General features: G+C 32.8%; 7 protein-coding genes and 1 pseudogene across 13 annotated transcripts in view; 6 read left to right on the forward strand and 2 right to left on the reverse strand.

Moving 5' to 3' along the window:
• Nucleotides 1-1,409: 1,409 nt before the first annotated feature.
• On the forward strand, nt 1,410-9,977 carry LOC140890720 (uncharacterized). 2 transcript variants are annotated; one of them, XM_073298733.1, is made up of 12 exons: nt 1,410-1,797; nt 1,906-1,970; nt 2,512-2,674; nt 3,528-3,561; nt 4,373-4,478; nt 4,594-5,065; nt 5,174-5,222; nt 5,294-5,419; nt 6,040-6,144; nt 7,336-7,427; nt 7,863-8,016; nt 9,561-9,977. In XM_073298733.1, exons 1-12 carry the CDS (start codon nt 1,628-1,630, stop codon nt 9,831-9,833), a joined length of 1,809 nt encoding a protein of 602 aa, XP_073154834.1. In that variant the 5' UTR covers nt 1,410-1,627; the 3' UTR covers nt 9,834-9,977. The 2 variants fall into 2 exon arrangements, with proteins under 2 accessions (XP_073154834.1, XP_073154835.1); XM_073298734.1 differs by having other exon boundaries at nt 4,376-4,478.
• A 15,659-nt stretch (nt 9,978-25,636) lies between these two features.
• On the forward strand, nt 25,637-28,705 carry LOC140893063 (glutamine synthetase cytosolic isozyme). Its single transcript, XM_073302137.1, has 12 exons — nt 25,637-25,790; nt 26,655-26,694; nt 26,772-26,875; nt 26,958-27,006; nt 27,100-27,206; nt 27,298-27,385; nt 27,487-27,615; nt 27,709-27,783; nt 27,867-27,920; nt 28,007-28,044; nt 28,131-28,290; nt 28,384-28,705. Exons 1-12 carry the CDS (start codon nt 25,717-25,719, stop codon nt 28,534-28,536), a joined length of 1,071 nt encoding a protein of 356 aa, XP_073158238.1. The 5' UTR covers nt 25,637-25,716; the 3' UTR covers nt 28,537-28,705.
• A 3,158-nt stretch (nt 28,706-31,863) lies between these two features.
• LOC140890074 (glutathione S-transferase T3-like) lies at nt 31,864-32,432 on the reverse strand. Its single transcript, XM_073297831.1, has 2 exons — nt 32,136-32,432; nt 31,864-32,046 (listed from the first exon to the last, which is right to left on the reverse strand). Exons 1-2 carry the CDS (start codon nt 32,430-32,432, stop codon nt 31,864-31,866), a joined length of 480 nt encoding a protein of 159 aa, XP_073153932.1.
• Nucleotides 32,433-33,365: 933 nt separating this feature from the next.
• LOC140890075 (protein ANTAGONIST OF LIKE HETEROCHROMATIN PROTEIN 1-like) lies at nt 33,366-34,723 on the forward strand (annotated as a pseudogene).
• Nucleotides 34,724-36,219: 1,496 nt separating this feature from the next.
• Nucleotides 36,220-36,788, reverse strand: LOC140890076 (glutathione S-transferase T3-like). Its single transcript, XM_073297833.1, has 2 exons — nt 36,534-36,788; nt 36,220-36,402 (listed from the first exon to the last, which is right to left on the reverse strand). Exons 1-2 carry the CDS (start codon nt 36,786-36,788, stop codon nt 36,220-36,222), a joined length of 438 nt encoding a protein of 145 aa, XP_073153934.1.
• A 2,994-nt stretch (nt 36,789-39,782) lies between these two features.
• LOC140886202 (glutamine synthetase nodule isozyme-like) lies at nt 39,783-43,633 on the forward strand. 2 transcript variants are annotated; one of them, XM_073292706.1, is made up of 12 exons: nt 39,783-39,955; nt 41,522-41,561; nt 41,649-41,752; nt 41,835-41,883; nt 41,964-42,070; nt 42,154-42,241; nt 42,403-42,531; nt 42,614-42,688; nt 42,772-42,825; nt 42,910-42,947; nt 43,026-43,185; nt 43,271-43,633. In XM_073292706.1, the coding sequence occupies exons 1-12, from the start codon at nt 39,882-39,884 to the stop codon at nt 43,421-43,423; spliced, it is 1,071 nt and encodes a 356-aa protein (XP_073148807.1). In that variant the 5' UTR covers nt 39,783-39,881; the 3' UTR covers nt 43,424-43,633. The 2 variants fall into 2 exon arrangements, with proteins under 2 accessions (XP_073148807.1, XP_073148808.1); XM_073292707.1 differs by lacking the exon at nt 39,783-39,955 and adding an exon at nt 40,954-41,348.
• Nucleotides 43,634-45,617: 1,984 nt separating this feature from the next.
• On the forward strand, nt 45,618-48,708 carry LOC140887668 (uncharacterized). 4 transcript variants are annotated; one of them, XM_073295078.1, is made up of 2 exons: nt 45,618-48,401; nt 48,500-48,708. In XM_073295078.1, exon 1 carries the CDS (start codon nt 45,683-45,685, stop codon nt 47,501-47,503), a length of 1,821 nt encoding a protein of 606 aa, XP_073151179.1. In that variant the 5' UTR covers nt 45,618-45,682; the 3' UTR covers nt 47,504-48,401; nt 48,500-48,708. The 4 variants fall into 4 exon arrangements, with proteins under 4 accessions (XP_073151179.1, XP_073151181.1, XP_073151182.1 ...); XM_073295080.1 differs by having other exon boundaries at nt 45,618-47,965; nt 48,065-48,708; XM_073295081.1 differs by having other exon boundaries at nt 45,618-47,965; nt 48,186-48,708.
• Nucleotides 48,709-67,674: 18,966 nt separating this feature from the next.
• Nucleotides 67,675-71,914, forward strand: part of LOC140890379 (potassium channel SKOR-like) — a 6,925-nt gene continuing 2,685 nt past the window's right edge. Inside the window, exons 1-5 of one of the 2 annotated variants that reach the window (XM_073298136.1) lie at nt 67,675-68,162; nt 69,816-70,040; nt 70,182-70,245; nt 70,520-70,859; nt 71,518-71,813. In XM_073298136.1, coding sequence (XP_073154237.1) covers nt 67,918-68,162; nt 69,816-70,040; nt 70,182-70,245; nt 70,520-70,859; nt 71,518-71,813 — 1,170 coding nt within the window. In that variant the 5' untranslated portion in view covers nt 67,675-67,917. Of the gene's footprint in view, nt 68,163-69,815; nt 70,041-70,181; nt 70,246-70,519; nt 70,860-71,517; nt 71,814-71,914 lie in introns of those variants that run through there. The other variant, XM_073298137.1, reaches the window with a different exon arrangement.

The following is a 71,914-nucleotide window of genomic DNA, read 5'->3' on the forward strand; positions in this document are numbered from 1 at the left end:
ACAACTTAGCTACTGCTCGACCCTCGATTGTATGGTCAAGAATGCTCAAAATATGCACTGAAAGCGAGAGGATTAACTCAAAATTGCTCCTAAAAAATGAAATACCAAGATCTATTTATAGACAACGATATTTAATTCGTTCTTAATAGCCATGAAATGATCATCTTAGGATGATCCTTTTCGCAATATCTGAACTATGCATGCGTCGACATCAACGTGCCAACAATATTTTGGCACATCAGTGGACACCTGAGTTCAGAAGATCCGTTCTCCAACATGAATCTCCAATTTGGATCGTCTGAATTGCTATGTGTATTGTACGTTTGAGTCGGTTTGACACTTCATTAATCTAATTGGCCATGCACTCTTCGGAAGATCCAATATACGTTCGGTGGTTATGATCTCCGTTCGGAAGTTCCTAACTACATTCGGTGGTTCCGAACACTTCAAAGGTCCACACTTATTTTTTTTTTGGGTTCCAAACTATACTTCGTTTTGCTTAATTAATGACCAATTGATTTTGTTTTGATATTTTAATTGCATAAACGGAACCAGATCAAAATATATATATATATAAATATATTTGTTACCTTGTATACTAGTATCCAGGGTATTTGGGTGCCATACCATGAACAAGCACCACCATGCGTATTATGGAAATCTCTGAGTATAAATAAGTTAGAGTCTTCATTTGTAAATCACCAAGTTGCAATATAATATTTTCTGAAAGCATTGTCGTGTTTTTATAAATACTTGCAGACATTTTAGCACAACAAACACTTGCACACACACTCACCTTCAAAGATATTTTGCTAGTACTCGCAAGGGGCGAAAGTTATGGAGCAAATGTCGTACATGATCTTAGATGACTTAAGTCCGTGACAAGCCTACTTCCCAAATGTTTATCTTTTTATTTTTTTTTCTAAAATACATTATCGTGTTTTTGAACCAACTCGACTAATGTTTATCCATTAAATTTGAAATTAAAGTAATCAAATTTTAAAATTAAAATGACATGTAAATAAATAAATATAAATATACTATTTTATAATAGTTGAGACCCCTATAAAAAGTTGATTTGATGCGAGGACACCAACTTTTTTTTTCATTTTGTCTTTCAATTAATTTTCCCCTATATCACTAACTTTCTCTAGAGAAAAATGGTTTTATCTTCTGTACGTGGTTGTATTTCTTTTTCTATTCATTACAACATCAATTTTAATTTATTTTTTTAAATAAATATATACCTATTTTTTGTTTCCATTTTGTAAAATCATCATATATTAAATTATATATATATATATATTTTTTATATCAATTTTTTTTTGTTATACACGCAATCCCGACCGCTGGTATGAGTGGTATATACAAAGATACTTATAAAATTTGGTATCGAGCGGTAAAAGCAGCACATTTTCGAAATCATGAAAAATCTTTCACCAAACCTATCAAAAGTTGCTTTTGGTTCTAAAGCTTCAAAAATTGGTACCAAAATCAAATTGGAGGGGCGCGGTTTCAGACTGTGATTCCCCGCCACCTCCGCTGGTGGAGGCAACACCCCTTTTTATCTCTCACTCACCATCCTCCCAAAACCCTAGCTTCATTTTTGTTCTTGAACACCTTCGCAATGGCTAAATCTGAAACACACCCTGAAAATGGTGCTAACAGTAAAAAGAAGTTTTCAGAGGATTACGAGCATGTGCCTTTAAAGCAGAGGCTAAAGATGATGCTGGCGACCCACAATATATCATTGGACTCGAGCGTCAAGTTGGAGAGCGATATTCCGGATTTAACACCGTTCGTAGCCCCATTCCTTTAGTTTTCCATTTGTCATTTCTTCGTACGTATTCCCGCCTTTCTTTATTATCAGTTTCCTGCTTTTGAAATCGGGTTTCTCATGTGCAGAAATACGGGTGGCGCTGTGGCTAGGAAAAGGGAAAATGAGCACTCTGATTCCCAGGTCCCTTTGTGTACGTTTCCATGCTGCTTTCACTATATGCGATGCTTAATTTCCAATTGTTTATGCATTCCCTCCTCTTTTCCGTGAGTAGTTCAGCACAACTCATGTGTTGATGAAGCTCAAGTTGAATAGCATTGCTAGGAATTGCAGTGTATTCATATGGTTAAAGATTTTTTTTAAAAAAATTTAGATCGTGAGATTCATTTATTAGAAATTGTAATATAACATTTACTTTACATACGATGCCTCCTATGGGGAAGAGATGTAGTGATTGTATTGTGGTCCGCCTTATGAGTTGTCCCCCCACTGTTGCTAGTTGAAATGTTTCATAATATGGAAAGGTATATCTTTAAGACTTAAGTTCCTCTGTTGTTACAAAATATGGATCTTTCAAAATCTTGCTGAGCTGGGTGAATTTGACCACCAAGAAACTCTATCAAGAGACTGCATGAACTCAAGCGAGAAATTAGCTATTGCTATAGTATCTGATGAAATCCATTCAGTAGATAGTATGCTACAAGATCTTCACTTTTCCAAATATCTTATTGCAGTGAAGGTAGAGGAAGGCGTTGATATTCTAGCAACCAAGTGTAGCTACAGTTACCTGTTGCCTGGAAGCCAGCCAGTTAATATTGACCCTGAGACGAGTGATAAATTTTGTGATGAACTTGATCATGTTGTTTTAAAGGAACGACTGAGGCGGCTTCTTTTAAGGTTTCTCTTTTTGTTTATAACTGTTAGATCTTTCATCCATTTATCTTAGAAAATGTAACTGTACACTTCATCTAATGCTTGATTAGATTGTTTGTGAACAAAGCAATTGCATTTTGCTCATCTATTGCACTTTAATCACGTTGATGGAATTATGCAGAATTAGGAATTTAAAATTTAAAAAGTTTATTTTTTTTGAGAAAGGCCTGACAAGAGGAAAGCTTTAACCGGTCAGAAATTCAGTTCAGTGAATAAGGTTTTTCTTTATAATATGGTTTTGCTATTGGGTGGTTAATATAATCATCATAACATTTTTTTCCCCCAAAAAAGTTGTGATTCTGCCAAGAGGATTAGAGGAAGGCTTTGATCGGTCAGAACTAAGATTGCTTCAGTGAATAAGGTTTTCCTTTATAAAAAGGTTTTGCTATCGTGTGGTTAATATAATCACTGTAGCATGTGTGTGTTTTTTTTAATTTTTTTAAAGTCATGATTCTGCCAACATGGCTAGAAAACCCTCGATGAGATTGCTTTATTGCTCTTCCGGTTGGTATATATGATTAATTTGAGGCAAGTCAAAAGGAAAAAGAAAAAGGAAAATGAGAATTTTTCAAATCGAATTTCCACTACAATTTTCATCTGGGAAACATGAATGTAATTTGAATTCTTGAAATATGCCCCATAATTCTCAATGGTCGAGCATATCCTTCATGAACACTTTTTAGAGTTTATACCACAAAAGTTTAATTACTGGACATGGGATTGATTTATCTTATCTATATCTTTCTTTTTCACTACCGATGTCTTTATGTTATTCTTTCTGCCATAAATTTCCTCCTTTTTTCTTTCTATTTTACAGCAAATCCTTGGAATTGCAGTCAAAGACGCTGGAGGTATTTATTTTGACGATTAATTGAAGTGGCTGCCCTCATTGATATTTTTGAGTTTTTAGTTAAAATTTTCACCTACATCAGTAGTATGTATCACTTTGTCTACTTGACATGGATTCATAATTTTGAAATTTAGATTCAATTCTTCAAATGCCTCATGTTTAAGCATTTGGGGTTAAATCTTTGTTGCACTATGATTCCTTGATTATTTCTTCTAGGAGATCTTTCACCAAATTTCAGCGGTTAATCTTGATTAAATGCCAATTTCTGGGCCTAGCTTTCAAATCAATCTAGTAAATCCAGGATGATCATTCTCTTCATCTAACTTAATCTTTATTTATATGTGTCTATCCCATTCCCACCAATTTTTGGTATGCCTGCAGCAATTATTTTGGCAAGTCAGAACAATGTGGAGGAGTATTGTATATTTTATTGAATGCAATGTCTTCCATCGTATCAGGCTTAAAACAATTCCACCCTTATGATACTTAATGTAAACAAAATGAGAAAACTGAAAAGTGTAGGACTGTTGATTATATTTATAATTATTTGAGAAAGAACAATATTGTTGTGGTGCACCATATTTGTTGGAAAGAGAATATCTTTTTGGTCTTTTCTCCATTACCGATAACTGAATCTTCCCTGGGTGTTCCTCTTTTACCAAACTACTCTCGCGTTTAACCATAAAAGTGAGCTTTTTACTGGTCTGGCTCTAGCGGTGTAAATGAAAATATTTATTATCACCTGAATAAATTTGCTTAGTTTTTTCTATTGTGAATTGATAATTTGATATAGCTGCCTGAAAATTTCACAACAGAATTCTTCTGGACTATCAATCCCGGTTTCTGAATCTGGTCACAAACAAAGTGCTGGAAGAGTAGGACAGTCAAGTTTTTGTGATCGAAAGCTCGCCGTACCTGGTAAATCAAATTTATGAGATCAACGTGACAATAAAATCTGGTTACTGTTTTTGTCTTGTAGAATTATTCATGCATTTTTGGTTGTTTCCCTGAAGAAGTGGTATCACATGTGCAGGGAAATCCTCGGGGATTCAAAGGAAGGACAGCATTCAATTTTCCGAGAATGTAGACTCTATACACGAATCAGATTGTGGAAGGGTTCTTCAGTCTGGTAGTATTACTCCAGCTCAAGATTCAACTGAACCAAAGTTGGCAAATATCAAGGTTGAACCACGCCATGAATCCGAGAGTTTAGATGTAATGGCAGTGGCCAAGATGTCGGCCAAGATGTCCTTCAGTCATTTGGTTTTGAAGAAAGAAGAAATTGATAATCTTGATGATTTGTATGAAGCTGAGCTGGATCACATGTTGCTCCGAGAACGGATGAAGTTGCTGTCATCGAAAAATGTTCCCCGTATGGATATTCACAAAAAATCAGAACGACTGAGCACAATGGATCCTTCTGCCTTAAATTCTAACACCGGTTCATCGAAACCGATGCAGTCACTGAAAGTCAATCGTCCAAGAAAGCGGCGAAAAACTGTCACGTAAGTCGGTTGTTTGGTCTTTTCAAATCAAACACTTGAAAACATTCCGATCCATGATGATGTGTCATGTGTCAAGTTTCATGTTGCTTTGTTTTGTGCTAATTTCAGGGATTCAATTGAAGTTGCCATGGAAGAAGATGCTCCAGGACTTCTTCAGGTACTTTGGGCATCTTAGTTGTGTTTCTCTTCTGAAATTTGGTTCATGGTGAATTTTTTTCTTATGAACAGGTATTACTTGAAAAAGGTGTTTCACTTAATGAAATTAAGCTTTACGGTGAATCAGAAAGTCAAGATGCTTTGGACGATTCATACACTGAAGATAACTTTTCAGAGCTTGAAGCAGTTATATCTAAGGTTGTGACAAAATTATAATTAGTGAAGTTCCTTTTCTGTTGGATGATTGTTTTACCACTTGTTGTACATTCTGGTTCTTCATATTGGTCAACATTGCATTGCTTATTGAATTCTCTTTTCGTATTTCAATCAAACGGATTTTGTCATGCTGACTATTTGACTGCACGAACATTTAGGACAGCTGTTTTTTGAATTTCCTGTTGGCTTCCTATACCATGTGAAAAAGTTTTTGTTTTATGTTCTATTTGCATGTAAAGCACTGACGATGTTTCTAGATTCTGCTAAGTTAATGAAAAGTGCAAGTGGACTGCCTTCTACACAAAAATGAGATGAACATCGCACAGAAGACATTACACATTTGATAAAGGAGTGTAGAAGAGAGTGAAAATGATAAATTGACAAATGGAAACTGAAATGGTGAGGACAGGGTATTGACAGAGCTGTTGGCAACAGTAACTTTACCTCCCAAATTTATTACGGATGCACAAACAACCTCAATCTACTCTAAGGAAAGATGTGTGCTAAATATTATGCTAAAATGGCCAAGATCTATTTATCCTTATGAACTAATTGCTGCATAATGTCTTTTGCAATGTCTGATCTTGTTATATGTGCCACAGCTTTTTATGCAGCGGGAATCATTGCTAAGGTTTGGACCTTTGAGATGTGGAAAGGGGGAGAAGGCTAGTTACTGTTTGGCATGCTTATTCTCACTCGTGGAGCAGGTATGGACTACCTTTTGAATTTTGCCCCTTATGTGTCAGCCCCGTTCCAATTAGAATCTTGTAAACCGTGGGGCAAGCCATTTAAGGCTCTCTTAGGTAAACAGAACTCAGAGTTATCCTTATTGGGTGTGGAAATCCGGGTTCATGGAGTGGGTTACTTTACCGGGTCTTGGTCGGTCAGGGTTATCTTGGTGATGTGGGATCAAAGAGTGGTTTTGGTTACGGATAATTTGATTGGGTAATCCTTGGTATCTGTTCATATTGAGGAAGAGAATGTCTCAATCTCAGATTTATTAAGAGGTTGGGCTTTGTCTATTGTTGATCTGAGTAGGGTCATGCTTAGATTTTTATTGCGAGTGGATCACTTGTTCGCATATTGTAATCAATAGCCTTCACGTATCTTATCCAAAAAAAACAAAAACAAATTATCCTTGTTGGGTAAGTGGCAGCGGCAAAACCCCTCATTACAGTATAGATGGTTGAGGCACAGAAGATGCAGAGTAGAATCTGGCTAACAATGGAACATAAACCTTCTCAGTGGTGTCAGTTTAAATGACTATAAATTCTACTGCTGGGTAAGCAGTTGAGGCAGGCTGTAATGAATACAGATGGATTGGTGACTTTGCCTGAAATTGGTGGTGAAATCTATACTTCCCAGAAGTCTTTGGTTTACTGTTTACCATTGCACACAACCTTTACTTAATCATGTTTACCTATCCATCTGAAACACAAACATAGTTCAGTTGAAAGTTGACTTGCCAACTTAGTGAGCGACAACAATAACAGTGATGTGGGGAGTGCCAAAATATGTGTACTCATACACACAGACACACACACACACACACGCACACACACACGCATATATATATATATATATATATATATATATATATTTCACTTTTACAGAAATAAACAGGATTTAATTGAGATAGAACAAAACATATAAATATTAAACTTGAGGTTTCTAAATATTTATTATCGCTTTGGAAACCACTTTTCCTCTTACGTGACACCTTCCTCGTAGGCCACCTTTGTGGTCAAGCTTCTCAGATACATTAATTTAAATTTTGGGCGAAATTTTAGGTCCTTGTATCTGTAATTAAGATTAATCTGAAAAAAATACTTCTGTTCTTATTCAACCGTTATCATTTGTTTTTGGGTGATGGCTTAACCAACTCATTTTTCCCACAGGCAAGATATCTACAGTTTCGAAATTGGCCAGTTGAATGGGGATGGTGCCGAGACCTCCAGTCATTTATCTTTGTTTTTGAAAGACATAACAGGTAACTTTGTCGCAATTATGCTTTAGAGAAGATTTCTTTAAATGCCTGTAGTGGGCTTAAATATATTGGGCCTACACTATTATCCCAATTGTCAAGAATATACTAGATGCAATGACTTGGGAAAAGGGAAATGTTTTGGGTAGAGAAATAATATAATACTTGACTTTGTTGGAGGGAAAAACATGCTAACTTATTTGTATCTGCTGAGAGCTAGCTTATGCTAGGGCAAGAAGATTGAGTATTTTCATTTTCGTGAAAGGATTTATTCCTTGGCTGAGTATTTTCTCAGATTAGTTCATGACTTTGACTTCTTGCTGAATCGATCCATTTTCATATTAATTTTGTTGGCTCTTATTGTTTTTGAGTTGTTCAGAGAGTGAGTTTCTATCAATGTCTTAATGGATGAAAGGTTTACCAACACTTTCATGCTTGCAGGATAGTTCTTGAACGCCCTGAATATGGTTATGCAACATACTTTTTTGAACTGGCAGCTTCTTTACCAATACATTGGCAAATCAAACGATTGGTGACTTCCATGAAGCTTACCAGCTGTGGCAGGGTCACTTTACTTGAGAACAAAGCATTAATGGTGATTACTATTCATAAAATCGCATCCATAGCCAGAATAATTTGAGTACTTTTGCTTAATGTGAAAATGATCTACCTGAAGTCTGTTATGTTTGACTTGCTATTCTGCACTCTTAACAATTTGATTTGCACATACTATTGTGATTGAAAGCCTGAGGACTTATCGTTGGTGCTAATAGTGACGTTACGGGGTCTTGATCTTCTCTAATTTGTCACAAAACACGATCTAATTTTTCATTTGTTTTGGTTGCAGTTATTTTATCTTCTTATTTTTCTGATTCCCGATGTGAACTCTTCAACTGGATAGATTGATATCTCTGTTTCACGATACATCTTTCATTCTGAGGCATTTCAGTTGTATGTGAGATGTTGATAATGGAATCTAGCATTGGTAAATTTGTCATTGTTTCTTGGTTGTCTCTAACGTCTTTTGGAATATTGACTATTAATATCGAAGTTAGATTGCCAGTCATTTTCTGTGTAAAACGTGTCTTAAATTTTCACCTTTGAATGTTTATAGACTGACAGAATTTTTAGCAACTAACATTTTGTGCAAGCAATATAAGACTCCTTCCTTGAAAAGACGTATCTGATTATCTTATTAAACCTTATACTTGTCTGTTGTTTAGATTGCACTCCCGCGTAGTTTAGGGCTCATCTATTGAGACTCTTATTTGCATGAGAAACTTTGGTGGCTTCATTGTACACAATGTGAATGGTGTGTGATTTACTGTACTATCCTGAGGTGAAGTACAATTTGCAGCGTTGAAAAAACCACGTGCTATTTGTTTTCCAGCATTCTATTATTTCTACTTTTGTCTATCAGCTTATGCTGATGAATCATTTAAGGTTAAAGATTAATTAAATTATGAAAGGAGGAAATAGGGTTGATTTAAGAATCTGATCTGATGAAATTGAAAGGGGAATGAATTAACAATGGATGTAGAGGACCACGTTTCCCTTAGAAGACTTCTCTAGACAGGCTTAATTTTCGTTTCTTCGAACTCCCATGCTGTTTGCAACCTTTATCCAAGTTCTCTATTTTCTTATACCCCTGTATTCAATGTTTAACCTATTTGCAAGATTGGTTTTGTTTGTCAGGAAGTTTCATCTTTTTGTTTCTGTTTCTTATGAGTCTGCAGAAGGGAACATTTATTTCAAGTTTCACTTTGCTATTTGTGCGAATGTCTCCTAGAGATTATATTTTCATCTGTAAAAAATGTTAAATCTAAAGTAGAAAGAGTATCTTAGTTGTTACATGTGTTCTTTTACTACATTCACAGCACCTTCACGTGGACACTTTAGGTGTTCTTTTTTTATTTTTTATTTTTTTATATTTATAATTATTTTTATAAAAATAGCTTTTTGGCTTCTTTTTTCTCAATGTGCTATTCAAGATCGTCTGAGCTTCTCGAATTGGCTACATTATGATTTGCATTCATACAGCCGAAATAAAGCATTATAATGCCACTCTTGTGAATATAGCTGTGTGATTTAAAATGCTCTGAGTTTGCCTTCAATGGTTTAAGCCGAAATAATGTACAGGTAGGTGAAGATTTGACAGAAGGAGAAGCTCGGGTGTTGATGGAATTTGGTTGGATACCGAACACTGGTCTTGGAACAATGCTCAATTATTTTGACCGAGTTGTTCATGACAGGAAGAACGAGAAGTATAGCTCTTCTGAATGGAGTTCCAAAATAGGTAAGTTGCTTATGGATGGTTATAATGGTGGCACTATAATATCTGGGGAGAGTCCAAAAAACGTTGTGGAATGTAATGCTGAGCATTCCATGCAAATCAAGCTAGAAGTTGATTGAAGTTAGTTCTTTCTCTCTTCATAGTAATGTAAATTATGTCTTAGAAACAAGGATACTTTGGTTTGGGTAATCGATTAATGTCTCCTCTTTGGTACCTTTGAAAATGTCGATTCATGGAGACAGATTTTTTGGGTAATTTGGCAATGATGGGTTAGTAATTCAGTACTCTTAAAACATTTTTTTCGGTAATATGTTTCCGAAAGATAAATACAGTGGGCATTGGATTTGGGAGGCGTTCAAAGAAATTGCCGACTTGCTCCCGAGGTTTGTCAAAGCTGGTGGAGCTTACCTAACTAGCGTAATTTGCAGGCTATTGCGTTAGTTCGGGGGTTTACCCATAGCGCACCTAAGGGTAGCGGTTGCAGGTTCCTACATCACAAAAAAAAAAATAAAAATTGCCGACTTCTTCACATCGTGAATTCGTGACTAGTAAAGTAAACGTATGCCAAAATTAATTAATTGTAGTTTTTTTATTGGATTAATTAATTGTAGTTAGGAACAAGTTGACTACGACATTGCTCTCACAAATATATGAGTTGGGTTTTTTTTAAAAAAAAAACAATATCAAGAATTTATATCTGTGAATTTATATTCATGAGATAGATTGATTTCGTAAAAATTAATATTTTGGACGTTAAAGTAATTTTTTGTTATGCGGTTGCTTTAGATTTGAGATTTGTTTCAAAAGATTGATTGTTTTTTTTATGGCATCAAAAGACTAATTGTTGAGATGATCTTATTAGAGTTTTTGTATGTATATATTAGACGTACTTATCTCGAACAGAAGATTTACAAAAATAATTCTAAATCTATCTAAATAAATTAAGAAAATTACTCGAAGTCAGCGGGAATCGAACCTTTGGTTTCAGGGCCTCAGCTTTAGCCATTGGATTAAGATCTTATCGGCATGCGTGTGTATATATATTAGGGCTGTAAACGAGCCGAACCGAGTTGAACTATAGCAAAATTTTAGTGTTCGAATTCGAATTGAGATATTCGAAGTTCGGTTCGAAACTCGAAATTTTTTTATTTTTGGCTCGAGTTCGATTCGATAGAGAGTTTGAGTTCGATTCAAATATATTATATAATATTTATAAATATTATATATGTATATTATATATCTCGCGAACTTTCGAACAAAAGATTTTAGGCTCGAATTCGGCTCGTATAATAGTTCGATTTCGGCTAAAGTTCGAAAAATTCAAATCCGAATCGAATATTTTTTCGAGTCGGCTCGAAAAATTCGCGAGCCGGCTCAGCTCATTTACAGCCTTAATATATATATATATATATATATATATATATATATATATATATATATATAAAAGAAAACCGGAACGTAGGCTGCTCCGTTATGCTCAAAAAATAAAATAAAAAATTAGTCTACTCCGTAAGATTGTGTCATCAGTGGCATCATACGATTCATACCGCTTCAGCAACCTTGATATTTCAATTTTCTACCTCATTTTTGTATTAAGAAATTTGACTCTTTTTTAAAAAATTAATTTAATGGAGATAGTGACAATTTTTAATATTAAATTAATTAAACTTTATCAATCGAATATAATAAAATTTTGTACGTCTAATATATTTTTTTTGAAAATTGTATGTCTAAATTTTAACTTAATAATTATTGGCTTTATAAATGTAAAAGGTGCAGCGCTTATTTGTTTTAATTTAAATTCTTTGAATGTGATTAATTATTATTATTAGTCGATAAAGCACATGCAGAACGATAAATTAGAGGGCTGAGGCTGGAGATTTGATGTGGAGGCTATTTTTGTTTCGATGAGAAATGGAAAAATATGCGCGATAGTGTGAGAGATATTCATGGTTTTTTTTATTTAAAAAAAAAATCGCGACTTTAGATAGTTTAATAAATTAGAATATAATCGTAATTTTATCTTAAATTTTATAAATTAATTAAAATTTAGATAATTAAAGGTTAATATATATATATTGTTATATTATTATAGTAGAGAGCTTTTAATTAAATAACTTTAAATTGATTGGTGAAATTTGAAATGAAATTACGATTATATCCTAATTTAATTCCAAACAAAACAAAAATTATTAGATAAATTAGTCATTTTATATGATCTCCTATTTTTTTGACATTATATTAGATTTAATCTTATTTACCAAAATAACATTCTCTATCTTTGTTTGTATTTTTAAAATTTTAGATTAGATATTTATCACTTTTAAATTTTTGAATATTTAATTCATCATGTAACTTCTAAAAGTAACATAAAAATCAATTAGCATAAAAAATTTATATAGATACACACATCGTGTGCAAGGAACGCTAGTATCCAATAACAAATACCATGGTGAAAGCTAATTTGAATTTTAGGGAGAGCTATTATCCCAATATCCCCGTCTTTCTTTACCAATTATAATGTGGTTGGTTCCTTTTTATAATTGGTAATTTGACTTTGTCGCATTAAGATAATCAATATTCAATAGTTGCGCTACATCCGTTCTAGATTAATGGATATTATATTGACATTGTTATCCAATTAGCTTCTCTTAAACAAAAAAAAAATTAAAATATATGCAAGTCAGATTTTAAATCACTTTGGTATGAAGTATGAATTCCTGAAATTAATATTTATTAATGGATTACCTCGAATTTTTTTTTTTGGGATACAATGAGGTGGAAATTTATCTAACTTTTTTTTTTTAGTAAAGAAATTTAATTGAACTAAAAGTGATTATTTTTTGTCAAATGAAATTTGATAAAATTCAAAATTTAAAGTTAAAGTTGAAGAGAATCTTGAGTAGAATGATTTTTCTTAAACACAAAAACTCACGTTCTCATGTATTAATTTTATGAGAGAGATATCTTATTTGGATCATAAATAAAAAAGACAAAAATTACTATGAGACGGTCTCAAGGGTCATTTTTTTGAAACTGATTTTTTATATGGGTTATCCATTAAAAAATATTATATTTTATGTCAAAAGTATTACTTATTATTATAAATGTGAGTAGGATTGATCCGTCTCACGGATGAGACCGTCTCACATGAGTGTTAAAAGTATTACTTTTCATTGTTGATATAAACTGGAACGATTCGTCTCACAAATATAGAGATTGTTTGGATCGATTCGTCCCACAATTATATAGACCGTCTTATAAGACATCTTAAAATTATGAAATTTGATCATTAAAATATATTTATTTTAGATTTAATCGATTAACACTCCTGTGAGACGGTCTCATCCGTGAGACGGGTCAATCCTACCCATATTTATAATAATAAGTAATAATTTTGGCATAAAATGTAATATTTTTTAATGAATAACCCATATAAGAGATCCGTCTTAAAAAAAATGACAATTTAGATCGTCTCATAAGAGTTTTTGTCTAATCTATATAGTAGTATTTATAATTAGGCAAAAACTTATATGATACGGTCTCAAGAGTCATTTTTTTGAGATGAATCTCTTATGTGAGTTATCCATTAAAAAATATTATATTTTATGTCAAAAATATTACTTATTATTATAAATATGAATAAAATTAACTCATCTCACGGATGAAACCGTTTCAGATGAATATTACTCTAATAATTAATAAGATGTGTCACTAGCGGTGATGCCAGGATCAGAAGTCGCTAATTGTGGGCCTGTCGCTGAATTTATATATAATTATCTTAAACTCAAATATGTACAAAATATTTGAAAAAAGGTCAAAGATGTTGTGAAAAAGTAAAAATTTACGGTAAAAAGTAAAAACTCAAAAACTCAAAATTCTACACTTTATAAAATTTTTCTCTCTTCACAATTGTGTTTTTCTACACAAATGGAGAGACCTATTTATAGATCTCAATTGGAGATTAGTCAAAAATTAATACATCATTAATTACATCATCACACACTAATTTTCAATATTTTACAACTCAATTTTCAACTTTCAACCTTCAACATTCAACAATAAATAATAATATATATTTATATATATTTTCAACACTCCCCCTTGTGATGATGATCATGATAGAATGACTATCTCCATTACGTGTTGTATACTGCCTCGTTAAAAACCTTACTAGGAAAAACCCATTGGGACAAAAACCATAGTAAGAAAAAAAGAGTGCAGCCACGTAAACTCCCCCTGATGTCAACATGAATGATTCTTCACATATTTCGTAGATTGCGCATCCCAATATTATAAATGTGTTTTCTGAATATAGCCGTGGGAAGTGCCTTTGTGAAGAGATCGGATGAGTTCTCACTTGATTGAATGTAACAGATATCAATATCTTTATTCTTCTCCAGCTCTTGAGTGTATGCAAAGAATTTAGGAGGAATATGTTTAGTTCTGTCACTTTTGATGTATCCTTCTTTCATTTGGGCAACACATGCGGCATTATCTTCATACAGTGTGATTGGATTCTTGTCCACTGATAATCCGCAAGAAGTTTGGATAAGCCGAGTCATTGATTTAAGCCAGACACATTCACGGCTTGCTTCATGTAGTGCAATAATCTCGGCATGATTTGATGAAGTTGTAACAAGTGTTTGTTTCTGTGATCGCCAAGAGATTGCAGTGCCTCCACGAGTAAATACATATCCGGTTTGGGAACGTGCCTTATGTGGATCAGATAAGTATCCAGCATCAGCATAACCAATTATTCTCTGATTTGTATCTTTTGGATACAAAAGTCCCAAATCCGTCGTTCCTCGTAAATAACGGAATATATGTTTAATTCCGTTCCAGTGCCTCTTCGTTGGACATGAACTGAATCTTGCCAATAAATTTACTGCAAAAGATATGTCTGGTCTAGTGCAATTTGCAAGATACATAAGAGCACCAATGACACTTAGATATGGTACTTCAGGACCAAGAACAACTTCATCATCTTCACATGGACGAAATGGATCCTTTTCTATATTCAATGATCTGACAACCATTGGAGTACTTAAAGGATTTGATTGATCCATATTGAAAAGTTTAAGGACCTTCTCTGTATAATTAGACTGGTGAACAAAAATTCCACATTCTTTTTGTTCAATTTGTAAACCAAGACAATACTTGGTTTTTCCAAGGTCTTTCATTTCAAATTCTTCCTTCAAGTACATCATAACTTCTTGAATTTCTTTATTCGTTCCAATGATGTTTAAATCATCAACATATACAGCAATAATTACACATCCGGATGTTGTTTTCTTGGTGAAAACACAAGGGCATATTGGATCATTTACATATCCCTTTTTCATCAAGTGCTCACTTAGCCGATTATACCACATTCGGCCAGATTGATTTAACCCATATAATGATCTTTGCAATTTTACAGAATAAAATTCTCTGGGTTTTGAACTTTGTGCTTCAGGCATCTTAAATCCTTCAGGGATTTTCATGTATATATCACTATCAAGTGATCCGTATAAGTAAGCTGTAACAACATCCATAAGACACATTTCCAAATTTTCAGACACTGCCAAACTAATCAAATATCGAAACGTAATTGCATCCATAACAGGAGAATATGTTTCTTCATAATCAATTTCAGGTCTTTGAGAAAAACCTTGTGCAACAAGTCGAGCTTTATATCTCACTATTTCATTTTTCTCATTTCTCTTTCGAATAAAAACCCATTTGTACCCAACAGGTTTAACACCTTTAGGTGTAAGGACTATAGGTCCAAAAACACTACGTTTATTTAGCGAATTTAATTCAACCTGGATGGCATCTTTCCATTTTGACCAATCCTTTCGAGTTTTGCATTCACCAAAAGATTTTGGTTCATTATCTTCATTTACGATGTCACATGCCACATTGTACGAAAATATCTCATCAATATCTTGTACATTCTTTCGGTTCCATATTTTTCCAGTATTAATATAATTGATAGAGATTTCATGATTCTCGTCAGTTTGTGGTTCTGACAAAATATTTTCATCATCGTGTGTTTCTTCTGGAACACCATTTTCTATTTTCTGATCATCATTTTTCTCTATGTATTTTCTTTTCCGAGGATTTTTATCCTTTGAACCGATTGGCCTTCCACGCTTCAGGCGTTTTATGACATCATGAATGTTTTCATTTTGTTTCTTTGGAATTTCAACTCGAGCAGGGGCATTTACAGCAGATATATATGATTTTGTTACCCCTTTTGTGTCTGCAAATGCATCTGGCATTTGATTTGCTATTCTTTGCAAATGCACAATTTGCTGTACATCTTTATCACATTGTTTAGTTCTAGGATCCAAATGTAATAATGATGGTACATACCATGTGATTTCTTTTTCGATGTGTTTCTTTTCTCCCCCTAACATTGAGAAGTTATTTTCATCAAAATGACAATCAGCAAACCGTGCTGTAAACACATCGCCTGTCTGAGCCTCAAGATATCTAATGATTGATGGACTATCATAGCCGATATAAATACCATTCTTTCTTTGAGGTCCCATTTTTGTTCTTTGAGGTGGTGCAATAGGCACATACACCATACATCCAAAAATTCTCAAATGAGAAATATCTGGTTCTTTGCCAAATACAAGCTGCAATGGGGAGTGTTTATGATATGCACTTGGCCTGATGCGAATCAATGCAGCAGCATGTAAAATTGCATGTCCCCATATAGAAATAGGGAGTTTCGTTCTCATAATCATTGGTCTAGCAATCAACTGCAGACGTTTAATCAATGATTCAGCTAATCCATTTTGTGTATGAACATGAGCTACAGGATGTTCAACAGTAATTCCCATCGACATACAATAGTCGTTAAAAGTCTGGGAAGTAAATTCTCCAGCATTATCAAGTCTTATTTTCTTGATCGTATATTCGGGAAATTGATTCTGCAATTTTATTATTTGAGCCATCAATTTTGCAAATGCCACATTCCGAGTGGACAATAAACATACATGTGACCATCTGCTAGAGGCATCGATCAATACCATAAAGTATCGAAATGGTCCACATGGTGGATGAATTGGCCCACAAATATCACCTTGAATACGTTCAAGAAATATGGGTGATTCCTTTTGGATTTTAGCTGGTGATGGTCTTATAATAAGTTTCCCCAGAGAACATGCTTTACACTGAAACTTATTATTCTGAAAGATCTTCTGGTCTTTCAGTGGATGACCACTTGTATTTTCTATAATCCTTCGCATCATTATTGAACCAGGATGTCCCAATCGATCATGCCAATTTGTTAGTATTGAAGAATTTCCAATAACCATATTTGATTCGATTGGACTTATATGTGTATAATGCAATCCAGTAGGGAGCATTGATAATTTCTCAACTACATATTTCTTTCCTGATTTATATGTAGTAAGACACATATATTTCTCATTTCCTTCGGTTATTGTTTCCGTATCATAACCATGAGAATATATATCATTAAAACTCAACAAATTTCTTTGTGATCGTGGTGAATATAAAGCACTATTTATCAAAAATTTTGTACCATTAGGTAACAAAAATTGTGCTTTGCCACATCCTTCAATCAAGTCTACAGGACCTGATATTGTATTCACCATTGTTTTTGTTGGTTTTAATTCCAAGAAATATTTTTCATTTATGAGGATAGTGTGCGTTGTACCACTATCTGGTATGCAAACTTCCAGTGCATTATTTCCATCTTTGATCATAGCATTTTCCATAATGATCTTCAAAAACAATATGCAATAAAATGAATTAAGAAAGATACATGCAAATTATAATATGTTACAATTTAATTTCAGAATAAAACAATACATGCAAAATATAATATGTTTTACAATATAAAAATTACATTGTTACATTCTTTTCCCACCAGTACATTTAATCAATATCTTCGAAATCATTCAAAAAGTAGGCAGCATCTAAATTCATTGAACCACTTGCATGGTCAATGTTTTCAGTAAAATTGGTCTCTTTTTCTTTCCCCTTTATTGAATCTTTATAGAGCTTACACAGATGCTCAGGGGCTCGACAAGTTCTTGACCAATGTCCTGGAGTGCCACATCTATAACAAACACTCTCAGTTCTTTTTGGATGATTTTCATTTTCACCCGTATTATCATGCTGCCTCTTTTGTGGGTGGTTCGTGACGTTCCTTTGAGATGAGTTATTGAAATAACTATCTCTTTTATTTTCAAATCCACGGCCTCGACCACGACCGCGATCATTTCTACGCCCACGTCCACGCCCACGTCCTCGTCCACGACCTCGACCAAAATCTTGTCTATATCTTTGATTTTGGTTTTCATTTTTACTTACGACATTTGCTTCAGGAAATGCCGTTGAACCAGTAGGTCTGGACTGATGATTTCTCATGAGCAATTCATTATTCTTTTCCGCCACGAGTAAACATGCGATGAGTTCTGAGTATCTTGAAAATCCACGCACTCTATATTGCTGTTGTAGAGTTATATTTGATGCGTGGAATGTGGAAAATGTCTTTTCAAGCATTTCCATCTCAGTAATATTATGCCCACAAAATTTCAGCTGTGAGACAATTCGATACATCGCAGAATTATAATCACTCACCTTTTTAAAATCTTGGAATCTTAAAGTATTCCATTCATCTCGTGCGGTCGGAAGTATAACTTCCCGTATATGCTCAAAACGTTCTTTTAACCCTTTCCACAAAATCATTGGGTCTTTTTCGGTCAAATATTCACATTTCAACCCCTCATCAAGATGTCTGCGTAAAAATATCATCGCTTTTGCTTTATCTTGTGAGGATGATATGTTATTTTCTTTGATAGTTTCGTTAAGACCCAATGACTCGAGATGCATTTCTACATCGAGGGTCCATGACATATAATTCTTTCCGGTTATATCAAGTGCAATGAATTCGAGTTTCGCCAAGTTCGACATGGTGGTACTAGAAAATAACAATGCATTTTATTAGTTAATTTCCATAAATATGACAATACAAAATAATGGAAGAACGTAAATTACAAGTGCGTATACAAATAGAGAAAAAATATGTGTTGAAAAATCGCTGGTGAGTAAAAGACTCGTGAGCATGATGATCATAGTCGTTATGAAAAATATCCTTATAAATGTCATCATCTCCATCTTCGAAAAAACCGAGGATAAAATATTTTGAGAGAAAGAATAAATTTGGTGTGATTGAAAATGAGTTTGAGTGAACATATTTATAGGGCAAAAACTAGCCGTTTTGTTACCGTTTGTGACCGTTGGGGGTAAAGAAAAAATTGAGTATGTGTTGAATAAAAATTCGTGATAATCATGTAATGCATATAATGATAATCATAATTAAATAATTATGTATATCATATCACATTATTATAAGGTCAGTGTCGTAGATAGCCTTTTATATAATGTTGTGAAATTATACCAATATAGTTAGTATAAAGTCAGGTATAGTATATCATATCACATTATTATAAGATCGGTGTCGTAGACAACCTTTTATATAATAACATGAGATTATACAAATATGGTTAGTATATAAATACACAATAATATATATCATATCACGTTATTATAAGGTCAGTGTCATAGACAACCTTTTATATAATAACATTAAATTATATATTAATATAGTTAATATATATACATAATAAATATATATCACGTTATTGTTTAAAAACCTTAGAGGCTTTTATACTTGTCGTATCCCTTACCGGGAGTGTGGGATGTCGTCTTAACATCCTCCCAGGATTTATAACAAGTTTTGAAAAAAACTTATTTTTTTCATAACATGATATTATATATTAATATATACACAATAAAAATATATAAACAGTAAAATAAAAATTCTTACTTGTTGAATATTTTTGACTTCTTCTTGTATTTTGGAGCGTCGGAAAATATAGAGAACCTTCGAGCGATCGTGCTGATAACGTGTTGTGAAAAAGTAAAAATTTACGGTAAAAAGTAAAAACTCAAAAACTCAAAATTCTACACTTTATAAAATTTTTCTCTCTTCACAATTGTGTTTTTCTACACAAATGGAGAGACCTATTTATAGATCTCAATTGGAGATTAGTCAAAAATTAATACATCATTAATTACATCATCACACACTAATTTTCAATATTTTACAACTCAATTTTCAACTTTCAACCTTCAACATTCAACAATAAATAATAATATATATTTATATATATTTTCAACAAAAGAAACTAATTAATTTTTAAATATTTACGAGTCAGTGTTAGCCTTTCATGATCAGCTTAAGATGTCCTTTCAGATCCTATATGGCTTTTGAACATTATTCCATACTACATTGATTTGGTCATCGTATTTTGGAGTTGATTTTGTATGAGACGATTTTTCATGAGACGAGTCAAATTCACTTATATTTATAATAAAAAATTATTTTTTTAAACATAAAAAAGTAATACTATATCTTGGGTAATTCAATCAGTAGATCCGTATTATAAGAGTTTTTGTGATCATTTTGCTTATCACATATTTCTTCTCATCCATATCATTTTATAATATGTGAATTTTTTTGTTAGAGAATTGCTAAATTTCTTTTTGTTTATATATTTAGAAACAAAAATTATTTATGTTTGATCTTTATGAGTTATAAGTCATTATAATTATTTGAAGAAAACGATAACTATTCCCGTTAGGAGAATATTTGAATCATGATGTATGAGTTGTAATATTTAAAAAAATTAAGTTGTAATTCTACCAAGTTAAACGAGTAGAGTTGGATTACAATGTCGAGTTTCAAAATTATTTCTCTTTAATACCAATATATATCTGTCGAAACCGATCAAGTAAGCGGAGCCTCCCATTCAAGTTTTCTTATGTTTTGCATTTAATACTTATCGACAAATACACTTCGCCCTCAAAGAGACTATTTAATTTTCTACAATTAAAAGCTGAGTTTGCCTTTGACTTTCCTTTGTAGAATTTTAATTTTTATATAAAAGTACGACATAAATATTTGCAGGAGACGTGTATATTCGTTGAATGAGATTCTGTTGATGAATATTCTATTATAATTTTGTTTATTGTATTAAAAAATAAGATCTTATTGCATGTATTGAAATTTGAAATAGATAGTTCTTTAAGAAATTTGTTTTATCGATTTAACAAAGGATTAATATATCTTATCGTAAGTGATGTTTACAGCAACAATTGCCTATTATTTTAATCAATACTAATGTCCATTTATCTGAATGCACTTATACAGCTAGATTAATATTCATGGAAACATGTTAATTTTTGTTATTTTAATGATTTTTCATATTTTTACTAAAAGTGATAAACTATATGAATTTTTTTGACTATATATATATAATATAATATTGGATTTAAAAAATAAAAAATATGTATAGCTAGAGAAATATATTTTTGATCCTGTAAGTTGCACCTCTTCTACTTTTAGTCATGTTAGCTCAAAATTTTCAACATGCATGCATTAACTGCTCCCAACATTTTTCGATTTTGATCCTTTTTTTTGTCAAAATCCTACTAGACTGCCGAAAAATACTTAGTTTTCCTTCGGATTTGTTGACATGAAATTTAAAATTAGGGACCGTGTTTTTATGGAATCTATGTGGCTCAATCTCAATTCCAAATAGACAAAAAATACTAAAGCAAACCTTAAAAATTCCACATAATACCCACAAAATAATAAAATTCAAACAACTTTTTTTGTCTCACAAGTCAAAGCCGTGAAGAACAATAAAAAAAATAATTTTAAACAAAAATTCACAAGAAGGAAGAAAATACAAAAGAACAAGAAACAAGGAAAAAATAGCAGATACCTTTTCATTATTAGGGTTTGAATCAATTTTTTTTTAAAAAAATTTGGACCGATCCCTTTGACCCAAATCTTTTGAAGGAGTACGCCATTTCAATCTGGGCTGCTATGAATACAATTTTTTCTTTAAAGATGCTACGGATCCAAACGATCAAAGCTGAATATTTCTTGAGTTGGCTTCACAAATAAATAAATTCTTGAGTTGGCTTCACAAATAAATAAAATATATATTTCTTGAGTGGATCTCACACTCACCTCCTTGAGACGAAATAATCGAAACTTTTTGATGGGTTTGGTGAGAGAAATAAGTTATATGAATGTTATTATTTTTGTGGGTTTTAGTGATTTAGATTGAGCCACACGGATTCCAAAAACGCAAGATCTTCAATTTTAAATCCATGTCAACACATCCGGTGGACAGCTAAGCATTTTTCGATGATCTAATACAGTTTTTTAAAAAAGGACCGAAATCGAAAAAAGTTTTCAAGCTAGTGCATGGATATTGAAAATTTTGAGATAACATGATTAAAAATAAAAAAAAAAAACGCAACTTAAATGACAAAAAATGTATTTCTCTCAGCTAAATATAGGATTGAAGATTTTTAAAAAAATATTAGAGGTTATTTAATATAGAGACCTCAAATTTATTTAAACAGTAAGATAGTTTATATTAGTTTATAAATTTTTTTATATCGTAAATGTCAAAAGCTAGAACTATATTTATATGTGTGTTTTGCATTCACCTCTCCATACTCCATACTTGGTGTTTGACTTAACTATCTTATTAGGTTAAAAAAGAATAACATATACAAGAGAGTTAAGTAATATATACAGTATCGTAGGATGATGGATTTGAAATCCATGAATTTCGATTATATACTAGTTGCTTTTGCACGCAATGCGCATGTGTGATTAAAATATAAATATTATTTATGTATACATATATTATATTTTTGTTTCAAATCAATTTAAATTTTAAAATAAAATGAAGACACAAAAATGGATAAAATTATAGACAAATGAAGTTTAAAATAGAGATAGAGATTTAGTTAATTTTTATTTTTTTGCTTTTTGAAGGATATTTAAGATATTTCATCTTTGGGTTTACCAAATTAATTTTAATTCGGTTACTAAATGCTGCTCTTCTTTAATAAGAAAGTAAGATTAGGGGTGAGAAAAAATATCGAATTTTCTGTATACCGAGTGATGTAGCAAAAAATTGATATTACCTGTATCACAAAGCAAAGTGCGTGGCACCGGGGGTTGTCCGACGAAGACAATTCGACGCTCAAGTCAGTATTTGCTCAATAAAAGTTATAGAGAACTAGAACATGTGACTATAGAGAGCGTACCTTAGAGGACTTGAGCTATTTATAGATAGTCGGAGAGTTTCATGAGCTTGAGCCTCTTATGGGCTTTTAGAAATTTACGGGCTTTGATAAAGTGTCCAAATAAATAACTAAATAATATGAGACCCAAATGAATTGAGTCACTGATCTTGGGCCCCGGAAGAAAGTCAAATTGGGTAATAATCCATTACCGAGGTTACCGTACCGAAAAAATACCGACTTTTCGATATACTGAAGATTTTGGTATGGTACGGTAACGATACCAAACTTTTCGATACGGTAACGATATGAAATTTAAAAATTTCGGTATATACCGATATATTATATAAAAATCTATAATATTTTTAAACAACAAATTTGTAAATTTTAAAAAATATAAGGTTTTTTTTGGGTATAAGACGATATATACCGATACCATACTGAAATCTCTGTATACCGTAAAATTTTGATATAATCGGTATGCTAGTTATAAATACCAAAATTTTCGATACGGTATAAATATAAAATTTTCTTATACCGTAATTTTCGATATGATATAAGTTATGCATTTTTTCGATACGGTACGGTACGATACGATATGCCACCCCTAAATAAGATTTATAATAAAACAATAGATCAAATATTAAATATGCACATTACTCATTTACTAGTAATATAAAGTAAAATAAATATCAGATGACACCAATCACCATGCATGTTTGAGTGAAATTGAAATATATCATAATTAACGTAGATAAGATATGAATTTAAAGTTTATGACATTACTTTTCTGAATAACAGAAATATATTTGAACTCTATTAATCTTAATACAATCTAAATACATGGGAAGTGAATAAAAACAAATTAAAAAAGTATTACTTTCAACAAAATTTAGAGTTGGTCAACCCCGGGAAATTAATAACATTTATGGGAAAATCAGGGCCACATCAGATTATGAAATGCTAGATGTGTAAGGTCATAAACTTCAATAATTAACTTTTGATTTCACAGTCGTCACCATGTTTAGGTAAAACGTCGATTTATTTTTGGCAATAATTGATGGTGGGATTGTGTATTATTTACATATTTTAAAAAATTTTCTTTGCATTAGTTATGCATGAAAAATATATTTTCAACCGAAGCGTGAATTGAAAACTTGAAAAAGACATTAATTTTTCTTTATTGAATTTTAAAATTCGCAAAAAATCTAAGTCAACTTTGAGATTGATCCACTATCATTTCTTTCTTTCTTTTTTTTTTTGGTCTTTTTGTTTTTTGTTTTTGCAATTTCAGCCAATCAATATCAATATCCAGGTAAGGAATCTTGTACAGCTGAAGAAACAAAAGTTTTAAAATTAAAAAAACTTAGTCCAATGCCTATGACTTATTTAAATTAGATATGTTTTAAATAGTTTATTTTTTTTTAAAATTTAATTAGATTCAAAGGTCTGGTGTTGGCTCAAGAGGATTCATCCTTTGAACATCATTATCAAATCGATGCTTTGAACCATTCGGTCACTGATATTTCCAGTTTGGGAGTGGTCGATTGTAAAATCATATATTCAGTCATGTTTTTATTTTATTTTTTGTAAACTTTTAATAAACAATCAATGAAATTAGTGGTGTTCACGGTTTGATTAACCGTTCGAACCGAGTCGAAATCGAAAATTCGATTTAACCGAAAACTAAACCGAATTTTCAGTTCGGTTTTTAGTTTTTTGGATTTACGTTTTTTGTTTTCGGTTCGGTTCGGTTTTTTCTGCTCGGTTCACTGAACCGAACCGAAAATCGGTTTTTTGATTTTTAAAATTTTTAATTGATTTTTAATATTTTAATTGATTTTTATTTGTTTTTATTAATAAATAAATATATATTAATTAAATAAAATAAAATAAATAGAATTTCGTTAAACCCAAAAATCGAACCGAACCGAACCGTGAAATTTGGTTCGGTTTTCGGTCCGAATTTTCGATGAAATTCGGTTCGAATGAACACCCTTAAATGAAAGAAACTGCTCACACGTATTTGACTCTAGCAGTTGGTTCTATGATTGATCTTGAAGGCTGAGTTACTCCTTCCATTTTCTTTCATTTAAGGTGTAATTTGTATGCGATTTAGTTTAATGAATTTATATCGACGTTTTCAAACAACCTCTAAATATCTGATTCCTTGTAATATATAGTCTAGATACAGGTGTATGCATAATAATAATAATAATAATAATAATAATAATAATAATAATAATAATAATCTGCAAGTTAATAATAATAAAATAAGTTATAATAATAATCTGCAAGTGCTGGTTGAGAATCCAATTCAAGATTCCCCAACAAGGTCAACACACCTACGCTTTTAGTGTTGCATAGAAATAGAGGGATCAATTACTCACCGCTCAATTAGAAAGAGATAATAGCCAAAATTTTTTTTATAAGTTTAGTCTATTTTGTATTTTCGTAATGAAAATATTTATTGTTTTGTTTTGATCAGGTGACTTAGATCATGTTTAGATTTTTTGTCATCTGGACACGTTACATTTATCGATTTCATATCGGTATTTTTGTGATATCAAGTCCGTCCGGTGAAAAACAAAATTTATAGCTCCAAAAAATATATATTCAGTTTAGAAAATGCTTAATTTCACAAGTACAACCAACACGCACGTCACGCTCCTTGAATATTCTCATTTGTCAAAAACTCAAATTTCAAGAAATTTTTTAATTTAAAAAATATTAATTTATGTCAACAACTGCTGTTTGTTCCCACTATAAAATGGCTTGTCCCTCTTGAAACTGAAACATTCCAATCCAAATAATTTATTAATTGTTTGTTTGAAGAGAAGCTGCACATATTCTTGAAGCATGTCTTTGCTTTCGGATCTCATCAACTTCAACCTCTCAGAATGCACTGATAAGATCATTGCAGAATATATATGGTCAGTGTTTTCTTTGTACAAGATCATTAATGCATAATATATATATATAGTCTGTGTTTTCTTTATGTCTTTTTTCACTAGTGTGTTGCTTTCATCGGTTTTTTAACGGTGATCTCTCCCGTTATGTCATTCCTTAACTACATGGATGGCGAAGTTCTCTTTGCATTTTCTGCCTCATTCGTTTGGATCACCGTGTTTTCGTTGACTTTGTTTGTCTACTAATATGTTTCTTCATACTTTTCAAGAAGAAACGAGTGTTGTGCTACAATTGTTTATACCATTTTTGTATTGTTTTGATCCCTGGTGGAAAGATTTTCTATCAACAGAGATGGTCAAATCTTATTGAGCGGATTTCTAGCTACATGGTATATTATTTGTGTTAATGTAATATATAGCTACTTGCTTAAAGATTTTCTTTTGTTTATTTTTCACGTTCCTTGTTTAGTTTCACTTTGGTGGAGTGGAGTTGATTTGTAAGTTTTGAACAGGTAATGATTTTGTTGGTTTAGGGGGTTAAAATTTGCATATGGTTCACTTTTTATTTTTTGATCGAGGGCTCCTCTTGTAATTTTTTTCCCTGGTTATTCTATTATATTACTCATGCCTACCGGGAAACTGTTCTTCTTGGACAGACAATTTACTGTTTAATTTGCTTAAAAACTCTAAAAGAGTCTCGAGCATTTCTGTTTTTGTGGTGTATTTTCGGTCTTCATGGTGCTCTATTCGGAAAAAAGTAGTGTTTTTAAGTTATTGGAGTCGAGTAATATACTGAAAGAAATGATGCAAAAAGAGTGTATTCAGATGAGGATCATATCTAGTTTTTAGCCTATCTATTCTGTTCAAAACCTTCTTATTCCGACGCAGGATTGGTGGCTCTGGAATAGACATCAGGAGTAAAGCAAGGGTACGTAAACCAACCCTTTTTCACATAGTTTATCCGACTTTATAAGGTTATTGAGCCAAGTTGTTTGGTTTTGACAGACTGTTCCTGGACCCGTCACCGATCCTTCAAAGCTTCCCAAGTGGAATTACGATGGGTCGAGCACAGGCCAAGCTCCAGGAAAAGACAGTGAAGTCATCATTTAGTATGGTTATTTCAAATTTTGTCATAATATGTTTCCAAGTAAAGGTTCAACAATTAATGCATTTTTTGATGCAATGAAACAGTCCTCAAGCGATATTCAAGGACCCATTCAGGAGGGGAAATAACATCTTAGTGAGTTACTTCTTGTACCATGAAGTTTTTTTGCGGACCATAAGCTTCTGAAATCCGAGTAGATTAAGTGATAATTCTGTGTCCCAACTACAGGTGATGTGTGATTGTTACACTCCTTCTGGTGAACCGATTCCAACGAACAAGAGATACAACGCAGCCAAGATTTTCAGCCATCCTGACGTCAAAGCGGAAGTACCATGGTACCATTTTTCCATTCTGATGCAGAATTTTCCTACTCATTTCTCTGTTTTATTTATTTATTTTGTTTTGTTTTCGAATTCCTCGTTTTAGGTATGGTATCGAGCAAGAATACACGCTTTTGCAAAAAACTGTTAAGTGGCCTCTTGGATGGCCTGCTGGTGGTTATCCTGGACCTCAGGTGATTATCAATTAGCAGCTAGCAGCCTCAATCAATCATGTGTCTCTCTCCCATTTCCAGTTCTACATCTGCTATATTTCAATCTTTTTCTTGCAATTTAGGGGCCATATTACTGCGGTGTTGGAGCCGACAAAGCTTTTGGACGTGATATAGTCGATGCACACTACAAGGCGTGCCTTTATGCTGGAATCAACATCAGTGGCATCAACGGTGAAGTGATGCCCGGCCAAGTAAAATGCCCAACACACCTCTTCTTCTATACATACTATTTTAAGTTAGTGTTGATGTTTGTATATATATGTTCTGTATCTGCTTTTTTTCAGTGGGAATTCCAAGTTGGACCCTCTGTCGGCATTGCTGCATCTGATGAGGTGTGGATTGCTCGTTACATTCTCGAGGTAATACATTTTCCTGTTAAATGAAAGTTATCCATTAGATGGCCTCGACGATCATGTTGAAAAGTCTGTTCTCTTGTTGACAGAGGATCACTGAGATTGCTGAGGTTGTGCTATCTTTTGATCCCAAACCTATTCAGGTAAAAACCTTTCCACCACCGAATTTTTGTTGGATGTATAATGTAATCGGAGCATGAAACAGCATTTCTTGTATTCGTTCACATAGGGCGACTGGAATGGAGCTGGAGCTCACACTAATTACAGGTAATGTTTACAGTCACGATCATGTTGTGATCATCATCTTGTGAAATTAATTCGTGCTAAATCTCTTTCGATGAATGATGGTTTAGCACCGAGTCCATGAGGAAGGAAGGAGGATATGAAGTCATAAAGAAGGCTATTGAGAAGCTAGGACTGAGGCACAAGGAGCACATTGCTGCCTATGGGGAAGGCAACGAGCGTCGTCTCACAGGAAGACATGAAACTGCAGACATCAACACCTTCAAATGGGTAAAATAACACATTCTAGCTAGTATCATGTTTTACATGTACAATGAATGAATCAGACAGATTAAAGTTGGCTGGCATTGTTTCGGACTGCAGGGAGTTGCAAACCGCGGTGCTTCCATCCGTGTGGGACGAGACACTGAGAAAGAAGGCAAGGGATACTTCGAGGACAGGAGGCCAGCCTCGAATATGGACCCGTATGTTGTTACATCCATGATTGCGGAGACAACCATACTCGGGAAGCCCTGAACATTTTGAATGAACAGCATTATCATGAGTTGGGAGTGCTATTTTATTTCACATTTACAAAGAAACGTGTTTTTTTAGAGAAATGAACATCAATCCTTCTATATATTTTCTATGTAGTTATATGTGTTAGAGATATTACTACTTGTTTGAATCAAGTGTTCATTTTGTATTTCTGGGTTCAAGGTTGAGTTAGCTCTCCTCGCTTGTTGATCCAGTTTGTGAAATAACTGGACGCCTTTGTTATTAATAACGTGTAAGGATTGATTTTCCTTTTTTAATAAAGATTTTCAGCTTTGTTATGAAAAAGAAAGAGAGAAAGTTGCCTCAATGTTTATTTTTTAGATTTGATTATGTGAAATAACCGTGAAATAAATAAAATATACAAATACCCTTGACATACTCAAATGAAATAATCATAGTTCAAATCATAAAAGGTTTTGTACATGCCGCCCATAGGGTACTATCCTATGGGCGACATGTCCCCCCGATCGACCATTCCATCATAAAGACACTCCAACTATCCTACAATTATATCACTCTATCAATGTCTCAGAAATATATAAATTGTAAATACATGAATAAATACATAATTTAGATGGGAAATGATCCTGTCTACATTCGAATCAACTCCATCAGACGTCCTCGGATTATTCCTAGTTGATCAAATGTGATAGGCCGAGAATGCCACCGTTCTAGTATTCAAAATCTTAGGTCGTCTACCGTCTACACTCACACTTAAATAAGCATAGATTTACGTAACATTTTGTATTTGTATATTTAATAGATGATTGTCTCGTTTATCGATGAATTTCGATTATTTGATTGATTTAAATAGTTTTTACAACTTTTAAAAATAAATAATTATGAATTTTTTTTTAATAAATTTAAGAGTTACTTATTTTTAAAAATTGCAAAAACTACCTTAGATTTACAAAATTCTAATCAATTTTAAATTCACTATATATATTAATAATGATTTAGATGAATTTTAAATACAAGTGTCATTTGAAATTTGTTGTCAATTTATCGAAATTTGCCATCCAAATGCGAACTTATATCTAAGGTTGGAAAAAAAATACCGAAATGCCATCATACCGCATATATCGTTTCGAAAAAAACCGTATATACCAAAAATTTCATATCGAACTGAAATTTTCGGTATACGATATGAAATTTTCGGTATAGGTATCGGTATATGATTTACAAAATTTCGGTATTTCGGTATATCAAAAAAATATTTAAAAAATCGGTATACACGGTATCGGTATGCACGATATCGGTATACCGAATTTTTAAATATTTTTTAAAACTATTTTTTAAAATAAATGTCGGTATACACGGTATCATACCGATACCGTACCGAATTTCGATATACCGAAATTTTTCGATAAGAACAGTATGAATTTATGTCATACCATAATTTCGGTATACCGACATTTTGGTATACCGAAATTTTCGGTACGACATCGGTATCGAAAATTTTCGACATGATATGCGATATTCGTTGAATATCGCAATATACCGTACCAAACCACCCCTCCTTAATCCTTATACCTCCGAAAAATTGAAAGAATAATTTTTTAGTTTTCATACCAAGATTTAAGTTGAATAATTTTTTTTTTTAAAAAAAATATGCAATTACTGTTCCTAGAACAATAAGAAATCGTACTAAAAAAAAAGGGAAATCGAAAATAGAACCGTACATTTCCTGATGTTAGAAAGTTTGATAATTCTGCTGTCAAAAAAAAAATTTGTTTGATAATTCAGCTACCTCCTGGGCTCCTCCTCCTGTCCGCCGCCGCCTGGTACAAGCCTCCGACGCATCACCACCACTGTCCGGTGCAGAGATCGGATCCCTTTGTCACCACCTTTTAATCCAAAATTCCCATTCAAAATCACTCCAAACCCACGTTCTTCCTTGTGTAAAACCCCCCCACTCGCTACTGTCCATTTTCTTTTCTTCACATGACTTTCTTCTCACAGCAACTCCACTTTCCGCCACTCGATCCACTTTCTTTGCACCCACCAATTGATATCCGAAGCAAAACGTTTACTCCCCAACACTCCTTTTCAAGAAAAAGGAGAAATTGGGATTCCGCGGCTTTTCCAGTGATAATTGAAACATAAAGGTACCCAAAGATCTTATCTTTATGCATTCACTGGATTAATGACTGCTTATTTAGAACTGGGCTTTCGTCTCCAGTGCTTCTTATTTTTATTATTATTTATTTAATGTTATTTTATGGTTTACTCAAATGTTTTATATATGTATTACAACTTACAACCTTGCCAAATGTTTTAATAATCACTATTTATAAACCGAGAGCATCTCCAACCATCTTTCATTTTGGAGGATTGGAGGATGGATTGGCCTTCAACCATCCTCTATTTGTGAGGATGACATATTTACGAAAATGTCATCCTTTAAAATTATTTTTTAGACTTTAAAAATGATGAATTTATTTTTTAGTCCCTATTTTAAATTATTTTCAGTTTTTATATTAAATATTACTTGGTAAATTGGTCTAATTTTTATTATTTTGAGTGTTCTCTCATTTTATTTTTAAAATTAATTTCAGTGTTTAATTTTTTTAGTTTAATTAAATTTTATTTGTTTTTTTTTTATAATTTTTCAATAAATTAATTGTAATTTTATTATTTTTAAATAACATTAAATGAAAATTATGAACAAAGTAATTAGAAACACACAAAACAATTTAGCACAAACATTTTATTCAAAACACGATTTACTACAAACATTTTGTCGACTTAATATAACTTGGAAACCATGCGATTATTTTGACACGAGAATAAATCACCAACAAAAAAAAACACAAATAACAATAAAAATAAACACACTCGTCGCAATCAAAAAAATAAACTAGTAGTCCGATAGATTGAGTTCGGGTGGTGAAGTTCCTCCAAAAAATTGTCCGAAAGGTGCAAAATTCCCAGCGGAACTATCCCCCATCCTAGTATTTTCTTATAAATGTTTTGTTGCTGTTTGATCAAGTATGAACGCACTGACTCATCAACATACATGTGGTTCAACAATAGTATTTTATTATCTTCCTTCTCGGCCATTATATCATTTTTTTGTCTCTCAATATCAATGAGCTCTTTTCGATGGATATCAGCATTCTCCATCACAGCCACCATTTTTTCACTACATTTGGCCATTATGGAAAGGTCATTCGAGTGTTCTTCATTAGCTTTTCTTTTTCCTTTGGCCTTTTTTATGTCAATTGAACGCTTAAAACCCCCTGATGGGCTATCTTCATCCAGGTTTATAGCAAATCCGGATAAAACTGGAGAATCGGGTGTTGGTCATTCTGTGTTGGGAGAATAGTTTGATTGGGATGAATCGATGTTCCCATGGTTTGGTACAAAATTAGGTAAAACAGCGTTGGATGGTCTAAACTTCTCTTGATCTTTAAATAACTGCCAAACATGATCCAACCTCCAAGTCAACCCAGATGATTGCTTAAATAATTCTTTTGCTCGATCCAACTACAACCACATATAATTTGTATCTTAGTTGCATACTATAAAAATAAAATTCATTTGAAATATATATTCTAACAAAATTTACTACTCACAATGTCTTTCTCAGAAGCACCACTTGGACGGCTAAGTTCCACCTGGCTAACACATGAACTAAAGTTTTGAACAATCTTGTTTATGTTGAACCAGCGGCATTGGAGGGCTTTAATAGTACGAGGCTCTGCTGAGCTATCAGTGACTTGTTCGTTGTAGGTTGCTGCAACTCGCGACCACAACTTATCACGTGATTGGTTTATACCAATTATTGGATTTTGGGAGACATCAAGATACGCCATGATAAGGAGTTTGTCCTCCTCGATTGAGAAAGCAACACCGCGTTTAGATGAAGCCATTTGATAGTAAATAATTAGTTTATGTATCTGATATATGTGAATGCTAAGAATGTCACTTCTATTTATAGCTCAACAATTTTGGATAACAAATATGGTCCAACGGTTAATATTAAAGGATATATGATCTGACGCTTCTAATCAACTTACTTGGATGTATGTTTCTTGAGATACGCAAATTAAATCTGAAAGGTGTATATTTAGATAACTAATTTTTAAAAAAACATGCAAAGATATGTTATGTGTACAGATGAGTAGTCAAATCAGTCATCAAGACCTGCGAGTAGTGGCCAACTAGACATCACATCTTTTATGTCTTTCATTGCACGATTGTAGACAACACGTGATAAAGCTGTGCAATAGTTGAGTATTGAGTTGTCTCTGATCGCGGCTAGACAACCCATGCCAGCTTCTACTAGAAGACATGACTACTTGCAAATAAAGTATTAAAATATGTAAATATATATATACATGACCTTTATATGTATGTATTGTACATGACCAGTCGCATCATTTGTCACTACCCGTGAGTAGTGGACAACTAGACACACCCATGCCAGCTGCTAGTAGAAAACACGAGTACTTGCAAATAGACAAATAATGGAGTATTTTATTGTAAATAAAATGACACAAGTGGATAATCCATTATTGGATTCCATTTCAATGACACAACCCGTGATATTTATGTACAATCAAGTATTAAAATATGTATATATATATTCTCAAAAAAAAAAAATGTAAATATATGTTATATACATAAATGACTAGTCACATCACTTGCCACTACCCGTGAGTAGTGGCCAACTAGACACACAATTTTTGTGTTTTTTTTATTGTAAACATACAATTTTAGATATTCCGTGATATTTACTCATCCTACTGAATATGAGTATTTAAGACTCAGGACTTGGTCTTCATTTACACATCCTACTGAAAATGAATTTTCATGAGGGAGGTCCTTCAAATTTTTCTTTCAATGAACCCTCGCCACCATCTGATGGTGAAGAGCAACCTAGTGTCATGATAAAGAATGAGTTTCATCTCATTGACCAACAACAAATGGTTTTAAGTCAACTAATTAGTGCTACCGTTGCCACCGAGTACTTCCAAGAAAATGATAATTTGCAACATGGAGGATCAATTCCTGGCCATATTGTGATTAATCGAGATAGATTGGCCGCTGATCAACACTTATTTGCTGACTATTTTTCAGAGTCTCCGATGTACAATGAGTCAATGTTCAAACGACGTTTTCGAATGTCTCGCCGCCTATTCTTGCAAATTATGGAATCCGTTGAAAAGCATGACAATTACTTTGTTCAGAAAGTAGATGGATTAGGGAGACCCGGGTTGTCACCACACCAAAAGATAACTGCTGCATTGCGAATCTTAGCTTATGGTACATCGGCAGATTCAACGGATGAGTATATTAAAATCGGTGAGTCTACTGCAATTGAAAGTTTGAAAAGATTTTGTCTGGCTATGGTGGAGGTGTTTGGTGACTGGTATCTTTGGTCTCCCAATACTGAGGACATTGAAAGGATTCTCCTTATTGGAAAACAACGTGGATTTCCGGGGATGCTGGGAAGCCTCGATTGTATGCATTGGAAATGAAAAATTGTCCTACCGGTTGGGCTGGACAATATAAAGGTCGTAGCGAAAAACCAACTATCATTTTGGAGGCCGTAGCAGATTACGAGTTGTGGATATGGCATGCATATTTTGGTTTGCCAGGTTCAAACAACGATATTAATGTGTTGTCAAAATCTCATTTATTTGCTAATTTGGCCAACGGGGTAGCTCCTCCCGCTAACTATGTTATACAAGGAAAAGAATACACAGTGGGATATTATCTAGCCGACGGTATATATCCAAAGTGGGCTACTCTAGTGCAAACAATTCACAATCCACAAGGTCCAAAGAGACAATATTTTGCAGCACGACATGAAAGTTGTCGAAAAGACGTTGAACGCGCATTTGATGTACTTCAATCAAAGTGGGCAATAATTACTGGACCAGCCCGATTATGGAGCAAACGAGTCTTGCATGATATCATGACCACATGCATAATAATGCATAATATGATTATTGAAGATGAAAGGGATGAGCATGTATCAGTCACAAATTATCGCGAAGCGCCCACCCCATATATTGAAATGACACATGATGAGCATGTTCGATTTCAAGAGTTTCTTGCACGACATCGTCAAATAAAAGATAAGTCGGCTCACTATGCACTTCGGGATGCTCTTATCGACCATTTGTGGGAGGAATATAGTAATTCAGAATTTTAGTATTCCTAATTGTCAATTGATGTATTGTTCTTTAAACTTTTATGTGTTGTTTATATTTATGTTAATTTTTATTTTGTCTGTATGATTAATGTTTGTGTTGTGTGCAATGCAACTGTTTTCATGTGTTTGCAATTTAATTACCAAATAAATGCATATTTTTTTTAAAAAATAACGAGTCGTGTAAATTTAATTTTTTAATATGTTTAACATTATAATACATAATTATTAATATATTACACGATTTTAATTTTAACCATATCCAATTAATATAGTTGAAAAACATATTATGTAATTTTTTTATTATATAAATATATATGTTTTAAAAAAATAAAATAGAAAATGGAGTATTTGGTAATATTTAGGGGATATGGGTTGGAGAAATTTTTTGAAAATAGAGATCACGAATCTCTATTTAGAGGATAGAGGATGAAATATAGAGGATATGAGTTGGAGATAGCCTAAGAGCATCTCCAACCATCCTCTATTTGCATTCTCCATTTTGGAGGATGCTATAGTGATCCTCCATATTTGGAGGATCACTGTTCAAATAGAGGATGGATTTGGAGGATAACATATTTACGAAAATGTCATCCTCCAAAATTATTTTTTAGACCTTGAAAATGATGAATTTATTTTTTAGTCCCTATTTTAAATTATTTTCAGTTTTTATATTAAATATTACTTGTTAAATTGGTCTAATTTTTATTATTTTGAGTGTTCTCCCATTTTATTTTTAAAATTAATTTCAGTGTTTAATTTTTTTAGTTTAATTAAATTTTATTTGTTTTTTTTATAATTTTTCAATAAATTAATTGTAATTTTATTATTTTTATATAACATTAAATGAAAATTATGAACAAAGTAATTAGAAACACACAAAACAATTTAGCACAAACATTTTATTCAAAACACGATTTACTACAAACATTTTGTCGACTTAATATAACTTGGAAACCATGCGATTATTTTGACACGAGAATAAATCACCAACAAAAAAAAAACACAAATAACAATAAAAATAAACACACTCGTCGTAATCAAGAAAATAAACTAGTAGTCCGATAGGTTGGGTCCGGGTGGTGAAGTTCCTCCAAAAAATTGTCCGAAAGGTGCAAAATTCCCAGCGGAACTATCCCTCTTTGCTAGTCTTTTCTTATAAATGTTTTGTTGCTGTTTGATCAAGTATGGACGCACTGACTCATCAACAGACATGGGGTTCAACAATAGTATTTTATTATCTTCCTTCTCGGCCATTATATCATTTCTTTGTCTCTCAATATCAATGAGCTCTTTTCGATGGATCTCAGCATTCTCCATCACAGCCACCATTTTCTCACTACATTTGGCCATTATGGAAAGGTCATTCGAGTGTTCTTCATTAGCTTTTCTTTTTCCTTTGGCATTTTTATGCCAATTGAACGCTTAAAACCCCCTGATGGGCTATCTTCATCCAGGTTTATGGCAAATCCGGATAAAACTGGAGAATCGGGTGTTGGTCATTCTGTGTTGGGAGAATAGTCTGATTGGGATGAATCGATGTTCCCATGGTTTGGTACAAAATTAGGTAAAACAGAGTTGGATGGTCTAAACTTCTCTTGATCTTTAAGTAACTGCCAAACATGATCCAACCTCCAAGTCAACCCAGATGATTGCTTAAATAATTCTTTTGCTCGATCCAACTACAACCACATATAATTTGTATCTTAGTTGCATACTGTAAAAATAAAATTCATTTGAAATATATATTCTAACAAAATTTACTACTCACAATGTCTTTCTAAGAAGCACCACTTGGACGGCTAAGTTCCACCTGGCTAACACATGAACTAAAGTTTTGAACAATCTTGTTTATGTTGAACCAGCGGCATTGGAGGGCTTTAATAGTTCGAGGCTCTGCTGAGCTATCAGTAACTTGTTCGTTGTAGGTTGCTGCAACTCGCGACCACAACTTATCACGTGATTGGTTTATACCAATTATTGGATTTTGGGAGAAATCAAGATACGCCGTGAAAAGGAGTTTGTCCTCCTCGATTGAGAAAGCAACACCGCGTTTAGATGAAGTCATTTGATAGTAAATAATTAGTTTATGTATCTGATATATGTGAATGCTAAGAATGTCACTTCTATTTATAGCTCAACAATTTTGGATAACAAATATGGTCCAACGGTTAATATTAAAGGATATATGATCTGACGCTTCTAATCAACTTACTTGGATGTATGTTTCTTGAGATACGCAAATTGAATCTGAAAGGTGTATATTTAGATAACTAAGTTTTAAAAAAATATGCAAAGATATGTTATGTGTACAGATGAGTAGTCAAATCAGTCATCAAGACCCGTGAGTAGTGGCCAACTAGACATCACATCTTTTATGTCTTTAATTGCATGATTGTAGACAACACGTGATAAAGCTGTGCAATAGTTGAGTATTGAGTTGTCTCTGATCGCGACTAGACAACCCATGCCAGCTGCTACTAGAAGACATGACTACTTGCAAATAAAGTATTAAAATATGTAAATATATATATACATGATCTTTATATGTGTGTATTGTACATGACCAGTCACATAATTTGTCACTACCCGTGAGTAGTGGACAACTAGACACACCCATGCCAGCTGCTAGTAGAAAACATGAGTACTTGCAAATAGACAAATAATGGAGTATTTTATTGTAAATAAAATGACACAAGTGGATAATCAATTATTGGATTCCATTTCAATGACACAACCCGTGACATTTATGTACAATCAAGTATTAAAATATGTATATATATATTCTCAAAAAAAAATGTAAATATATGTTATATACATAAATGACTAGTCACATCACTTGCCACTACCCGTGAGTAGTGGCCAACTAGACACACCATTTTTGTGTTTTTTTATTGTAAACATACAATTTTAGATATTCCGTGACATTTATTCATCCAACTGAATATGAGTATTTAAGACCCAGGACTTGGTCTTCATTTACACATCCTACTGAAAATGAATTTTCATGAGGGAGGTCCTTCAAATTTTTCTTTCAATGCACCCTCGCCACCATCTGATGGTGAAGAGCAACCTAGTGTCATGATAAAGAATGAGTTTCATCTCATTGACCAACAACAAATGGTTTTAAATCAACTAATTAGTGCTACCGTTGCCGCCGAGTACTTCTAAGAAAGTGATAATTTGCAACATGGAGGATCAATTCCTGGCCATATTGTGATTAATCGAGATAGATTGGCCGCTGATCAACGTTTATTTGCTGACTATTTTTCAGAGTCTCCGATGTACAATGAGTCAATGTTCAAACGACGTTTTCGAATGTCTCGCCGCCTATTCTTGCGAATTATGGAATCCGTTGAAAAGCATGACAATTACTTTGTTCAGAAAGTAGATGGATTAGGGAGACCCGGGTTGTCACCACACCAAAAGATAACTGCTGCATTGCGAATCTTAGCTTATGGTACATCGGCAGATTTAACGGATGAGTATATTAAAATCGGTGAGTCTACTACAATTGAAAGTTTGAAAAGATTTTGTTGGGCTATGGTGGAGGTGTTTGGTGACTGGTATCTTTGGTCTCCCAATACCGAGGACATTGAAAGGATTCTCCTTATTGGAAAACAACGTGAATTTCCGGGGATGCTGGGAAGCCTCGATTGTATGCATTGGAAATGGAAAAATTGTCCTACCGGTTGGGCTGGACAATATACAGGTCATAGCGGAAAACCAATTATCATTTTGGAGGCCGTAGCAGATTACGAGTTGTGGATATGACATGCATATTTTGGTTTGCCAGGTTCAAACAACGATATTAATGTGTTGTCAAACTCTCATTTATTTGCTAATTTGGCCAACGGGGTAGCTCCTCCCGCTAACTATGTTATACAAGGAAAAGAATACACAGTGGGATATTATCTAGCCGACGGTATATATCCAAAGTGGGCTACTCTAGTGCAAACAATTCACAATCCACAAGGTCCGAAGAGACAATATCTTGTAGCACGACATGAAAGTTGTCGAAAAGACGTTGAACGCGCATTTGGTGTACTTCAATCAAAGTGGGCAATAATTACTGGACCAGCCCGATTATGGAACAAACGAGTCTTGCATGATATCATGACCACATGCATAATAAGGCATAATATGATTATTGAAGATGAAAGAGATGAACATGTATCAGTCACAAATTATCGCGAAGCACCCACCCCATATGTTGAAATGGCACATGATGAGCATGTTCGATTTCAAGAGTTTCTTGCACGACATCGTCAAATAAAAGATAAGTCGGCTCACTATGCACTTCGGGATGCTCTTATCGACCATTTGTGGGAGGAATATAGTAATTCAGAATTTTTGTATTCCTAATTGTCAATTGATGTATTGTTCTTTAAACTTTTATGTGTTGTTTATGTTTATGTTAATTTTTATTTTGTCTGTATGATTAATGTTTGTGTTGTGTGCAATGCAACTGTTTTCATGTGTTTGCAATTTAATTACCAAATAAATGCATATTTTTTTAAAAAAATAACGAGTCTTGTAAATTTAATTTTTTAATATGTTTAATATTATAATACATAATTATTAATATATTACACGATTTTAATTTTAACTATATCCAATTAATATAGTTGAAAAACATATTATGTAATTTTTTTATTATATAAATATATATGTTTTAAAAAAATAAAATAGAAAATGGAGTATTTGGTAATATTTAGAGGATATGGGTTGGAGAAATTTTTTGAAAATAGAGATCACGAATCTCTATTTAGAAAATAGAGAATGAAATATAAAGTATATGAGTTAAAAATGGCCAAAGCGAACGATACTCCTTGGTTCGTTTTGGTGTTGCATGGACACATATGGACAGCGTAGCCTGTTGTATAATCAATTGCGGTTCAATAAAAAAAATTATATTTCCCAAAAAAGTTACGGAATTTATAAAATGTTTAATTCCAAAAACATAGGCAAGCCCCACGTCACGCTTCTTGAATATACATTTGTCAAAACCATATCAAAGAATTCTCTTTTTCATAAATAATCATTCATGTGAGCTGCTGCTGATTTCACACCATAAATATGGCTGGTGCCTCTTGAAATTGATGCATCCCAATCCAAATAATATATTGTTTGAAGAAAAGTTAGAAAATATTCTTGAAGCATGTCGTTGCTTTCGGATCTCATAAACTTGAACCTCTCAGAATGCACTGATAAGGTCATTGCGGAGTACATCTGGTCGGTGTTTTCCTTTATACTTTCTAGTTTGCGTTTACTTTGTTTGTTTACTGATATGTACGTTTCTTCATAGTTTTCAAGCAGAATGAGTGTTGTGCAATCATTATTTACACAATTTTTGTATTGTTTTGATTCCTGAACAAGACTAAACTTCACTTTGGTGGTAAGATATTTAGGTTTCGTTTGGATATGTATTTTAAAAATGATTTTATATTTTATAGGTTAAAAAAAAGCTTAAATTTGTGTTTGGAAATTTTTTTTTGTAAAATGATTTTGAATAATATTTTTTTAAAGTGTTTTTCAAATATAATTTTTAAAGAAAACTTAAAGATCATTATTTTAGATGTTTTTAGAATGAAATTATAGAAAGTGGGTTGAATTGTTTTTTTAAATAGTTGTCCAAAACGCAAATTTATTTTTAAAACAATTCTTAAAACATTTTTTAAAAAGTTTTTATAAAACATTTTTAAAAAATGATTCAATAAGTAAATGTTCAAAGGAAACCTTAGTATTCTATCCACTGGGATTCTCTGAATCTTTTTAAACGGATTGATGCGCAGTAATATATATATTGTGTTAATATATAGCTACTTTATTTCTTTTATCGCGTTTCTTGTTTCTTGTTATGTTTCACTTTGGTGGAGATAATTTGTAAGTTTTGGGCAAGTAATGGTTTTTGGGTTTATGCCTATCCATTTTGTTCTTCTCGTTACAGAGATTGCATAATTATGCAGGGCTCTGTTTCCGCGCTAATAAATTATTCAATGTAATTGGTTAGGGGTTAAAATTTGTATATTTTAGGACAAAAAAATGTTAAAATTTTATTTTTTTGCTTTCTTTTTTTCTACTTATCCTGTTATATTATTCCGATCAACTAGGAAATTGTTAGGAACTAAAATTTTTGATCGATTCAGAGTAAAATGTAATAGAATAATCTGTGTGAAAACACCCAGCCAAAGTATTAAATCCTTCGCAAGATACCCTAGCTCAAGCTAGTACACTCAAAACTGTAAAAAACATGAATGAATGTCTCTTCTTAACAAACTATTCTATTTAGTCCCACATTCCCACTCTCTCCATCTAGATTCTTCTAGCTATTTCGAGGTATAGGAGGCTTGGGCCACTTCTGGCCTATTTGGTCTTAGCACAATGTAGTATTGTAATTGGGTCCATAAATTGTTTTCTTGGATAGACAATTTGCATTTGTTTTTGCTGCGTACTGTCAGTCAAATTCATGGTGCTCTACTCCATGGCGACGATCAAATCTAGTCTAATAGCAGTGGATAACTATCATTTTTCAATTGGATAGAGATAGAGTACTGTCTTTTAGAGTCAGGCGATGTACTGAAAATAATGATACAAAAATGTATATTCGGAATTTCGGATGCAACATCTGAGGAAAACACCTAGTTTTTAGCCTATTTATTTATACGGGGTCATCAAATAATCCAATATATATCTGAATATACATTTTTTGCATCACTTTTTTCAGTCTATATATATATCCTTCTTATTCCGATGAATCAATGATTGCTAAAGCAAAAGTGTGGTGTCAAATTTATGCAGGATCGGTGGCTCTGGAATAGACATCAGGAGTAAAGCAAGGGTATGAAAACTATCCTTTTTCAAATAGTTTGTCTGAGTTCATCATCATGGTTACAAGCTTATGGAGCCAAGTTTTTGTTTTTTTAAGACTGTTCCAGGACCCGTTAAGGATCCTTCAAAACTTCCCAAGTGGAATTACGATGGGTCAAGCACAGGCCAAGCTCCAGGAGAGGACAGTGAAGTCATCCTTTAGTATGGTTATTCCAGTTTTGTCATAATATGTTTCTTTAACAAAGGTTTGACAATTAATGTATTTTTTGATGCAATGAAACAGTCCTCAAGCAATATTCAAGGACCCGTTCAGGAGGGGAAATAACATCTTAGTGAGTTCCTTCAATTTTTTTTTGCTTATAATAAGCTTCCAAATTTGAGTAGGTAAGTGATAATTGTGTCCCAACTACAGGTGTTGTGTGATTGTTACACCCCTTCTGGTGACCCAATTCCAACGAACAAGAGATATAATGCAGCCAAGATTTTCAGTCATCCTGATGTCCAAGCCGAAGAACCATGGTACGAGTTTCCATTCTAGTGCAGAATTTTTCTACTGATTTCTCTCTCTTATTATTTATTTTGTTTATTTTAAATTTTTTTAGGTGTGGTATCGAGCAAGAATACACGCTTTTACAAAAGAATGTTAACTGGCCTCTTGGATGGCCTACTGGTGGTTATCCTGGACCTCAGGTGATTATCACCAGAACGATTGCCCTATTTATTTCCTGATGGCATAACTCAAACCCAAAACTACAGTTCGCTGAGAAGCCGATGTGGGATAGTCAATCATGTGTTTCTCTCCCATTTTCAATTCAATATCCGCTATATTTCAATCTTTTCTTGCAATTTAGGGGCCATATTACTGTGGTGTTGGAGCCGACAAAGCTTTTGGACGTGATATAGTCGATGCACACTACAAGGCATGCCTTTATGCTGGAATCAACATCAGTGGCATCAACGGTGAAGTGATGCCCGGCCAGGTGAACGTCCAACGCCTTTTCTTCCGTACATATATTTTAAGTTAGTTTCATGTTTGTATATATTCTATATTTGCTTTATCAGTGGGAATTCCAAGTTGGACCCTCTGTTGGCATTGCCGCAGCTGATGAGTTGTGGGTCGCTCGTTACATTCTCGAGGTAATAAATTTTCCGGTTAAACGAAAGGTATCCATTAGATTGCCTATATGATCACGTTGAAAAGTCTATTCTTTTGTTGACAGAGGATCACTGAGATTGCTGGGGTTGTGCTATCTTTTGATCCCGTACCTGTTCAGGTAAACCTTTCCACCGCTGAATTTTCATTGTAAATATAACATAATCGGAGCATTAAACAGAGTTTCTTGTATATGATTACGTAGGGGGACTGGAATGGCGCTGGAGCTCACACTAATTACAGGTAATGTTTTTAGTTTTGAAATGATGTTCTTCTTGAGTTAATTCATACTAAATTTCTGTCCCATGAATGCTGGTCTAGCACGAAGTCTATGAGAAAGGAGGGAGGATACGAAGTCATCAAGAAGGCTATTGAAAAACTTGGGCTAAGGCACAAGGAGCACATTGCTTCCTATGGGGAAGGCAACGAGCGTCGGCTCACAGGAAGCCACGAAACTGCAGACATCAGCACCTTCAGATGGGTAAAATAGCTCATTCTAGTATCATAATATGGTGTATTACATGTACAACGAATCAAAGTTAATTTGCTGGCATTGTTTCACATAGGGGGTTGCAGACCGTGGTGCTTCCATTCGTGTGGGTCGGGACACTGAGAAAGAAGGCAAAGGATACTTCGAAGACAGGAGGCCATCTTCGAATATGGACCCGTACCTTGTTACATCCATGCTTGTGGAGACAACCATGCTTCTGAAGCCCTGAAACATTTTGTATGAGTTTGGGAGTGCTATTTTATGTCTCATTTACAAAGAAACGTGTTGTAGAAAAGAACATCAATCCTTCTATGTGTTTTCTATATGAGTTATATGTTGGCTATCGAATGCAGTTCCCTAAAAAATTGAAGGTATCTATTTTATTTACCAAAAGTTCCGCAATGGGTTTGCGTTCGACCAATTATCATGTGATACAATTTGGAACTATTAATGAAGAGTTGATATTTACACTTTATTTTGTGTTATTTATATTCCACTCCATGTGTAAAGTGGAATGAAAATTTATTTACAAATGGAGTGCAAATAACAAAAAATGGAGTGTAAATTTTAACTCCCATAATGATATCCTCTTTAAAGTTTTTTAGAACTACTTTAGAAATATTATATATCAACAAATTTATTGAAAGAAATATTAATTTCTTGATGATATTTTTCATTTGAAAATATTACAAAACATGATATTTTTTCAGGTTCAAATATTTTTGATTGAATATTTACGTAGATTTGTTAATATTTTGATATGTTATTTTCTAGTATTGTTATTATCAATTATTAACATCGAAGACAACACTTAATGCATAGTATTGGAAGATGTTTTCCAGTTTTGGCAGAACGAAATTTGTATTTGATTTTTTTTATTTTGATTATTTAGGATGTAATTTGGTTTCTCAACTTGTTGAGAAATTTAGTCTTTATTGATTTTCATAAAAATCATTAGTATTGTTTTGTAAAACCTATATAAGTTTTTCTAGCGATTATTTTGCCTTGAAACACTCGCACAAGTACTAGTTATTTGTGCATAATTATCTATGGTTTTATTTGTTTTATTCGTGTTTTACTATTTTCGCTCCATGTTGTCTCTGGTGTTGCCAACACCGTAGATAATACGAACTCTACACGAATTTAAGATAGATCGCAATTATTCCATACATTTATAATTATGTTTAGAATAAAGTCACCAACTTATAATGCTAAAAAGGATGTAAGGCCAACATTAATTTTTAATTTTTGGTTATTTTGATATAATTAACGACGTGACAATTTGATATGTCATTATTTTAGTGTCACTATATATATATTTTTTTGATATCACGTTAGCATTTTTAATGTTACGTCGATAATTATATTATATCGAAATAGTCGATAATTAAAAGTTAGTATATCAAAAATTAAATATAAGAACGTTAATATACTAAATAAAAAACTGACAAATTAATTGAAAAGGAAAAAGCTATATTACCTTATTTTTAACCAAATATGGTACAAACCGCCCTAACTTGTAATTCCTTTGTTTTAAAAGACATCGTTTAAAGCTTCAAAAAAAAAAAAGAAAAAAAAAAGGCATCTCCTTTTTTTTTAAAGGGCAATTTTCCCATTTTTAAAGTTTAAAACTTATAATAGGGGGGATCGATTAGGGCCTGTCCCGTAACCCCCTTACCCGATTCCCGTTTCGATAAGAATTGAGATATTTTTTTAACCCGATCCCGCACCCGAGAAATATTGGGACCCGAATTTTCGGGATCCCGAACATTCCGAATCTCATCGGATCAAAAGAGGGTAATCCCGAACAATACTTTTTTGAAAAACTTTTTTATGATTTTTTTATTAAAAAAATTTATGAAGAAACTCAAAGAATTTCTTAGTACATTACAAATAAATTAAAATTTCTTTGTATATAAGCATTAAAAACTAAAACATCTTCTTAGTACATTACAAATAAACTAAAACAACTACTTGATTAATAAATAAAAAACATATAATTATTCATAATAATAAAAAAAACAAAATAAAAATTTATAACTCAATGTTAATATTAAAAAAGATAAATATAAATATTAAAAAATAATTATATAGTAGATAATTATAAAACATTAATATTAAAACAAGAAAATTTTAAAAAAATTCAATTTTTATTAAAAAATATTATTAATATATTCGGATCGGATAGAAAATTCTATCGGGTAGAGTTGTGTATCTCGATCCCGATCTCTAAATTGATCGGGTCGAGAAAAATCACGACCACTCGAATCGAGAAAAGTTTGGTCGAGAAAAATTCGAAATGGGACGAAACGAGTTGGGAATCGGAAAGGCTCGATAATTTTAAGAATTTTGCAAGCCCTACCTTATAATACATTTGAAACATGAACCAAAATCTCAATGTCTCCATAAAATGGAAAAAAAAGCAATTACAATTCCTACAAAAAAGTGAACTCATGAAAACTGAAGTGGGAGTGGGAAAATCGCTGATATGGCTACCAAGAAGATTTCAAGAACATCCGTCCATCTCTTACCACCTCCTCCATTCCACCACCTGTACTCCTCCTCCTCCTCCGCCGCCGCCTGGTACAAACCTCAGCCGCATCACCACCACTGTCCGGTGCAGGACTCGGATCCCATAATCACCACCCTTTCTCAGGCCATCCAAAATCCCCATTCAAAATCACTCCAAACGTCTCTCAAACGCATTCTCCCTTCTGTAGAACCCCAACACATAATAACCCTTATCACCCTAAACCCACACTCGCTGTCTCCACACTCTCTATTTTCTTTTTTCACATGGCTTTCTTCTCACAGCAACTCCACTTTCCGCCACACCTTGCACTCTTACTGCACGATGATCCACTTTCTTTGCACCCACCAATTGCTTTCGGAAGCAAAAAGTTTAATCCAAACAGTTGTTTCAAGAAAAGGAAAGAATTCGGCTTCTGCTGTTTTTGGAGTAATCATTGAAACCAAAGGTACCCAAAGATCTGATCTTTATGTATTCACTGGATTAATGACTGCTTATTTAGAACTGGGCTTTGTCTCCGATGCTATCCAATGCTTCAGGTTGTCTAAAAATCATAAATTTCGAGTTTCCTTCGACGCTTGTAGGAAATTGCTTGAACATTTAATGAAGTTGAAGTCTTTCAAGTTGGTTTGGGGGTTCTACAAGGAGATTTTGGAATGTGGGTATCCAGCAAGTTTGTATTTTTTCAACAATTTAATGCATAGATTTTGTAAAGAAGGAGAAATAATGGTTGCCCGGTCTATTTTTTGTGAAATCGGAAAATGGGGTTTGAGGCCAAGTGTTGTATCTTTCAATACTCTAATAAATGGTTATGTTAAGCTTGGGGATTTGAACGAAGGGTTTAGGTTGAAAGCTTCGATGGAGGCCAGTGGGCTTCAACCTGATATTTATACTTACAATGTTCTAATCAATGGAATGTGCAGAGAGGGTCGAATGGATGATGCAAATGAATTGTTCCTTGAGATGTTTAACAAAGAATTGGTTCCAAACTACGTCACTTTCACAACATTGATTAATGGCCATTGCAAGAATGGTAGGATGGACTTGGCCATGGAGGTATATCAAAGAATGCTGGGAGAAAGCTTAACTCCTGATTTGATCACTTATAATACGATTCTCAGCGGTTTTTGCAGGAAGGGTGAAATTAAGAAAGCGCAAGATCTTGTTTTTGAGATGTGCACAAAGGGATTGAAGCCTGATAAAATCACGTACACAACACTAATTGATGGGTTTTGTAAGGAGGGAGATTTGGACAAGGCATTTGAATATAGGGAAAGAATGATTAAAGAAAGTATTGTGCTTGACGATGTTGTTTACACAACCCTTATTTATGGCTTGTGTAACGAAGGGAAAACTTTTGATGCCGAAAAAATGTTGAGGGAAATGTTGAGTGTGGGCTTGAAGCCTGACGATGCTACTTATACAATGGTCATTAATGGATTCTGTAAGATAGGGGATGTTAAGAGTGCTTGTAAGCTGTTCAAGGAGATGCAAAGAAATGGAAATTTACCATCGGTTGTGACTTATAATGTGCTTATGACTGGCTATTGCAAGCAAGGACAGATGAAAAATGCAAACTTGCTCCTAAATGCAATGATTAATTTAGGGGTTAATCCAGATGATATTACATATAACATCTTATTGGAGGGGCACTGCACATATGGAAACTCTGAGGATGTTTGTAAATTGCGGAGCGCTAAAGGGCTTGTTCTCGATTATGCTTCTTATACTGATGTTATTAGCACCTTAAGTAAAACGTCTAGATCACACAGGGGCTGATCAAGTCAAATATAAAATTTTGAATTCTTGGGTTGATTTTAGCCACCACTTGGATTCTATATGAAGAGGATAGTGCACATCCTTGAATGTTAATAGACAATTTAGGTGTACTCCGCGTGAGCAATTTCATCAAAACATTGTTTTATGGATAGGGGCAATCCATGGTCAAGGATATGATGTTATAGGTGAATATATGTATTGATTTTGTTGCATCTATTTTCAGATCTACAAAGCAACACATTTTTTTTTCATTAGTGGAAGACTGCCATAATGGGGGACAATCAAAGATCAAGGGGCCATATGTGTAAGAGAGGGGATATCCCTGTGCGAAGGTTTAATATGCTTGGTAATTCACGTCTAGGTGAGAACATGCTAAATTCTAATGACTTGCTATTGGAACATGAAACGAGATCAAATGTAGATAGACTAGTGGAAAGTTTCGTGATAACCACGTCGTGTAAGGTGAGAACCTTGCACAATTGCAAGAGATACTTCTCCTTTGGAAACTGAGGTTTTATGGCCACGAGTCATGGTCTCATGGATACATTCTCTTGGCTGCAGGGCAACCCATTGTCTCTTCCTTTACAGCCCCTTTTAAGATGGAGCCTTCTTCTAACCTCATGTCCTTCATGCAATTGAAAGGTTCTTCAACTAATGCTTTATTTTCATTTCTTGTTTTCAGAAAAATAAACAGTGAAATTTCACCATCAATGCTAGCCTGAATTGCCTAGATATGAGTTTGCAACAAACTCAACTTCGCTGCGCCTGCACCGAGTTTTGCGCCGATTCTTGGCCTATTGCCCTTATCTGCTGGGTGACAGATGATTGGACATGAGTTGTTTCAATGCTAGTTATCAGCCCTGAAGGCTGAACATCGAATGCCTGGTCTGTGAACAAGGTATTACCCCATTGAGCTCCAAATTTCATTTTGAATGAAAATCAGCTTAAATATTAATCTTTTATGTTGATCAACGTTTCCTACTCGGTTGAAAGCAGCCAGAATATACAAATTATCTTTGCAAAACATTTTAATACAACTCAAGACGGAGGAATTCATGCCCCCGCATTCTATTTACATCAGTTTTCATACATTTTTTATGGTCGAATCCCTATCAGTTGTAATTCAAACATCCCAAACAAGTCATAAAGATATTTATGTACTTTTACAACAGATCAGAATATATAACTTATGGCCCTTTCGTATATTTGACAATTTTATCCTGTGGATTTTACTCCTATGTATTCATGCATTCATCCTGAGAGTTAAAATAATTTTTTTCTTGTTCAAAGTGCTCCCAAAGTAATAGCCTCCATAATTCGAGATGTTTAAATTTAAATAAGTAATTTACTTAAATAAAATAATTTGTATTAATAATAAATATGAGCGCGAAACCATGCATTTTCTTGTTATTAGTTGCATGTACTTTTAGTTTTTTTTTTTTTAAAATTTTTTTTTGGGTTGCTTATTTACATCTTGAGAAACATTTTCTCGATTGTGTATTCTCAAAAAGCAAAGGAAATTACTGCCACACATACTTGATAATTCTTCATCATGTTTTTCCTGTTTTTGATTGTAAAACTGGGGAAAAAAAGTTGTATTTTCGACTATAGAGTATATCAAATGAACTATTTAAATCATTTATAGTATAAAGCTCTTTTAAAAGTGTTTTTTTTTTTTAAATTTGGTTTTTAAAAGTGTTTTTCAAAGTAAAAGTTACGATTATTTTATTGTTTAGATAAATAGATTAAAAGTATATTTTTTTATTGAGTTATTTGAAAAGCATCTGAAAAAGTTATAAATTTGGACTTTTAGAAAAACACTTATTTTAACTTAAATGTTTTGTGATTTTGAAAAAAGCTATAAATTCGGGCTTTTAGAAAACCATTTATTTTAGCTTAATTAAATGTTTTGTGATTTTAAAAGCACTATAAGACCGATCCAAACAAATTTAAAACTATAAAAGCATTTTTTTAAAGCACTTGTTTTTTAAAAGGGCTTTTTATGCTCTTAACTTTAGTTAACGACCCTATATCTATACTATCCATATGACACAATACAGGTACAAATGGCCAATTTTGGAGTCATGATATAATTTTTTGTAAAGCAAAAAAGGTCCTTATATAAAATTGAAAAAACACTTTATCTTAATTTAACAAAAAATTATACCCTATTTTAATAAATATTTTATTTATCCTATAACTATCATATTAATAAAATATTTTTTATCTTTACTTTTTAAATGATTATGTATATCTCATTTTACATAAAAATATTATAAAACTATTATTAAAATTTTATATTTTGTATCTTCTCTAGGGGTTTCACAAAAATATAATATTTAGATATCTTTAATTTTGATATTAAACATCATTTATATAAAATATAAAAATACTTTAAAATATTAATATATTTCGTTGTATATAATTAGGGTCGTCTGTCTCGATTAACAATTTTATAGATATAATTGATTTATACTTAATTTTAGTCATATATCAATTAACAATTATAGATATAATTTATTCATACTTAATTTTAGTCATATCTAAAAAAAATTACAACTGAACTAATTATTGAAATATAAAATATATTATTTATATATAATTATATAACATATAATACTAAGTATATTATATTATTTTATATATACGCGATCGTGTGCACGATTATGCTTGTTGGGGAAAAAAATCATCATTGAATTGCATTTGAAAGTTATAATTTTTCAAACTCATTCTGATATAAGTAATTACAATATATGCGTTGTGTGCTTCAACAATTTATTTTTTTAATGAAAAAATAGAAAATAAATGATGAAATCTTTAAAAAATATATAAAAAAATTGCAGCGTTTTTTTAAAAAATAATCATTGAAACACAATAAATATATCAATTTTAAAAAAATGGACTACATTTTCATAAATAAAAAAAATCAAAGAACACAAAATGAATGTCATTTTGGTAAATGAAAAAACATCAAAGGCCTAAAAAAAATTATATGAAATGACTATTTGTCCAATAATTTGGTTTTTTTCGAGTAAAATTTATGTTGGTACACGAACTATTGACAAAATAACAAATTGAACATGACCTAGTTGTAAATGAGTTAATTGTTACATGATCCAGCTATACTTTTTACCTTTTAATAAACTATCCTTTTAAGTCCAATTATTTTTGTTGGGTTGTGAAACACAAACAATCTTGATTTTGATGATAACAAAACTTGTTATTGTGTTTCTAACATATTTACTCTAGTGTGAAGTTGATAACTCAAGATGGAAGCTAAAACTCGAATTTAGCCAAAATAAATTTTTGGCGAGCTCTAGTATTTCGATGATATCTCACAGCTCAGTGATAAAAATGATTAGCTGTCAAGATGACTGCATAGAAAACTCAATTTGGAACATATCGTATTTCACTTCAGTTGAGCAAAAACGGAATCTAGATCAAACTGACGTCTCAAGACCAAACTGAATTGGATCAGTTGAGCAGAAAATAGAAAGTTGATCTCGAGCAGTTCTAGTATTTTGGCCATATCTTGCAGTTTTGTTATCCAAATAGAGTGATTCAGTAGGGTTAGAAAAATAAGACAATGATCTACAAATCATATTCAAAAGTCGAAGTCTGAATCGGAGCATAAGGAGCTGCTAAACTGCATTGAAGCTTCTGATTCGTAACAGAAATTTCTACAAAATTTCTGAAACAGTCTAGTATTTCGAGCTTAACACTCTCATATGAAATCCAAATTGAGTGTTTCTTGATGTTGTGGAAAACCAAGATAAAGAACTACAACTTTCATGTTCATCACTTTGTCCAGATATCAATGGATCATACCAAACAACATTCAATTTGGAAATTCAGTTTTGTTTGCCAAACTGCTACCTAAACTGAAGTTGGTAAAGATCAGTTTATGTAGTGAACCTTATCGAGATCACCTACTAAACAGAACTTAGGTATGTAATTAACTTAATCAAACAGTAAACCAGAAAAAGCTGCGGAAACAATAAACATTAATACAATCCCAAGGAAAGGAATCTGCAAATATCCAAATAGTTATACAACCAAATCGAATGCTGTATCAACCCAATACAAAAAGAATAAACCCTAGGCGAAGCTCCAGCTGACCATCCCCTGCCTAGCCCCACTTGGATCCTCCCGCCTCATCCAATCGCAAACCTGCCCCATGGAATAGGGTGTCCAGAAATACAGAGTATGAGACATGAGCATAAAACGCTCAGCACGAGAGTATGAGTATACATGCATGCAAGTGTACCGTCTACCGACTGGAGGTAAAGAATCAGATAACAAAGACAGATCGGGCCCTAGTATGTAGCACGCTGTGTCTTCGCTTCAGGATGTGGCTCACATACCGAAATATCAGTGGATACGCGGGACCCAAATCGATGGAAGTTCATCCACTAACAGGATAAGGTAAAACCCTACTAACAGACATCTCAAAAGAGATAGCTCAAGATGCAAATGTATGCAGCATAAAATCATGACATATAAATCATGCAGTCACATAATACATGCATACTCAATCAGGATATCTCGAACAGTACTTTCGTACCTCAAATACTAGGCGCGCTCTACCAGCTCTAGGTCTACGCCTATAATCCGCACTACACTGCCAAATGATACTAATATCATTATAGTGCTCTAAAAGCCTTAACTAAGCTATTGCATACTCCTAAATATTTTTAAGAAGTAAAAACTATCCCTTCGTCCGTCGTTAGCCCTTTGCTGTCGATTGCCTCAAAACTAGGACACAGCTCCGCTACGACGCCTGGATCGCTATGACACTTCCGGATTCCCAATGAGACGCCTAGAATGCCCTAGATCTAAGCTAGAAGGCTGAAGAAACGAGAGAGAAGAGATGATTGGTGTGCTCAAATGTGAATCTCGGCATCCCTATTTATAGACCACGAACGAAACGTCCATTCCTCATCGTTGCGTCCGTTCTGCCTAACGAACGTTGCTTCCGTTCTCCTTCGTTGCTTCCGATGTCCCATCAAGTGCGTAAGCAATGACGCATTTCTGATGGCACGAACGTTGCGTCCGATCCCTGAACGTTGCGTCCGTTCCTTCTGATCCTTCGGACCATTTCTGATCATTCCGGGTCTAATCCCGGACTCCGTTAATCCATTAAGAGTTCCTTTAATCATGTTAATTGGATTAACTAGCAATTACTCACTAAAACTGGGTTCGGGCTACTACAGATTACCTACCCAAACTGAAGTTTGCCAAGATCAGTTTACCTACCCAAACTGAAGATTGCTCAACTTCTACCCAAACTGCTACAGTATCGAAACAACTACGGTATCCAAACTTCTACAGTACTTCAGTTTCAATTTCGCACCAGTTTCGAACGAAAGTTCAGTTGATCTCCAAGTTCAGTTGAGCTCCAGAAACAGTACAGAAATCTTCCAACGACTCTATTTCTATGTCTAACAGCTATATCATTATTGGAGCCTATAAATACAACACCTTGAAGATCAAATACAAATTTTTGAAGGGAGATTCAAAGGCAGAGGGCATTGAAACCAGATTGATCAGTTAGTTGAGAGCTTGTCCTTGGTGTGAATAACACATCAAAATTCTTGAGCGTTAATAGTCTAGTTCTTCACACTCAACTCACTCACATATGCAAGAGAGATGTATTTCATAGATTGGTTGACTGAGAGTCTTAACACAAAGACGTTAAATATTGTGTTTGTAGTCTTTGGCATACGAGACGTTATGCGGATTGTGAGGTTGCAGCCTACAATCAAGTGACTAAGAGTTCTAAGATAGGTCGTGGGTAAGTCTTAGTTTTAGAGTGAGTTTGTACAAATGAGTTGTATGAATCAAAGTCTTCTAGTGATATCCTTTCGAAGATGAAGAATGAGTGACATAGGATTTTTGAAATCTTCGAAAATCCATAAACAAATTCGTGTCTATTTATTTATCGCATTTACTTTACTTTGCTGCTGTTTTTAAGATGTATTGTTGAAACATTTTATGCGTTCTTCATATACCTAAATATTGCATTCAAAGTATTTGATAAAATACTTCAACCACTCTGTTTTCATCATTTTAACTCATATATTTTCAAATGATTCCCAAAAACGTTTAATCGATTTCTACGAAGGATTATTTTGAGTTTGTTCCGCTTGGTTTGAAAACCAAACTCGATTTAATTCATCGGTGATCAATATTTCAAGAACCGAGCGATTTCTACAAAGGATAATTTTGAGTTTCTTCCGCTGTTGGGTGCAATAATTGTCCTTGTTGGGTAGAGCAATCGAACCATGACACTTGAGCTGCTATGCGGATTAAAAAGATTTGAGTTGCATCATTACCACCAGCTATAGTTTTTGGTAAAGCGGCAAGCGCTCGGTCCTACAATTGGTATAAGAGCCAAGGTCATGGGTTCGATTCCCATTCTTGCAAGGAGTGCAATTATTGAGAGGGAGATTGTTGGGTGCAATAATTGTTCCTGCTGGGTAGAGCAATCGAACCATGACGCTTGAGCTGTTGTGCGGTTTAAAAAGATTTGAGTTGCACCATTACCACCAGCTATAACTTTTGGTAAAGCGACAAGCGCTCGGTCCTACATCTATTTGGTTGAAAATCAAACTCGATTTAATTCATCGGTGCTCAATATTTCATGAACCGAGCTATACTATAGCTCAAAATATTTTTTAAACTTGTATGTTTTCCACCCCAAACCCGATCCTATCAATTTTCATTAAATTCAACTAAATGTATTTTATTTTTCAAGGTTAATTATTCATTAAAAATTTTAAAAAGTTTTGGATGCATCACCTGGAAATGCTTGGGCCAAAACCTACAGCTAAATGAAATGGGAAGTTATATTTATTTAAAAATTATAATAAATAAGTCTCACTATTTTTCAAATATATTTATATTTTATATAATCGTTAATAAAAATTATTTACTCAAATATAACAAATTTTCAAAATATTAATGAATATTTAATAAAATAATATTTTTTCTATACATATTAAATTATTATTATATTTTAGATACAATTTGATATGAAATTTATATATAAATAAAATTACGTAATAAATACATTATATATATGATTAAATATATTTTAAATTACCGAGAAAAATGTAATGGCATAAATATTTTGATTTATATTTAAATTTAAGCATGAGTAAAAAAAAATATAAATTTGCTTGAAATGCTTAAATCAAGTGCACGAATTCTTTCCTATGATTTTATGATATTTCCCTTCAAAAAAAGTGTACGAATTTTAAGTCATCAGAATTATGCAAATGAGGACAATGAGTACGATTTTTTTTAGACATTTGTTTTTCGATTTACAGCTTAATATTGAACTTTTTCCGAATTTCCAATATATCAATACCAAATATTAAAACTAAAATCGTGATTATTTTTATTTCAGTATTCTAAAAACAATTTCATCGAACTCCAATAAAATATATTTGTTTTATATTATTTTCATAAATATATTAATTTTTTAATGATTTGAGTCGATAATCATTTAATACTATAATTAACTATTAATATAATATTTTAAAATTAATCGATAAAATAACACTCAAAATAAAATTGCGTATCTAATTGATTTTAATAATGGTAGTTGAGAATCAAACCCATAACATTGGCTTTGACATCAATTGTAGGACCGAACACACTTGTCAATTTATTAAAAGCTATAGCTGGTGGTACTCAAATCTTTTAAATCACACGGCAACTCAATCGTCATGGTTCAATTGTTCTACTTAACAAAGATAATTATTGTATCCAATGGATAAACTTGAACTTTTAATTTGATATTGTATCAATTAAGCCATTTATAATGGTTCATGTAACAATTTACCAATTTATCAATAGTTTATGTTATACCAAAAATGAATTTTACTCGATTTGCTAGGATTAATTTAGGATGCAATTGTAAATTTATTTAAAGATTAACCAATTAATTGAAAAACAATTATTTAAAGTGGACTCTACTATAATAATGTAAATGTAATCATTTTGATTTCAATTTATTTTTTTAAAAATAATTTTTTGAATTAAACTCAGTTTAATTACTGCATTCAAACATTAAAGTTAACTTATTTCTAGTTCTAAAAACACTTGAAAGATTGAGATCGTTAAAAATATTTTTTAAGCTACAATTGTGCTCATATACATCACGCATTAAGTTGACAATATAGACCTTGTGATCAGTGACATAGTTAAGAGAGGCCGGCGGTTGCACCGTTCCCTCAACTTTGCTCATTTTGTAATTTCCTGGCTCCATAAATGTTAGGTGTGGGATCGCTCTCTTTATTATGAGTCTATGACATGCAAGGGCGGAGGTAGGTGTGAAGTCCGGGTGGCCCAAATTTTTTTTAAATTTTTTTTATTAACAAAAAATTTTAAAAATGAATTTTAAGTGTTATTTTTGGGGTTAATGTTATACTAGCCCGGGTAATTTAATTAAAAAAATGAAATAGCCCATTTTTTAGTTCTCAAAACTAGTCCAAAAAAATAATGAAACTAAAAATGAGTTGTTTTTCATGTCTATCGTTGTCTTAGTGTCATATTTTTCACTCTCTATCTTCTAAAGTTCTCTGACATTATAATGCTTCCACTTTTATAAAGTATATATCGACCAAACAATTATGAAATTTATATATTCGCTGAGAAATATTTAATATTTTTGTAATTAATTTTGAGACGATTTTTTTTGGTTTTTTTTTAATAAAAAAAATTACCGTTTTTTCTACAAAATCGATGTTTTCAGCTTCTATGATTTTTGGATTTCTCGCTAAAAAATTTTAGCCCGACAAAGTTGAAATCCTGGCTCCGCCATTGATGAAGTATATGTCGATAACAACACTGAGATAAGTGATTCAAATATCAAGATCTACGATCAAAAAAGATCATAGAAGAACGTGGATGAGTAACATGACCGATTAAAAAAAACGTGTAATGTCGTAGATCTATTTTATATACGTATATCTATGTTAGTGATCCATTTGTTTACAAGAATATGCATAAATTTTGGCAATGGACAGACTGTCATGTGCTAGTGTGGGATGAAACAGTTTCCATTAAAATTTTGAAACTCAAAAGTAGGATGACAAATTTCACATAAATCACCACCCTTTTCCATTTTCAATTCGTTTTCGTCCCGATTTTTTTTCGGCCCGAAATTTTTTCGACTTAAGTGGTCGAAATTTTTTTCGACCCGATCAATTTCGAGATCGGGGTAGGCAACTCTTCCCGACGGGATTTCCGACCCGACCCAAATATAAAAATAATATTTTTTAATTAAAAAAATAATTTTTTTAATAATTTTATGTTTTAATATTAATGTTTTATAATTATCTACCATATAATTTTTTTATATTAATCTTTTTTAATATTAACATTAAGTTATAAATTTTTATTTTGTTTTTTTAGTATTATGAATAATTATATATATTTTTTTGTATTAATCAAGTAGTTGTTTTATTTTATTTGTAATGTAGTAGGAAGATATTTTAGTTTTTTAATGGTTACATACAAAGAAATTTTAATTTATTTGTAATGTACTAAGAAATTTTTTGATTTTCTTCATAATTTTTTTTAAAAATATTTTCATTGAATTTGTTTTAAAAAAATATTGTTAGAGATTACCCTCTCCCGATCCGACGGGATCCCGAACATTCGAGTCCCGACACTTCTCGAGTGCGGGATCGGGAGAAAAAAAATTTCAATTTCTATCGGGACGAGAATCGGGTAATGGGGTTACGGGACGAATCCCGACCCGATTCCACCCCTACTCAAAAGCATGCATTAATTTCCCTACCTGTAATGGTTAATGCGATTGCCACTAACACTAACTATAAAACTATAAAAATGATGCCCACAGGGGCATAGGCGAGTTGGTAAGGTCTGAGGTGATGTGAGAAGAAATTTTTCAGCGTTGCGAGTTCGATCCTCGTATGGAGCATATTCCCTGCTGAAATATTGTGGGGTATGCTCTGGGGATTGACTATGTTGCTCCCTCCCTCAGGTCCTGTAATTTGTGCACATCCCTCGATTTAACCCCGCATGAGCCAATGAGCCTCTGATTTATGTGGGATGGTGGTATTTTGGAAAATAAAATAATTTTTTTGGGATATTTTTACTCTCATTATTTTTGTCTAATCCAAAAATTAACTTTTTACATTCATTTACATCATCAAATCTATCGTTTGCAAATGCTTTAATAAGGATGTTTTTATTCAAAAGCTAGTATTAAAATCACCTATTTACCAAAAGACTCAACTTGAAAAATTCAACCTTTTACTTTCATTTTCAAACATGACCAACTTCTTCACAATCTACAAAATGAATAACTTATGTAAAAAAACATAATCTCTTATCGATTTAATACATCACTAATTGATAAGAAAAAGTCAATTTTACTCGCGTAAAATAAAATTTATTTAAAACATAAATTTTAATATATAAAATGTGAAGACTTTCGTATCAAATCATAAAATTTTGACTAAGAGCTGATGCGACGATTTTGTTTTATTAAAGGCAGAAATTGAAGTTTCTAAACAGTGAGGAACCCAAAATTAAAAAAATCACAACATCAAACGGTTTCATGAATGTATTTTTTAAAATAGATATCTACCTAATTCATGAAAAATATTATTTTTATTGTATAGATGGATTGAGTGAACAGATAAAAATCCGTGATATCGTCTCACGTAATATCCACACTTGAAAAATATAAAAAAAAAAAACAAAAAAATTGAGAAGCCAGGTGACCCCTTCACCAAAGGGTGGCGGCTCGTCCACGAAGATGGTTATAAAAGATCACATCCACATTCATAAAGCGATCGAAGTTATCACGACATATATATAACGATTAAATTAAAGCCAACTCAACTTGCTCGAGTGGGTGATGATCTTTTGTGGCAAAGTATGGATAATTAATTCTTTCCCAGTTTTGAAATCAAAATTATGTATTTTTAGAACATATTAATTAAGACTACAACAGAGAACTTGAATCTAATTGTCAAAACCTTGCAATTATTATGGGCTTTTTTTTTTTTTTTTTGGGTTAACGAAAAAGCAAGCTAGCTAGACAATAAATTATTGGCCAAAATCATGTATCCCAATAACTAAATAAACAAGTTATTTTCTCCACTCCCTATATCGAATACGATGAAGCCCACTGTATAGTTGAAGTATTTAGATACAATATATTTTTTCCATTTTAAAACCTGTTTCTCTGTTTGAACCGAACTCCAACTCCACATTAATTTAGTACCTACACCTACATATACAGGTGGATTCCATATATATATATATATATATATATATATATATATATATAGTTTAACACAACTGATTTCAGGCTTTTAAAACATCAAAATTGTGTGTGTCTATATATTTAATTTGGGAAAAAAATTAAAAGAAACAACTAAATGAAAAAAAAATGATGCTATATAATGAGGTTAAGTTTGTATTTGAATTGATAGATTTTAAATTTATGGATTTCGATGAAATAATAGATTAATTCTTGAATTTATATTTTATTTATTTACACATATATCAATAATATAAAATATAATGAATTTCAAATGACATTATTATTAGCAAACTCCTCATTTATAATTTAGTTTTATAATAATGAACACTTAAATATTGCCACCCCACGATTAGATAATTTAAAAGAAATTAAGTGAGTTATAAGTTATCACATCACTTGCAAGTAATGTAATATATGTTTGCATGATTGATATATATATGTCAACACCCAACATCTAATCAAATTATTTATTTGATAGTGCGAACGAAGCTGATAAATAAATGACATCACACACACACACATATATATATATCACTACAAGAAAAACGGCTAAAGACAACGGATTTTATCCATTGTCGTAGGCTGCAAAAAACCGTTGTACTTTTCAGTGTTGTTGAAAGTGCGCCCTACGACAACGGATAAAATTCGTTGTCGTAGGTATCCGTTGTCTTTTCTATTTACAACAACGGATTTTGAGATAACGGATTTTATCCGTTGTCTTTTAACAACACTGAAAAATACAACAGTTTTAAAATGACAAAGACAACGGATAAAATCCGTTGTAGTTTCTCAAATAAAAAACAAAAAAAAATTTAATATACAAATTTTCAATATTATAAATAAATGAAAATTTAAAATTTTCAAAATTAAATTTAATATACATTTTTCAATATTACAAATCAATCAAAACTCTAATTCTAATTCAATCTACACTATAAAATAGAGCAAGGAACTAATTTATATAAATTAACTTGGATCACTCGTTTCAGCAACATCCACTTGTATATCCTGCAACAATTCAAAACAAAATTACAACAGTAAATGCAAATGTTCAAGAAGTATATAGCAAGCCGCAAGTTTCAGATAAATAACGTAAATAAAGCGGCAAGCAATTACAATATACAAATTACTTCGTCAGTTTGATATAGTCAACAGAGGCACATCTGAATCCTTCCAAGAATCTGAAAATGTTGTTCAGAAAAAATCACCATTAAAAGTGATAAGTCATATTAATCATGGTCATTCTATTCAAAATATAAATTTCCTAACATCACACACTCATTAGACAAGCCACAAACAACATTTAATTACCATGTGAAGAGAATATTTTCGTTAGAAAATATGCTTAGTAGACACGCAGACACAAAAAAACCAACTAAATTCCTTTTATATGAAATAAATAACACAGACACTTCTTGACAAGCTCAAATATCTCTTAGTCTCTCTCACAAGAACATTACTACCCAAGCTAACACATTTAATAGCTTACTCTTTTCAGTAGCCAAAATATAGCAATCCTGTAGTTAAATAGAACCTCACAAAAAGTAGAAGTTCTAATCTATATCACAAGAAAAAATTAGAAATAAAAACATACTTTTTCCAAAAAAAATGGAGAGTGAAAACTTCATACCTTGGTTTACCAAACACATCTTTCAAATCAGATATCAAGGATTCCTTCTGATGTAGTAAGATGAATTTTTTCAGTGCATCTCTAGAATTAATTGCCCAAGTAATGAGAAGAGATTGTAGCTTAGTTCAGCCGTGCATGCACAATAAAATTACTTGGGAAAAAATACCATTAAAAAAGTATTCCAAAATCATTCACGACAGCAACATGATGATGATGGTGGAGACTCGAAACACAGTAATGCTGAGAATAAACACTTTTGATAGAAATCCGACGTCTAAGTTTCTTCTCCTCTTCAGATTTGCATCTTTCATATACACTTTCTTAAATTATATTCTTCTGCTGATTGTTATTTCATGCCACAAGTGGTGACATATTATTTCATCTCGGCTGAGATTCAAATTTCAATCGAATTTCAATGCCCTCCTTTTCTTCTTCGTGATTGCAAATATAAGACTGCAATTAGAGTGTTAAAAGAAACTTCAGCATGAAACAATATATTTTACCTCGATGTCATTCACACATGCACCCTTGCACAAATAATTGTACATACCCATTCTTGTAAAGCATAAACAAAGAGGATGAAAAGCTATTTTTTGGAGGATGGAGAACCCATGCTTTGTTTCTCTTCCCTACTGGATACTATGACATTTACTAAACTTTGGGGTTGTTTAATTCTCTTCTCGTATCGTTAATTAGACTTCGTTGAATTTTGGTTACATCATTCTTAATAATCATACTGATTCAGATATTTTGGCATCAAAAGTGTTAACAAAGTTAGCATAATCAAAATGTTAACTATATATTTTTATGATATATAATTGGTCGAATCATGTTTTTTTTTTAATTTACGAGAAATAAATAAATTCATGAACAACTACGAGCAAGAAAGTTAGTGGCATTTACTAAAATATATTAAAAGAAATGTACGTACCTGGCACGAAGCGTAATGGCGTACTGTGGCTTTCATGTGGACGTCCCTGAAACCATGGCCAGAAGCAGAACAATCGGTTAATATATATCTCTTAATATAGATAGATAAAAATATCAAACTGGATTTATCATTGTTGTTGTTATTTAAAGAGAAACACTGTCAAATTGTTTCTTTTTCAAGCATAAATATATATATTGTTATTCCTTCAATACACAATTGCATCATAGGATAAGGAGGATGTTTTTTTTTTGTTCATGAAAAAATGATTTTTTTCACTCCAGCGATGAATTTGCAGAATGTTTAAACTGTGGATATTTTCCTCAAATATAATACCCCTAATTTTTGTGTGTTAAAAAAAATTTAGGACACAAAAGGTTGCACCTGGGCTGTCGTGCTTTCTAGGCATGTAGTTCAGCTGGAGTCTGCACTTTGTCATGGAGGCATGATCCTCTTCGATGTTCAAGCACTTGGGGTATCTCTGGACTCAGGGTTCTCTAACTTGAACATGGAGAGCCTACACCAGGCTTGCCTGCGACAACAATGACGATGTGACCCATTTTTTGTAGCTATCTTTTGCCAACTTTTTGCCTATCGCCTGCTCTAGATATTTGAGGGATATAAGAGATATGAGAGGAAAAGAAAAATTTCCTGGTTTTATGAATGGTGTGCAGGTATGACTCATTTGCATGAAGCACAAAGAATCACTTGATGTCTCTCACCCCATTTTTTCTTACTAATGATTCCTAATGAAATATTATGTACAAATCCATCGTATAGAAATAGCCAAATGGTTAATAACAAAGTCTCAAAAATAACAACAAATAGATAAGACACGTACAACTAACATACCAAGTTTACAAGCAATCTGAAAAACCTCTGTGAGTGTAAAATCAAAGGTTTTTATATTTCCATTCATTTGCCCGGGTTTGTATCAGAACGTTGGCCTTGATCTCATTTTAATCATTATTTGCTTTCCGTAATTAGATACTCACAAGCAATAAACAAAGAGAAAGAACTTTCTGGAGAACCAAGAAGAAGGGAGAGTTTGGAACGAGAAAGTACCCAACACAGGAGCTGTCGAAAGACCAACGCTGCGAGAGAAAGTACCCAATTTTTAGCTTCAATGTAATACTTATTGAAACCTTCAAATCCAATAAGCCTACATTGTGCTTCTTAAGTTTTACCAAACTGTTGAATAAATCACACAACCATTAATATCATCAAACACTTAATTTCGGCATCCAAACAGCATATTCTGAGATCATTAGTTGAATGTTAAATATATATATTTATGACGTGGGTGGTAATGAAAGTAGTAATTATGAAGAAGTGTAGATTGGGTGCTAGTTGCAGGTGGCATGGGGTTTGGGATATGGTGGAAGAAAGATTTAGCTAGGGAGTTAGTTTGCCTCGAAAAAGAGCAGTAGTGCACGTGTAGTTCCAGTACTCAATATTCATGTCTCCAGTCAACATACAAGAAATCAAGGCATCATGTTAAGCCCACACATTTCTGTCCATTTCACATTATATATATATATATATATATATATATATATATATAGAGTTCTTTTATGGTGCCCAACTCATATGCCCAACTCCATGCCCACCATGTACAATATGTGAGTTGACCAACACAATTGATGAGTTGACTTATCACATATTGTACATGGTGGGCATGAAGTTGGGCATATAGAGTTGGGCACCATAAAAGAACTCTATATATATATATATATATATATATATATATAAATTACTCCATATCTTAATTAACCAACCAATTAACCTCTTATTTTCATGCTACTTGATCAACATCTTGCCTAGCTACTGCCCACCAAATTATGCATACCTTCAAGTTACCAGAATTATTCAGTAGAGCTACTGCAAACATACATGATATAAGAGCAGGGCCATCCCATGGTTCCATAAGAGCAGAGTCATCTCATGGTTCCATAAGAGCGGAGAAAAATTCGTAAAATGACTTCCGATGAGGATTCATGTTCTTATCATTCTGCCAAGCTTCAGGAATCATCATCATTATAGCTTCAGGGAGACTTCTACCAGATCGAACCCAAATATTAGCAGTATGACACATGCACTTCGGTTCAGTGAATTGTGAAAAAATTATTAATTGCGAGATGAACACATTAAAAGCTATTTTTAGAAGCAAATGTGGGAAGAAAATATTTTGGCAAATATACAACCTGAATCTGACGAGCTAGCATCTACAATAGGTAGAAGCTTCTTTATCTCCGTCTTTGACAAGCCAAGCTCCTTGCACTTTAAAAGACCTTCACGAGCTTTCATCCTACAGGAAAGAAAATAAAAATACCAATGACTTTCTCACTCGTGTTTATTATCGAAATTCTATAAAATGCCAAATCACATCCACAAAATCATAAAATAGTTTCTTAGATAAAATGTCATCCTTGTACTTGAACATGCATTTATATGGAAGCAGACTGACAAGTGATAAAAAAAAAAAAGCACTTAGAAAAGCTACCATGGGAAAATCCGTGGTTTCATACGCAACAAATAACTACACTTATCTACGTTGCAATTTGGATAACAACACGACAACAATATCCAAGGTCTACTTTGTTCCCAGTTTCGTGGCATACCTGTTCATGCTTTACATGGATTGGATATTTCCTGATTAGAGTGGCCTAAAGGATTTGAGTGCTCCTGATTTACTATAAAGTCTTTTTCCCTGCCACTAAAAAATAAACAAAAAGAAAAACTTAAAAAAAGCAAAAAAAGTTTCAATGATCAGTATTTTTTTTTTCCTCCTCTAATATATATATATATATATTAATAAATTCGGACATGAAAACTATATGCATTGATTTTGGATTGTGAGATCATCCACGAGTGGATCATCATAATTTTCACACACGTACACTATCACAAATTCAGTTCACTTTAAAAGTAATGTGACAACCATAACACTGCACTTCTATCACCATATCGACTAAAATTATACTCAGACAGACCAATAATCACTCAAAACAATGCCTTGAAGAATTGTAACTAAACGCATCTAATGGGAGGTGAAAAAAAATGCACTAATAAAACTAGAGATATACAAATCACACTTAACCCCAACAAAAAGAATAAAAAATTCAGTGTACGTGCATACTGAAGAAAAATTACCTAAAAGAACGAAAAAACTCCACAAAGCTCAGGCGAAAATGGCATTTCAAAAACAAAAGCATCACAAATTAAAAAATATTTGGTAAACAATCACAATTCTCCGCCTCTTTCCTCACCACATCAAGCACCGAATCAATCAAATCGGCTCCCTCAGTATAATGACCCTTCGCCCAGTTGTTCCCTGTCCCAGACTGTACGAAAACGAAGTTATTAGGTTGGAAAATCTGCTCGTACGTACCAGATCTGACGCTGTCCATGGTCCCGGGCTCCAAATCCATGAGCAAGACGCTAGCAGAAAAGAAGTAGGACGACCTGTTTTTGGCGATCGATCGACGGCTAGGGCGCCGGATCTGACATGGATCGAAGGGGAGACGGGTTGGGGCTAGGGTTTGGGTTTTCTCTTTTCTTTCCTTTTCATTCTTCACGCGTGTAGGTGTATATAGGTTATGTGTGTATGGTATATATATATATATATATATATATATATATATATATATATATATTGCCAAAAAACAAAACAAAAATACCAAAGACAACGGTTTACAAAAAGTGTTGTCTTAGACTACATAAAGCAATGCAAAAAAACAACGGTTAAAAAAAACCGCTGTCATAGAGCTCCAAAAATGCGCACATAGACAACGGTTAATTAAAACCGTTGTCGTAGGTCATAAAAAACCCGCTCACATATAAAAAGACAACGGTTTTTAAAAAACCGTTGTCGTTTTTCATTAAAATACGGTTAACGACAACGGTTTTTGTGAAAACCATTGTTAAAGACCAAAAGACAACAGTTTGTGTATAAAACCGTTGTCTTTTTAGTGTGGTTAATTCACATATTTGTTGTAGTGAATATAGAGTTTCTTTCAAGTGCCCACCTATCATGCCCACTACCATGCCCACCAATGATGTGACATTATTCTATATAAAGATGTGATAAATTGTAGGTCCAATAGAATAGTGTCACATCATTGGTGGACATGGTAGTGGACATGATAGGTGGGCACTTGAAAGAAAATATATATATATATATATATATATATATATATATATATATATGCAGTTTTGTTATGCTGCTCACTTTTCGTGCCCACTTTCATGTTCACCTATGAGGTGGCACTCATCCATTGGATGAACTATTTGTATATGATTCATCTCATCCATTGGATGATTGCCACCTCATAGGTGGGCATGGAGGTGGGCACGGGAGGTGGGCAACATAGCATAATTCATATATATATATATATATATATATATATATATATATATATATATATCGATTAAAATTAGGAAAAATGATTTTTTTTCATTAACTTGTGTATTTTTTGGTTGGTTCATTAGCTTTTCAAAGTTTGGTTTTAATGCATTAAATTTTAATTTTCGGTTATTTTGCTGAATTGATGAAAAGGTAGCTTGACATATTCGTATTTTTCGGTCTCACGAAGCACGTCATCATTTTCTGGTGTCACAATAATAATTAGACTAAAATAGTCGAAAACTAATATATCGAACAAACTTTGAAAAATTAATAAATAAAAAAAAATAACCGACAAATTAATAGGAAAAAAAATCATTTCCCCTTGAAATGACTGCGAAACAAATGTAATAATGATGCGATTACACGACATTTTGGGGTTTTTTTTTTCAAAAAAAATAAAAAATTCCCTTTGCCTTTTATTTATTTATTTATTTATTTCTTCCAAAAAAAAAAAAAATTCCCTTTGCCTTTTATTTATTTATTTATTTATTCCCCTAAATCACACATCACATCATAATTTTCAACGGATGCTCTCCAATGTTCATGACCTATCACCAAAACAAAAAATATATATTACCAACATTAAATTAAGCCCATCCTAGACACGTGTCATTTCAATAGATATATGTGTTTGTATGTCTATATGCATATTATATTATTATTATTATAATATAAAAATGTATGCCTTTGGTTCATTAATTATTCAAACAAAAAACTATTGATGCTTTATATGTAGAAGTTAATCTAGAGAAATAAAATGTGTTTAATTTTTACTTCTTTTCTTATTACATGATGGAGATGATTATTTTTTCTTTTTGCTGGAATCAAATCAAAGGTTTGGTCGATATTAGCACATGACACTGTCCATATACTTGTGTGCAAATAAGATGGGTCGTTGGATATCTTATTGGACACTACTTCAATATGATAGTATTGACAAGACTCAAATCCAGACTTCTCCTCTACTAGAATATATTCATGTTCTTTATGAGCTAATTTTTCTCCACAATGAGAAGATATTTATGTCTTTATAATGAGCTTAATGATTCAAGATGAATGTAACAACTTTTTGAACTTACTTTTTCCCTTGATTTAACATGTGTGAAAACCAAATAAGTTTGTATATTTGAGACAAGTATCTATTCTATTTAATAATAGTTAAGGGTATCATAGAAATTGCTTTGATATGTTAAGAACACATTAAAATGTTCTTCCACAATTACCCTTCATGTTTTACATTGATTCTGTTTTTTAATTCTAAATATTTAAAATTTTCCTATATTATTACTCTTCTCATCCCCCAAACACTAAGCAAAAAGACAATCCTCATTCTCGCATTTCCACTACTTCACGTTTTACTTTGATAAATTAGTTCTTCAAATTTACTTCTTGATTACAAAAATCAAATTTTGCTACCTGATAGTTAATTTTTCAGTACACACGCAAATCGTGTGCTTCGATTACTAGTAACTAGGGCTGAGCTGGGATACCATACCAAAATACCGAATTATCGGAATACCATACCAAATTTTTTTCGATATAAAGACATTTTTCGGTATACCAATTTTTTTTTCCGGTATCTGTACGGTATCAGTATGAATTTTTTCCATACCAAAATTTCGGAATTTCGGTATCGATACCGGTATAAATTTTTATCATACCAATATTTTTGGTACGGTATAACGAATAACGATAAAAGATTGTTCACCGAAGTAAAATATAAAGACTTATTTTTTTTAAAAATATTTTATTTACAGAACCCCGAATTATTTATGATACATTAAAAAATGGATTATATTTGGAGAGAAGAAACCAAAAGTAACTAAAAGAAACCTCGAATTTTCTATAAATACACGACTGAGGAGAGATTGCAGTGCAACAGTTGTTGTTCTTTATCATCCAATCCAATTATTAAACTCACACAAATTTGCATGTGATGTGATATTTTAATTACCAACGAGAATTACAACCATGGATATCTATTAATTATTCTATCCAAGAAGCCATTAACACAAACTCCACTGTTTCACGTGAATTCACATCACCCTTTTGATTTTAATTTCTTCTTCCCCTCCCCCACACATTCAAATTATATCTGTTAATTATTTCCAATAATCGGATTGAAATCGACTCGAAAATGTCGTTCAAGCGGAAACCGTCGAAGATGCAGGATGGGAATACCACCGGGGGAGAAGATCATTCGATCGACGGGGGAGATGAATATGTGGTGGAGGAATTGCGGGACAGGATCAGATCATCTCGACACAGCCAATTCACGTTGATGGAGAATGAGTTGTCTGCGGAGCCCAAATTTAGCAGGCAGAGAGTCATCAATGGCCTCAAAGATCTCTCCCAGGGCTTCTTCATCCACCCCGATAACAGGTATACGTATGCGATTTATTTTCTATATACAATCAATCTCGATTCACGAGTAGCAGCAGCGCGCAGCTTCACTAATTTGACATACAGATCATGATGAGATTTATTTCTCTGAAAAAAATTGAGTTTGTTGCCATGGAAAAATAAGAGGTTCTGGATTGATCAGTTTGTGTTCTGGGGAAGAAGGTGAAGGGGGAGGGAATCATTCCCGCCATTGATAATGGCGGTGACGTGGCGGCCGTGTAGTATGTCATTGGATACTAGATATGGGGGTTGACTTTTGAGTTTGCTTGATTGATTGAATGGCTTTAAATTAAATTAAAGACTAGTTTTGCATTAATGGATTCACGATAGAGGCGGCTGATTGGTGACAGGTGGAAATTTAAAAAGCTTTTTTTTTTTTATAACTAAAAAAATATGTCTACTACTAAAAGTAGGGTTGATTTAGTAATTAATGTTATTACTTATTAATTATACTTCGCCATCTGGGGTTCTTGATTTGGATAGATTTGGCACGTAATGCTTTGTGCCTACCTGAGAATATGCATAGAATCAACTATCAAGCCCTCTTACTCATGAAATCCACGCACACGTAGACAATTCATTTCAAACTAAAAAATATAAGGTTGATCGGTATTTTTTTGTTATATTCTTAAAAATATAATTTTACAAAAATACATATAGTAAAACTCTCAGTGTAGCATGGAATCACAATATAATAAACATAAAAAAAATTGATTAGGAAACAAGAGTATATACTCTAATAAATTAATATTCATATATTCATGTATTATAAAAAAACTGATAAATCCGGTACAATTATGTAACAAGTCGGAAATAAATATTTCTCCTTGTTTTTGTTGTTCTTTATTAACGAAATGCATGGGAAGTTTGGTGTTACCTAATTATGATATATATATATATACACCGATGACAGAAATCCTAATTCCCTACAGTGATTTTGACTTCTTCTTCTTTTTTTCCCCTCTTGAAAAGTAAGATTGTAAAATAGAAGTGTGACTGCAAAGCAGGATATGGAGGGTCAACAGCATGCATTGCCTTCTACATTTATCTAAAATACTTGAGCAATTGCTAGATTTTTGGTTTCGTAATATAATATTATATATGTTCACATAAAATCAACAATGACTCCCAGAGTCCCATGCAGCCATGCAATAAACATGATGTAAGAATCTACGTGTTGCTTAATTTTTGTTTGTCAAAGTACTGAGAATGAGAAAAAAAATTTGAAATCCTTCAAGTAATATAGAATTTTGTCATACGAAAATTAAAGAAATACAACAATTTTCATTTGGCTTTAAATGCAGCGCAACATGAATGCTATCTGTGCATCTTGCATTTTGTTGGTTAATTTTATTCCTTCTTGAACGTTATATTCAACTTGGCTGATATAACTGTCATACCATGTCATAATTGGTTGCCATAATCGAAATTCGAAAAAAGCCAGTAACCATTGAGAAAAATTTGAATTCTCCAGAGGGAACAATAAAGATGGAGATTTATTCCAGTTATGTGCATTATTGATATTTGTCAATGCGAAATCCATCCATAGCCATGGTTAAACACAGTTATTTCAAGTGACAAGGACATTTTTTACAACTTGAACCTTGACTATTGGAGGATAACTGCGCGCAGGTGGTACAAGGTGTGGGAGAAATTCATACTGATATGGGCAATATACTCATCTTTCTTCACACCACTGGAGTTCGGCTTCTTTCGAGGACTGCCTAAGAATCTTCTCTTCTTGGACATTGCCGGTCAATTGGTTTTCCTTATTGACATTATCTTGCAATTCTTTGTGTCTTACAGAGATAGTCGTTCCTACAAATTAATACAAAAGCGTACCCCAATCGCCCTACGGTCAGTATTTTCGTTTCCCCTCACAGTCTTGGACAAACTACATGAATTCACACGTGCATTCTCATAGGTTTTGCTATAATATTGTTACTTTGAATTGATGTCTTCTTTCTTTCTTTCTTTCTTTCTTTCTTTCTTTTTCAGTTATCTCAAATCTCATTTCATATTTGATCTTCTAGGTTGTATGCCTTGGGATATAATCTATAAGGTTAGATATTCTCATCTCCTGGATACATACTCTTTTATTATCATCTGAGGTTGATAACAAATTTGTTGACGTGAAATATTTTTATATTTGAATGAGAGAAAGTAAATGGTTCGTCTAACATAGGAAAACCAATGAAATTTTTCGACCCTAACACAAGTCTATAATGAAGAGTTTGTGAACACGCAAAATTGAGATGACAGTATCTTAATTTGTTCTTTGAAGTGACTTTTATTGCATCTAATTTGCTTAACATATAACTTCATTTTCTGATTAGGCTGCCGGTAGAAAAGAAGAGGTCCGCTACCTTCTATGGATTAGATTGACTCGAGTTCGCAAGGTTACTGATTTCTTAGAGGTGCTGGAAAAGGATATCAGAATAAATTATCTCTTCACAAGGATAGTGAAACTTATAACTGTTGAACTCTACTGCACTCATACAGCAGCTTGTATCTTCTACTACTTAGCCACTACTCTCCCCGAAGAAAAGGAAGGGTACACATGGATTGGGAGTTTGAAAATGGGGGATTATAGTTATTCACATTTCAGAGAGATTGATCTCTGGAATCGATACACCACTTCTCTATACTTTGCCATTGTAACTATGGCTACCGTAGGTGAGTCCTAGTCTTATACTCCATTGCTACATCTTTGTTTGTTGTTTCGCGCCAAATCTATTATCATTTCTGTGTGGGGTAAATAATCATTTTCAGCTAATAAAGGAAGATGTCGAACAAAGCATCTGCTAGTTACATCTTTTGTTGTCATCGGATATATGTGGTCATAATTTAGCAGAATGTATGTCGATCACTCAACAAATAAAAGAATAAAATAAAATTGAAGTCTATTGTCAAGTTAATTTTGTAGAAGTAGCAATATTAATTATTGTCTTTCCAGAATTGTGACAATACCCTGTTTCTGCCTTAAGTTTTCAAGTAAGAGATACTTGGTAGAAGCAACCATATTAATGTTAACAAATTTAGGTAAAATTGAGCGGTGGTGACCCTTAGAATGTTCGCTGAACTAAGGGAATCATCCCTGGTTTGAATGGACAATACACTGAAAGATGGGATGGACTGTTAGGTGTTTCAAGATGGCATGTGAATTGATCTCAGAAATGTTATGAGGTGGCATCCATTATATACCAATCTGGAAATTTTGGTATTTATCTTGTTGTATGGTCATATGGATTAAAATTTGAATTGTTTCCTTTCCCCATGTTGCATGCCATTGCAATGTTAGACTTCTCTAATCAACGATCACGGTCTTGTGCAGGTTATGGAGATATACATGCAGTCAATTTGAGGGAAATGATATTTGTTATGATATATGTCTCTTTCGACATGATTCTTGGTGCATATTTAATTGGTAACATGACTGCCTTGATCGTCAAAGGATCAAAAACAGAAAGATATAGGGATAAAACAACAGATCTTTTGAAATATATGAACAGAAATAAACTGGGGAGGGATCTCCGTAATCAAATTAAAGGTCACTTACGTCTACAATATGAAAGCAGCTACACTGATGCTGCTGTTCTCCAAGATATCCCAATTTCCATTCGTGCCAAGGTAAGCTCCTAAAAAACCCATATGTCAGTTATTTACACAAACCAAATTTTGGAAATTGTGAGTTGTTTAAAGCTTTAGCATTTCCTATTAGTACATTGGTA

The sequence above is a fragment of the Henckelia pumila genome, chromosome 3 (genome assembly GCF_033568475.1).
Source record: "Henckelia pumila isolate YLH828 chromosome 3, ASM3356847v2, whole genome shotgun sequence".
Taxonomy (NCBI): domain Eukaryota; kingdom Viridiplantae; phylum Streptophyta; class Magnoliopsida; order Lamiales; family Gesneriaceae; genus Henckelia; species Henckelia pumila.

What these genes read in the sequence shown, in the direction of transcription:
- LOC140890720 (XM_073298733.1), top strand. Translation starts at nt 1,628, where the DNA reads ATGGCTAAATCTGAAACACACCCTGAAAATGGTGCTAACAGTAAAAAG. An exon ending in AAGCGGCGAAAAACTGTCAC is followed by an intron (nt 5,066 to 5,173) that starts GTAAGTCGGTTG and finishes TGCTAATTTCAG; the next exon opens with GGATTCAATTGAAGTTGCCA. An exon ending in GTTTTTGAAAGACATAACAG is followed by an intron (nt 7,428 to 7,862) that starts GTAACTTTGTCG and finishes TCATGCTTGCAG; the next exon opens with GATAGTTCTTGAACGCCCTG.
- LOC140893063 (XM_073302137.1), top strand. Translation starts at nt 25,717, where the DNA reads ATGTCTTTGCTTTCGGATCTCATCAACTTCAACCTCTCAGAATGCACT. An exon ending in GTCAAAGCGGAAGTACCATG is followed by an intron (nt 27,207 to 27,297) that starts GTACCATTTTTC and finishes TCCTCGTTTTAG; the next exon opens with GTATGGTATCGAGCAAGAAT. An exon ending in GTGGTTATCCTGGACCTCAG is followed by an intron (nt 27,386 to 27,486) that starts GTGATTATCAAT and finishes CTTGCAATTTAG; the next exon opens with GGGCCATATTACTGCGGTGT.
- LOC140890074 (XM_073297831.1), bottom strand. Translation starts at nt 32,432, where the DNA reads ATGGCTTCATCTAAACGCGGTGTTGCTTTCTCAATCGAGGAGGACAAA. An exon ending in GTGCTTCTGAGAAAGACATT is followed by an intron (nt 32,047 to 32,135) that starts GTGAGTAGTAAA and finishes ATGTGGTTGTAG; the next exon opens with TTGGATCGAGCAAAAGAATT.
- LOC140890076 (XM_073297833.1), bottom strand. Translation starts at nt 36,788, where the DNA reads ATGACTTCATCTAAACGCGGTGTTGCTTTCTCAATCGAGGAGGACAAA. An exon ending in TTAGTTCATGTGTTAGCCAG is followed by an intron (nt 36,403 to 36,533) that starts GTGGAACTTAGC and finishes ATGTGGTTGTAG; the next exon opens with TTGGATCGAGCAAAAGAATT.
- LOC140886202 (XM_073292706.1), top strand. Translation starts at nt 39,882, where the DNA reads ATGTCGTTGCTTTCGGATCTCATAAACTTGAACCTCTCAGAATGCACT. An exon ending in GGAGGGGAAATAACATCTTA is followed by an intron (nt 41,884 to 41,963) that starts GTGAGTTCCTTC and finishes TCCCAACTACAG; the next exon opens with GTGTTGTGTGATTGTTACAC. An exon ending in GTGGTTATCCTGGACCTCAG is followed by an intron (nt 42,242 to 42,402) that starts GTGATTATCACC and finishes CTTGCAATTTAG; the next exon opens with GGGCCATATTACTGTGGTGT.
- LOC140887668 (XM_073295078.1), top strand. Translation starts at nt 45,683, where the DNA reads ATGGCTACCAAGAAGATTTCAAGAACATCCGTCCATCTCTTACCACCT.